This window comes from Cornus florida, unplaced genomic scaffold (genome assembly GCF_030987335.1).
Source record: "Cornus florida cultivar Cherokee Brave unplaced genomic scaffold, ASM3098733v1 CherokeeBrave_3.0.0_Hap2_Chr08, whole genome shotgun sequence".
In the NCBI taxonomy this organism is placed as follows: domain Eukaryota; kingdom Viridiplantae; phylum Streptophyta; class Magnoliopsida; order Cornales; family Cornaceae; genus Cornus; species Cornus florida.
In genome coordinates, this window is record NW_026775578.1 from 41028637 (window position 1) to 41100725 (window position 72089).

The window sequence follows — 72089 nt, forward strand, 5'->3', positions numbered from 1 at the left end:
GAATAGGAGACGCTAAGTAAGTAAGCTAGAGTTGAATCTTCAAAAAAACGAAGAGTTTTTTTTAACTTATTTTATTTGATGAGATCAAAAAGAAACTAAATCTTCAATTTTTCTTTACAAATCAAAAATTGAAGCAAAATCGCTATTGACGATGACATATCAGGGTTTTTTTTTTTTTGCACTTAACCCTTTATAATTCTTGCATTTACATATATTTTTTGAACGATAGGTCCTCACTAGTGAGGATCTATACCATCCTCATTAGTGATGTGATCAATAATAAATCATCAACTTGTGATTTGGTAAGTGGATATTTATTCACCATATTAAACTTAATAATTAAATATGACATATTCATTTATTATTGATCTATATCACTAGTTAGGATGGTGTAAATCTTCATTAGTGAGGACCTAAATATTGTTCATATCTTTTTTGTATTAACTTAACTAGGTGCTTGCCACGAACACCTCAAATAATTGCTATCGTTCAAAATTCAAAATCAAATTCTCTTTTTTGTTTTTTTTTTTTAATATATTTTTTTTTGTTAAACTCTTTTGACCCGAAAGTTCCAAAATTTTGTCTTAGAAACAAACAAAAAAAAAAAAAAGGTTAATTCTACCAACACTCCTTGATTTTTGTCCATATCTCACTCACATCCACTCCATGTTTCAATTTTTCGCCTACATTCCCGAAGTTTTGGTTTACGTGTCAAATTACTCTAACCGTTAAACAACTAACCGTGTGTGCTGATGCCAGCATGAGAAAATGATTAGAAGGTCACCCCTTCCAATATGTAAAATGGCATCTATAACCTCATTTACAATACAGACCTATGATTCTGTACTCTCTTTCCGCTCTCTTTCTCTCTCTAATTAAACGTAACCCCTCTCCAGACCCATGACTCTCTCTCTGCTCTGTGTCTCCTCCTTCATCACCATACCCATATTCTAGAGCTCTCTCTAAAATTTCCCCTCTCTCTCTCTAAAAAACCTCACCAACATACCACCAATTTTAGAAAGCTTTGGTGCCTCGCCGGTCCAGCCATCTCTCAAATCTTCACTGGCCTTTGGAACCCTTGACCCTGACGTTGTCTCCTTTGGGAACTCCTTCATCACTAGATTATAGTATTTTACTGTTATGTTTGGTTTGTGTATATAAATTTTTTCCTACAAAATTCACAGAATTCATGGTCGATTTTTTTTTTTTATTTTTGGCTGTGCAAATTTGCACTATTTGATGTTAATATGGTGTGCAAGTTTGAATTTTCTCTCTCATTCATGTAATCCTTGTGTTTTTGCTTCCCCATAAATTTTGAAGAAAGAAAATTTTAGAGAGAGAAACGATGGATTTTAAGAGACCACAAAGCACAACCATCGATCGCCGCTTCAAACACTACCGATCACTACTCTCCTTTATTTATTTATTTATTTTTTTTATAAAAATAATCACTCTTCAGCTGTTATTTCTACGCGATTTCATTACAGACACTATTATGCCCCAAAAATGGGTCCGCAGAGCAGAGTGGAGAAAGAGTAATGGTTCTGTATATAAAAGTTGTGTTTTTTGTGCAGGTTCATATACAGTATATATTTGTGTGCGTATATAGAAGGGTGTTTTTGTCTTTTTGATTTAGGTCCAAGATTTTATAAATATTAATATATAATGGATCGGTAAAATTGTAAAATTACTCAGTTCTGTTAATAAAGTAAACGTCCTTCGTAACGAAGAAAGAAAGGTGGAATATTTAAACGTAAAGAGAGTGTGAGTAGGATATGGGCAAAGGTTCAGGGGTAGGTGAAATTAAGCCAAAGAAAAATTGATGTTGAAGTGTGACTTAGAAACAAACCAACAACAATAAACATACTGAAATATTTGTCAACGGAATTCCTAGAATTAAATATTGAACAATGATCGAAGGATAATACGAGAAGTATAAAAATTAGTTATTTTACTAGGCACGAGTCAATTTAACATTTTGTTATCAAGGGGCGGTTGTGTGAAGGCAGAGGATTCAAGTTTCGTAGGAATATGTAAGAGAGTCAATGTATTTCTAGTCAATAAAAATAAAAAATAAAAAAAATAACATTTTGTTCATTCTGTTTTGATTGTTGTAGTTCTATAATTATTTAATTATATATATATATTTATTGTATTAAGAAGAATGAGGCACAAGTCTGCTAGGGGCATCTCCAAGAAAGAGCAATGACTAAAATTGTTTTTGTTTTCAAAAATTGCATTTACGTGTTTTTGTCATAGAAGACTCTGTTTGTTTGACTGTAAAATATTTTTTGTATTTTCATGTGATTGTCATAAAATATTTATGAAAAAAAATATATATTAATCAATTTTCGACAAATTATTTTACATGATCCAGACTCAACCTAAACTTTTGTCAAATACCGAAAAATAATATATATATATATATATATATATATATTACTTGAAAAAATAAATATTTTTCGAGAAAAATATTTTACATCGAATCAAACGGAGCCTTGAAGGATTGTAAAAGAAATGAAATTTCCCTCTTTATGTTTATGATATGTTGAGATTTTTGTTAATAATAATTTGTAGTTTGAAAGTTTTCTTTCATCCAAGAGTTTTATGAGGTTATATATTTATCTTTCAGAATATAATTTTAATCAATAAAAAAGGAAAAATAAAAAATAAAAAAAGAAAGGGAAAAATATAAATCTTAGATGAATTCAATGTAAATTTGTGTATAAATGTTACATGGGTCTTAAATTGGTAAATTTTTACTCCTTAAGAGCATCCGCACCAGCCTCTCCGGATTTTGCCTCTCAAAAAATGCCACTTCAGCTTTTTTGAGAGGCACGTCAGCAATTTTAAGAGTCAGGTCAGCAGTTTTCGCTCTTCAGAAACAGGCACTCCATTAGGCTCTCTAGATTTTCGCTTCTCCAAAAAAAAAAATTAATTTTTTTTTTTAATTTTTTCCTAATTGCTATATTTTCATCTTATATAATAATCAAATACTCATTTGAAAATCATCACTGCATTTATTTATCTCCATTGTAGCTGTTGATGCTAAAATCCTCGCGACTCGGAATGACGGCGTTTACCTGCAAAACGAAGGGACGTCACCTCGAATGGCACCGGTGGTGTGCCAGCTGAGAACCCTCCAACGATTAAGTTAGTACTTGGAATCGTATCACATAATAATTATATATATTCTCTTTAGGGGTTTTTGCTCGTATCTTCTTTAATGGCTTGGTGCCCTATTTATGACTGTCGATTGGAACCAAATTGGTTCCGCCGATGTCGATGGTTGAGGTCTCCTTTATTATCCACTTGTGCGAGATCAGAGGAGATCTGTTTATTGCTAAATTTGTCGGGGATATAATTTACTCTTTTGACTTTCTCAAATTTTGTCAAGGCTATTCTTACCCGGTTGAACCACGTCGTCTTTCATTATCCGGGAAAAGAAATGTCATCATTCTTACCCGATGAAAATCGTTATCTTTGATAACGAAATATGTCGAAGAGGTCTGGCGGCTGGTCAAGGTAGGTTAGGTTTATTTTTCCCTATCAGTTGCCCCCCATTTCCAAGCTTGCTTGTCTAGCTTTGGGAATGAAATTTTTTTTTTTTCCCTGGGGGGAACAGTGCCCGCAGGTACAGTTCATGTGAAAAGTAATTTTTTTTTTTTGGTACTGTTCTCTTAGGTAATCTTCCCTTGGTACTTTTTCCCGTGGGTACTTTTCCCTTGGGTAATGGTCCCTTGGGTGTAGGGGTGGCAAAAATCCCCAACCCGATGGGGAACCGCCCTTCTCCTGCCCCATTTAAAGCGGGTTTGGAGAACCGTTTACTTAAATGGGGTGGGGATGGGGTTAAAAAAAAAAAAACTGGCTAGTTTTGGGGCGGTTGCGGGGGACTCAGATCCCCGCCCCGCATCCGCCCCCGAAACCGACCCCGATTAATATATTAAATTACTAGTATACCCTTCCATGTTAATATATTTACAAAATTAACCTTCACTATATATATATATATATATATTGAAACCCTAGATTTCACTTTCAGTTTCAGCCTTCACTTTCAAACGCTATATTCTGATAGTGGCTGCTGGCACTGATAAATCTGACCATCGATTTTTTATAAAATCCCAGTATCTGTGGTTTCTTTAGTGGTCGAAGGTTATCCCAAAAGGTATTCCTCTAAGATCCCCTCAAATTTGTTACTCTTTTTAGGTCTTGGCTTCATAGATTGGTAATTTTTATACATAGATTTTCTGTCTCTATCCTTTTTTGGTCTGTTTCTGTAATAAAGATTGAACTCACCTACATGGATTTGATGGGTTTGATTCAGTGTTTTCCACCTTTGTCTGGAGGATTTAAAGAGATATTTGGGTTAGGGTTAGATATTGTCTTCATCTAGCTGTATATCTTTCTCTCTCTATACACAGAGATCCAATAGGCAATAGTTCTATATTTTTTGTTTTGGTTTTTTTTTTTTTTTTAAATATGTTTGCTTTTTCTTCTTGATATCTCTATCTAAAATACAGAACATTCCTTTTTTTCCCGATAAGTTGGGGTTTCTGAATATTGTTTCCATTTTATGAATCTATTTCAATTTTCTTTTTCAATCTATGATAACTTAGGGGTTTCTTTTATTTATTTATTTTATGGCTAATTTTATTGTGGGATTGATACGATGATGATGTGGTTCTGCAGATTTATGTGGTGCTGCAAATTGATACGACGATGAGATGAATCTATTTCTATTTTCTTTCTTAGATTTATGTGGTTTTACAGAACTTGTGTAGAATCAAAAAATCAAAAATTTTGAAAATTTTAAATTTAACCGGTTATTGGGCGAGAGCGGTTATGGGGATTAGAAGCAAAAATTTAAACGGTTATGGGGCGGTTTTGGGGGTACCAAAATTAAACGGGGGCGGGGATGGGGAATGGAAAACCCGCCCCAAACCGCCCCATTGCCATCCCTACTTGGGTGATCTTCTATTAGGTAATCTTCCCTTAGGTACTATTTTTGATACCCCAAACCGCCCCATTGCCATCCCTACTTGGGTGATCTTCCATTAGGTAATCTTCCCTTGAGTACTATTTTTGGTACTCTTGGATAATCCTCCCTTGGGTACTATTTTTGGTACCCTTGGGTATTATTGCTAGTACCCTTGGGTACTCTTTTTGGTACCCTTGGGTAATCTTCCCTTGGTAAGGAAATAAATTGTACGAGCTTCACTCAGTTCGTCACTCCTTTAATAAGGGAATTAAATTTTACGAGTTTTACTCAACTCGTCCCTTTAGTAAGGGAAATAGGCTTCACGAGTTTCACTCAGCTCGTCCCTTTAGTAAGGGAATTATGTTTACTATCCCTTATAGTATGAGGATATTGATTATGTGATTCATTTAACCCGGGTCCTTGTACTACAAGACATTTATTTTCTATCCCTTATAGTGCGGGGATATTGATTACGGGATTCATTCAGCCCGGGTCCTTTTAGTACATGACATTTATTTACTATCTCTTATATTGATTACGGGATTCATTCAGCCCGGGTCCTTTTAGTATAGGACATTTATTTTCTATCCCTTATAGTATGGGGATATTGATTACAGGATTCATTCAGCCCAGATCCTTTTAATACAGGACATTCATTATCATCCCTTGTATCCCTTTAGTAAGGGAATTAGATTTTTGTCAAGCGTCGGGAATGCCAAGTCCTACTGAGCTAAGCATGTTTGATGATTACTTTCTTGCCCCTTTTAATAAGGGAAGTAGAGTTGCTCGAGTGTTGCGAGCTCTCCCTTTAATAAGGTAGTAGTGAACCCTTCGTCTCTTTACCGAGGGAAGAAAATGAAGTTGACCCTTCGTTCCTTTATGGGGGAAAGAGATGTAGTCTGAAAGAGGGTGACCTCTTCAAAACGAGAGGTAGTCGTCTCATGTCTGAAGGACGCTTTAATTATCTTACTGTGGGTGCAATTTTTTACACCCGAACACCTAAAGAGATCAATTATGGAGAGCACACAGGAAAAATCAAGAAGGGAACAGGCAAATCTTTGAGATAGTAGTAATATTGAGAGTTTGATGCTTTTCACCTTTGTTCAGACTCTATTTATAAGTATTTTTGCTTAGGAATTTACATGGAGCCGTTTCTTGGCTTTTATTCCCAAACGTGGATAATTATGCCTACAGATCTTGCATTCAACATTATTGCGGACGTTATAGAGTTTGGGCCTTGTTAAGATTAGGCCTGTCCATTTAGCCTTTGTATTAAGTAGGCCTTCCTTTGCTGGGCTTATATCTGATCGTGGGCTTCTAGCTTTTTTAACTTGGTTGTGTGCTGCCTTTTGCCGCCACGTGGTGTTTTGCGATTGGCGTGGTTTTTTTTCCCTCCACATTTTGCCCCCGATTCCTTTTTATGAATTTGATTCATATAAGGAATTGTAACCGTTTCGGGAAGTGGAGAAGTTTTCACGGCCGTTACTGCTGGTCATTACCGTTCGTGCTGTCGATTCTGGGACTTCTTGTTTGCCCTTCCGTTATCCGCCCCTTTCAACTTATATACTGCGTTTTCGTGGTTTGGGTATCTGCATTGTGATTTTGTTCCTAGGTTTTGGTGAGAATCCAATTGCTAGCTACTTCGACATCTCATATTATCCATTGAGGTTAGTCTTCTTTTCGTTCCATCTTTCTTATATTATGAGTCAAGAAAGTAGTGAATGAACTCATAGCGTTCATATATCTGATTCTGAGTCGGAAACTACGGCGGCGAGTTTGAGTGATTATGCCGAGGGTCCCATAGTCCTCCCTGCAGATGTTGTAGAAAGGAAGTCCTTTTCGATTTCTCAATTGAGAAAGAAGAGTCGTATTCCTTCTGACGTTACCCTTGAGGAGTACGACCATGATTTGAACTTTAGTATAGGTGAGGGTTTGGAGGAGGGCGAAATGTTCTTCTCAGCTTTGTATTTTCCCGCCTTTCGATTCCCCTTAAATCCTTTTTACCTTCGGGTTTTGTCGGTGTTGAATTTGGTTCCTCTTTAAGTTAACCCTAATTTCTTCCGTATTTTCTCCTGTCTTCTTGCTCTGAACAGGGTTTGAGGTTTAACCTTGAATCTTGCCGACCTTCTATTTTGCTATTCACTTGATAGATTGAAAGGAGGAGAAGGTAGGTTCCACCTTCATTCTAGACCGGGTAGAACTCTTTTCTCTCATCTTAATACCTCTAACAAAGAGTGGAAGTACAAAATTGTTAAGGTCGGAGGGGCGTAGCCATCTTCATCCGTTCAGGATTTATTCGTCCGATCGAGCTTTCATGCCCCATCTGTTTCCACATTTGATGATTCGGGCGAGTCTTCTTGCTTCATCTGTGTCGTAAAGCATTTTTGTTGTATATATGACTTCCTAGGTCACAAAACTGATTTTTTCTCTTCGAAATTTGCAGATAGTCGTCTTGCTTATTTACAGGAAAGAGTTTGGAGCGACGTTTCTTCTGCCAAGATCCTTCTCTCCTCTTTTCTTCTTGAGGTGATCTCGAGAGATTCTCCAGTAATTGCTTTAAATCCTGAGGAGCCCATTGACCTTGTCAGCTCTGACTCTGAGGCTATCTTATCGCTTGCCCCTTTTACCCTCTCTCAATCAGTGATGAAACTTCCTCTTCCAAAGCCTCGTACGACGAAGAAGGAGAGGGAGGCGGCCGCTAAGTTGTTACAAGAAAGGAAGAACCTTCTTGTCGAGGCGAGTAGGCTTTCTCCCTCTTAAAAGCAAAAAGGAGTCTAGTCAGGGACTAAACGTCCATCAGCGAAGGATGATTCTTCTTCGAAGTGTCCCAAGTTAACGGTTGGGGCCTTCGAAGGAAAAAAGTGCTTTGATTCCTGGCGCTGCTGATGTCACTGGGGGTGATTTCGCGGGGCCTACCGAGAAGTGGTTCCTTGAAATGATGAAGTCTGATGGGTCCCCTATCACCATTGGTGACTCTGGAGCCGAAGACCCGGAGACGTTAATGGGTTTAGCTAGAGGGATGTGGCCTCCCAGAGATAAAATTTTACAACAACAGATGAGTGTTGATGATCTATTGTCTCTTGCTCCCAAATTCATAATGGAGGTAACCCTTTCTTATCACTCTGTTCTTCTTCTTCTTCTTCTTTTTCTTTATTTATTTATTTATTTATTTAATATTTCTATGTTATCTTTGCGCAGAGCTCTTTCTTAATGTTTGTTTTTATGAAGAAGCTCTCAGCTGACTCATTTCATGCGAACCAGTCTGCTGCCCTTTAGAAAAGGGTAAGTAGTTTAGAGGCTTCTCTCGCCGAGGAGAAGAGGGAAAAAGCTCAGCAGCATAAGTCAATTGAGTATTTTGGCAAAAGAGTTAGGGAGCTTGAGGACAAAGCAGTTGAGCTTGACCTGCAGCTTGGGAAGGCAAACTTTCTTATTCAAGCGTGCAAGGATGGGGGTTTGGAGATGTTTAACCATTTTTCCCAGATTGCGAATCTCCGCTATGCCAAAAGCTTCAGGCTTGGTTTTGCTCAGGGGCAGCTTCCTTCTAAGGAGAGAGCTTATGGTGATGCTGATGAGTATGATGCCGAACTGGGGCTCTTGATTGTAGGTGAGTATGCCGAGCCTTCTGTGATACCCCTCGGATTTGAGACACAGGTTGATCAGGCCCAGGCCCAAACCCGAGGGAATATCAAATAATTAATATTTAAAACGAACATAGATTACAAAATGAATTGAGTATAAATAATAAAAGCTGAAAGATCTCTAAATAAGAACCTCAGATAATAAATATTAATAAAATTCAAATCCTTTCCAAAACCTCCATCAGTTTAAACAACTCGGGAATCCATCTCTAGTGGACCCCTAATAACAATCCAACTGAAATATAAATAACTTAAAGAACATCCAGAATTAAGCTATGGAGAGAAGGCCTGCGTCGTCGGAAGAGTGAGTAGTAGTCTCTATTCAGCACGAATAAGTCTAAGTCTGGAACTGACGAGTACCTGAAAAATAGAAATGGGTCAGGCCCACGAACAAGTTCTATCCTATTACAATCCAATCAGAGACTCGATACGAATATACATTCTAACCAACTCAATAATAACTAATAGTCCGTACATAAATATATCCATACTACGGGACTCTCATTGAACTATGAAGAGGGTTTCAACCTGAATAGAAGGCAACATGCAAAATGCACCTAAGTGGGCATGAGTACCTAAGCCTAACATGGTATACCTCAACCAACATAGCCAGCTACGCATCCTACTGCATATACGCTCCCTAACCGTTGACACTAAGACTCAAGCTCATGCCACGGTACCATAAATATATATTTAAAGTCTTATCCTATCCATCCAGAAGAAATCCAGTTAGTCGTTCAGCTTGCTCAACTGCACAGACTAAATATAAGTAGGATTATATATTTATAATCCATTCACTTATTCCGTATAGGTAGGATATAGTATTTTGAAACTAATCCGTCCCTAGTATGCCACCGTCCCATATCGGTACATACAATCCATCCATCCAGCAGTTGATAAAACAAATAATGAATGCAAATACCAACTAATCCACAGAATTCATATAACTGACAGAACATGGATAAATGTTTACATCAATTAATTCCATAGCAAGCATAATAACATTGGCCAATTATCATGCTTATATTTTCAATCCAACAATTGATGCGACAAATGCTGAAATTTAAACATTAATTTAATCATTAACAAGCATAACAAAAATATAAGATTTGACATGCTTATTTTTCCATTAATACATGATTTGAAACATATAATCAGTAATAGAAATTGCTAAAATAAATCCAAGCATTTATAATTTTTCCATAGCCAAAACCAGTACGCATAAATTGTTAAGAAATTGTTTTATAACTCTGTATTGTCCAATTCCTTAAGCATATGAAGTGTATTATGCATTCTAAAACCTTCCAAAGTCCATTTAACCCATTTAGATTAATTAAAATAGGTTTAAAAATATTTCTGGGCAATTAAAACCAACATCCAGGTCGCGGTCCAACTGAGCAGGCTGAGTTCCCAACTTAGTCCGCTGAGTTCCCAACTTAGTCAGCTGAGTTGGTGCTGAAGTCGTCTTCTTCATCTGTTCAGCCTCTGTAAACCCTAAAACTCCATAGTTAAGGCCTTTAAGCTTCAACCTAAGTCCCATACATCCACACTAAATTATTTTAAGTGTTTTAGTAGGCAAAGATTCAACTTAAACAACAGTTCACTCATAAAATCTAAGAATAAAGAAATCACGTACAAGCCTATATAATCATGAAACTCTCTGTTTTAGTCCGATTAAGCAAGCATGATTTATCCGTTTTAATTGTTTAAGTCTCCTGGAATATCCTAGGCATATATAGAAACACATACTGATTTTATTACATTTGACATGCAAACCAGATTAACGTTTATATTTCTTTACTCCGGAAGTTATGTTAAGAACATAAAGAACACGAGCCAAAGGAAAAAAGTTATGATTATAACTTGCCTTTAGCCTTGCACAGTCGTCTTCCTAAGTTCTCCGGCGTCCTCATATGTTCTCTCTCTGCCTCCACAATCGTGAATAGGGTTCTAAAACCTTATCTAGATGTATGGTACATCTTTATAGACCACAATACCTAAGTCCAACAAAACCCTAAACCTAAACATAATCGGCCCATAAACAAAACCTATTTTTATACATGCTATGTCTGCTACCAATTTCATAAAACAAAATTAATTAATTAAAACTTTTAATTCACCAAAATAACATAATCAATTCAACCGTTAAATCACCAAATAAAATAAAATAGTCAAATAAAGTAAAACAGTTAAATAAAATAAAACAGTTAAATACACGTTTAAACAGGTAAAGCAAACCAACTAATAAAATAATTAAATAATTAAGCAAATACGCAATTAATCACACAAAAATAAAATAAATCAATAAATAAATAAATAAAATGCCGAGATTATCCTTTTAAAATTAGGGGTATTACACCTCCGGTTGGACCTAGAGAGACAGAATTTGCTATTCTACTAAAGGGTGAGGTGTCTGGCGAGGTTCCGCCTCCTCTCCAATATCCTTCGGGTTCTCAGGGATTACCTGCCTTGTCGCTCGATACCCCTCCTCTGTTCCAGCCAGAGTAGAGTTGGTTGATGCATTTACGCAGAGGTTCAATGCGGAGGGTGGAGCTGTGCCTAATGGTGATCCTGCGTAGCTCCTTTTTTTCTTTTTTTTTTGGAGGTGTTGGGTATGCCCTGCCTCTTTTATAAAAACCCTCACCTACTTGTAAGAACATTGAGGTTTCCTTTTGACAATCTTTGGGATTGTTTTTGTTTACATTATTGCTTGTGATTCGATGTATTTGTCTAATTTGCAATTAGCGTTCGGGAGTTAGGCATTTGGGGCTTTCGCCTATTTTGTGATTGGCTCTTCGCCTATTTCGCGATCGCCTCTTAGGGCCTTTTGGCTTTTTTGGACTTTAGCGGGTTATCCGGTCAAGCCCGTTTGGGCGTTAGGCTCTTGGGGCCTTCGCCTATTTTGCATTCGGCTCTTGGGGCCGTTCGGCTTTTTTGGACTTGAGCGTTTTATCTAGTCAAGCCCGTTCGGGCGTTAGGCTCTTGGGGCCTTCGCCTGTTTTGCAATCGGCTCTTGGGGCCATTCGGTTTTTTTTTTTGAACTTGAGCGTTTTGTCCGATCAAGCCCGTTGGGGCATTAGGCTCTTGGGGCCTTCACCTATTTTGCGATTTGCTCTTGGGGCCGTTCGGTTGTTTTGGACTTGAGCGGTTTATCCAGTCAAGCCTGTTCGGGCGTTAGGCTATTGGGGCTTTGCCTATTTTGCAATCAGTTTTTGGGGCCGTTCGGCTTTTTTGGACTTAAGCGGTTTATCCGGTCAAGCCTGTTTGGGCGTTAGGCTCTTGGGGCCTTCGCCTATTTTGCGATCGGCTCTTAGGGCCGTTCGGCTTTTTTGGACTTGAGCGTTTTGTCCGGTCTAGTCCGTTCGGGCGTTAGGCTCTTGGGGCCTTCGCCTATTTTACAATCGGCTCTTGGGGCTGTTTGGTTTTTTTGTACTTAAGCAATTTATCCGGTCAAGCCTGTTCGCGCGTTAGGCTCTTGGGGCCCTTGCCTGTTTGTAAGTCCGTTTTGAGTGTGTCGTTGCGAGTTGACCCCTTTTTATTGGGCATTTTTTGGTCAAAATGGGTGTCGGACCTTCTTTGTACGGGCGTTCCCTAGTTGACGTATAAAATTTAAACGATTCTGTCTTATAGAAAACCCATTTTCTGTTTAAAGTGAGATAGGGATTTGAAAAGAAGTAACCTATCCCAAAAAAAAGTGAGGAAGGCTCTAAATTACGGGCCCCCTCTGATAATGAGTTGAGACTATCCATGGGCCTCGTAATTTAGGGCCCTCACCCGCTGATTGTGTACCCGGCAGGTCATAACATAAAAATAAAGGATTCTTTTCCTTTTTTATCGATGTTAGATCGTACTTTCTAAAAAAGGGGAAAATATATGGGGAGTGTATGGAGACCTCTGACAATGGGGCACTTTAGTGTCGTAAGTGGGGTCCCATTGTCAATGGATCCCACACTCTGATAGGAGGTAAGTGTGGATCCTTATAAGAAAAATGTTAGATTCCACTTTTTGAATGATGTGGGACATCGTTTCTCGTAGGTGATAAGACCTTATTTGTGGTAAGATAAAAGATAAAAAGTGTGAAGTGGAGACCCCTGATGGTGGGTCCCTTTATGGGTTGCCTACCATCAAAGGGTCTACTCCACTATTTAGATCTCATGTTATTCCACTTTAAATAATCGTCAGAAGTTTTGTTTTTATTCGATGTGGGACATTTGAAAGAGGCTGTCAGTAGCTTTATTTATTCAAAAAGTAGAGTACTGGAAAACACTGTACGATTTACTTTATTGAAAGTACCTTTTCAGGTTCATTGCATTCCTCGGCTTGGTCATTTCGGTGCCATCCAGGTGTCAAGTCTGTAAGCTCATTTTCCAATCACATCTGATATTCGGTATGGCCCTTCCCATTTAGGTTCCAATTTGCTAACATACTTTTCTGATTTCAGGTTCACCAGATCTCCCGGATTGAAGCTTCTCCTTCTGACTCTTTTGTTATAACTATTTGCTATCTTCTGCTGGTAGGCTGCTAGCCAGATGGCTGCAGCTTCCATTTTTTTCTTCCAATAGATCTAGACTGTGTTCCAGAAGCTGATTATTTGACTCCTAGTTCTAAGCTAAGCTTCGGATGGTGGGTGTTATCACGTCGGTGGGGATTACGGGTTCGATGCCGTAAGCTAGAGAGAAAAGGGTTTCACCAGTGGGACGTCTCGGGGTGGTTCTGTATGCCCATAGGACATTTGGCAATTCTTCTAACCACTTCCCTTTTTATCTTCAAGCTTTTTTTTGATGCAGGCAAAGATTGTCCTGTTAGTTATCTCCGCTTACCCATTGCCTTGGGGGTGGTATACAGCTAATACTTTCTGGTTGATACCGTATTTGTCGAAGAAACGTTGAGTATATTGATTATCCAGATTCGGCCCGTTGTACATGATGATGGACTTTGGGATTCCGAATCTGCATATCAGGTTGTTCCAAACGAATTTTTTCACTTGGACATTAGTCACACTTGCGTATGCCTCTGCTTCTACCCATTTAGTGAAATAATCAGTGACTAACAAGGCGTACCTTTTTTGCAATGCCGCCATTGGTAGGGGTCCTACCACGTCCATTCCCCATTGTGCGAACGGCCATGGGCTGCTCATGGTATGTATTTCTTCTGAGGATAGATGGACGAGGAGGGAATACCTTTGACATTTGTCGCATCTGCGAGAATATTCTTTCGCTTCCCTTGTTATGTAGGGTCAGAAATAACCTTGAGTGAGAGCTTTATGAGTCAATAACCTGCCCCCAGAATGATTCCGTACTCCCCTTCGTGTATTTGTTTTAGAACTTCTCGGGACTCCGTTGGGGTCAGACACTTGAGGTAGGGCCCGGAATGCGATCGCCTGAAGAGCTGTCCTCCTATCACAGAACATTTGGCAGCTTTCATCCTTAGCTGTCGGGTTGCTTCCTTAGAATTGGGGAGTTCTCTTCTCTCAAGGTAAGCTAATATTGGATTTATCCAACTTGGTTCCCATGGGATGACCAACACTTGCATTCCCTTGTGATGCTTGGTGTATCTAGGACATCAATGGGGATGACCCTGGTGAGTGACTCGTCCGCTATGGATACTGCATTCGCCAAGCGATCAGCTATCGGGTTTTCTTCCCTAGGGATCTGCTGAAATTTGATTGTATCAAAGTACTTTGTCATTTTTTCAACTTCTTCTCGGTACGTATTCATTCTGCCCTATCTGGTAGTGTATTCTCCCGTCATCTGCCTTGTGATGAGTTGCGAATTACTATAGGCTTTGAGGTGCTTTACTTGGAGTTCCTTGGCCAATCTGAGCTCTGCCAACAGCGCCTTATATTCAGATTCATTGTTTGTGACTGGGAACTCTAGTCGGACTGATTGTTGGATTCTGGTCCCTTCAGGGGTTCTTATTTATATTCCTGCTCCGGCTCCATTTTGACTCGAGGAACCATCGACGTATAATTCCCAGCAAGGCTCTTCCGTGGTTTGTTGTTCTTCCCCTAGGACAATGTCCAAGAGAAAATCTGCAACCACTTGCCCTTTTTTTGCTGTGCGGGATTCGTACCGGATGTTAAAGGAGCTTAATTTAATTGCCCATTTGGTGATTCGACCTGAGATGTCTAGTTTACTGAGAATTGCTTTGATAGGATGTACGTGGGAACTACTGTCCGACGAGCCTCGAAATAGTGTCAGAGTTTCTTTTTGGCCTGAATTGGAGTAAGGATGATTTTTTCTACCATTGAGTACCGGCTTTCTGCGTCGGTCATGCCCTTGCTGGAATAAAAGACCGGGTGTTACTTTTTTCCCACTTCTCTTACTAAGGCTGAGCTGGTTGCTGACTGAGATACTGCTAGGTAGAGGTACAATGGCTCTTTGGGTTCTGGAGCAGATAGAATTGGGGGACTTGTCATGTATTCTTTGAGTTTCACGAGAGCTTCTCTCTGCTCTGCCCCCCAGATAGCTCTTTTTCTAGCTCTAATTGCGTCGAAGAAAGGTTTGCATTTGTCTGATAGTCTGGATATAAAATAGCTAAGAGCCGCTACACTCCCAATTAGGATTTAGACTTCCCTCACGGTTCGGGGCTTTGACTCTGTAGTAATTTTGTCAACCGAGTGGGACTTGCCTCTTTTCTCCTTTTGCTCACCAGGTGACCGAGGAACTGTCCATAGGACACTCCGAACGAACATTTTGCTAGGTTTAACATCATTCTATGTTTCCTGAGAGTATCAAACACATCCTGCAGGTGTTGCCGATGATCTTTCTTAACTTTGCTTTTCACAACCATATCATCTATGTAAGCTTCGACCGTTCAGCCGATCTGTTTTCGAACATTTTGTTGACCAACCTCTGATAAGTTGCTCCTGCATTTTTTAACCCGAAGGGCATTACCATGTAGCAATAGGTCCCCCGTTCGGTGATGAAAGAAGTCTTCTCTTCGTCCGAAGGGTTCATCGGGATTTGGTTGTAGCCCGAGTAAGCATCAAGGAAAGTCAGTTTTTCATATCTGGTCGTAGCGTCTACCATCTGATTGATCTTAGGGAGTGGGAAGCTATCTTTTGGGCATGCTTTGTTCAGGTTGGTAAAGTCAATTCATACTTGCCATTTACCATTCTTTTTTTGGACAACCACCACGTTTGACAACCATTGAGGATACTGGATTTCTCTGACGAACCCTGCTTCTAAAAGTCGATTGACTTCTTCGGCAATGATTTTATTCCTTTTGGGGGCAAACCTTCTTTGCTTTTGTTTCACTAGATGGTGGCTGGGGTCCACGTTTAGGCTGTGACAAGCCGTCCTTGGGTCAATTCCCAACATGTCCCAATGATTCTAAGCGAAGATGTCTGCATTCTTCCTTAGGATTTCTGCCGGTTCCTCCTTTTCTTGAACTGACTGGAGAGTCCCTATGTAGGTCAGCTTGCACTCGTCCCCTGCGACTATCTGCATGGCTTCTAGGGGTTCTGCAGTAAAATGCTCTTCTTCCGGTTCCTCCGTCTCTTTTGGAAGGGAAGAGCTCGGTAATTGCTATTTCAGCGATTTCTTATCCTTATCGGAAGGATAAACCGTCGTGTGGTAGCAGATGGGACTCCTTCCATGCGGTGGATCCATCCTCGACCCATTAGCAAATTGTAGGTCGGGTGAATATCCACAATCACGAAGTTCTCTTTCAGAGATCTTTTAGCAGTAGTGACTGATAACGTGATCACACCTGTGGGCTCCACTCTTCTTCCATCGAATCCTACCAAAGGGCTTTTAGTGGGACGAATCTGGTCTGTGGCTAATTTTAACTGATCGAATGTCCACTTTGTGATGATATTGGTGCTACTGCCGGGGTCAATCAGTACTCATCTGACCAGACAGTTGGCCACTAGTAAACTAACTACTAATAGGTCTTCGTACGGGTGTTGCACCCTTCTAAGATCATCTTTATGAAAAGAAACTTGTACTGGATTGGGTTTGCAGTCAACGGTATTGATTTCCCCAATCCTCCGCAACTTATGGGCTTGTTTGAGCTGGATCCTGTAGGAATTTCCCGATTGCTCGTCTTCTTCCAGACGGCCATGAATTGTGTTAATTACCCAAATAGGATGGCTCTCTACCGCAGCTTTTGGAATTGCTCGGGCTCGATCTAACTGCCTTGGTTGCCCCGGGGTAATCAAGTACTCAGTTAACTCGCCCTTGGCTATTAACGCTTCCACCTGTCTTCTCAAGCTCCTGCAATCATTGGTTAGGCGACCAAAATCACTGTGGAATGCGCAGTGTTTACTCTGGTCTCTTTGCTCCATTGGCTGTCTGATTGGTGGTGGGATCTGGAAGATGTTTCTTGCCTTGGTCTCTTGGTACAGTCTGGCCAGTGTTACTTTGAGTGGCGTGACTCTTTCGGTTGTTCGGGATTTCTTTTCAGGGGCTCGTCCCTCAATAGCGGAGGGTTCCTGATGGGCCTTCGGGATACTTGATCGCTTCTTCGGCCGATTCTTTACTGTGACCAGTGTCGCTCTCTACTATCTAGTTACTTCATTTTCTTCAAGTCTGATATAGTTTAGTGCCCACGAATTCAGCTCTGACATGTTAGTTGGGGTCTTCTTCACCAGAGAAGAATGGAAACGTGAGCTTTGCACCATGGCTATCTTCAACGCTTCTATGGCTGTGTCTTGATTACAATCTGGTATGCTCGAAGACTCCATGTTGAATCGGGTGAGGAAGGTTTTCTTCTGTTTCTTATTTCCACAATACTGGGCCAAGAACATGACGCATAGTGACTCGAAGTTTGGGATCGACTTGCACGGGCGATTCTTGAACCACTCTAGGGCCACCCCCGTCAGGCTGGATGGAAATATTTTGCACATGAATAGATCATTGTGAGCCTCTAGTGTCATTTCCTGAGTGTAGTGGTTGAGATGCTGGAGGGGATCTCCAATTCCATTTAATTTGATGAACTTGGGCATTGTGAATTTCTTGGGTCTTGCGACCCGTTCTATCTTATCTGTGAAAGAGGTTTTCACTGTTGATGCAGTGAATTCTCTCGCCATGTCTTCGGGTATTTGGGCCTTCAGCCCATTGATTCGTTCGTCCATTTCTTTCCCGAGCCTGGTGATAAAGTCGTTCCCCGAAGACGACTGATCAGCTGCTGGGGTCCACACTTCTTTTCTACCTGAATCCACGTCATCCAATGAATGGGCTTTGGTGACTAGAGGCCCCCCAATATTGGAGTTCCCTAAGGTGCGGGATTGACTTGCGGCATCGTTGATGTCCTCCAGCGTTCCATTGAGCTGTTGGCGTGGAGCCTTCTGTTGGTGAGTTAGATTATCATTGCCTGGCTCCATGGGGGGATCTTCGTTCCGACGTTCGGGCCGAGGGTTGTTCGACTGTTCATTCTGCTGAGTGTTGCCTCGGAGTCTTTCGTTTTCTTTGCGCAGAGTGCTAATTTATGCCACGCTGGTTTCTTGACCCTGCCTTAGCATATTGATTTGCTCAGTGCTGGCTTCATTTGTTTGTCGCAGGACGTCCAGTTGCGCTTGCATTTCTTCGCGTATCTTCTGCATGGTCTCCTGTTGCTGCGGTTGAACAGTGTCTGGCTCTGTTGCCATTCCGAAGTGATGTTGTATGCAAGGGATAGGGAACAGACTTTTTGTATTGAGCTTCCCACAAACGGCGCCAAAGTGTGGGTGCAATTTTTTATACCCGAACACCTAAAGAGATCAATTATGGAGAACACACAGGAAAAATCAAGAAGGGAACAGGCAAATCTTTGAGATAGTTGTAATATTGAGAGTTCGATGCTCTTCACCTTTATTCATGCTCTATTTATAAGTATTTTTGCTTAGGAATTTACATGGAGTCGTTTCTTGGCTTTTATTCCCAAACGTGGGTAATTATGCCTATAGATCATGCATTTAACATTATTTCAGGCGTTATGGAGTTTAGGCCTTGTCAAGATTGGGCCTGTCCATTTAGCCTTTGTATTAAGTAGGCCTTCCTTTGCTAGGCTTATATCTGATTGTGGGCTTCTAGCTTTTTTAACTTGGTTGTGGGCTGCCTTTTGCCGCCACGTAGTGTTTTGCGATTGGCGTGGTTTTTTTTCCCTCCACACTTACCTTTCTGTGTAGAAGGAGTAGTCGGCTTCTTGTCCCCTCCATATAAAATGATGAATTGAGATACCCCCAGTCTTTATTTTGAATGACTTGATAAGGCTAATTCCAGTTGTAAGACAATTATTAATCGATATACTTATCTGAGTCCTCCTTACGATATGTCTTATCGTTTTGGCTGAAGAACGATCTCTTATATGTTTGCCCTTTAATAAGGGAGTCAAAGTTTTTCACTTTCGTGGACTTATCCTTTATGCTTGCCTTGCTTTGTGGCTATGGTGGTAGTGACCCGTCAAATTTGAAGTGTATGTGACAGGTTATGGTTTCAGAGGATCGAGCACGGGTCTTAGATGACTAGTGCCCCCGAGGAGTCGCTAAAGGAGAGAAACTAGAAACCCGGCTAGCTCAATGTACCAAGGTTGGTGCGTCAATCGTCTAAACCTTGTTATCATATGTAGATCGACGATTGATATTGTGTGATCCACTATTCTGCCCCCAATGGTGGGATCTTGGGTGATGACCCATTCTATAGACGTTTATACAGCGGACGGGGTGCCTGGTGCTGCAACAATTTACAGTTATCTAAAAATATTAGATTGTGTTAGAAATGATTACTGAAAATTAACCTGCAATGGATTATCATTCCAAAATTCTACATAATTTGAAGTCGATAGGCAATTCCTGCAAAAGAAAAGAGGTGACGACTGTCATCTAGTAGGCGAAGGCTTTACTAGTAGGTAGAGACCCCTTTGTTGGTAGTGATCTTCTTGATGGGTGGAGACCTACTCATTTATGTAGGCGTAGAAGGACTAAACCTTAGTCTTCAATGATCAGGCCTTGGTAGTTGGCTGCTGCTAGATATGAGATAGAGTTTAGTCTTAGACTACCAAACCTCAGTAGTGAGGGAACCAAACATCACTAGATGGATAACACCACATTGGACTGCCTAGGTTGACGTGCCAAATTTTGATTATTGTCATCGTACACTGGGTGGCATCACGCAACCCACCGTTTTGCCCCCAATATGATGGAAGGGTAATAATGATGTAGAAACCCGTCCTTATATAAAAACATAGAAACCCATTGTCAACTGATGACTTTGGGACGGTTTCCATGATCGAAAACTTTCATCTTACCATCCGAGCCAAGTCGCGTCAGGATTATTATTTCTTCAGAGAACTAATCGTTCCCATAGACGGCGCCAGCTGTTGATGCTAAAATCCTCGTGACTCAGAATGACGGCGTTTACCTACAAAACGAAGGGACGTCACCTCGAATGGCACCGATAGGGTGCTAGCCGAGAACTCTCTGACGATCAAGTTAATACTTGTAATTGTATCACATAATAATTATGTATATTCTCTTTAGGGCTTTTTTCTCGTACCTTCTTTAATGGCTTGGTGCCCTATTTATGGCTGTCGATTGGAACCAAATTGGTTCCGCCGATGTCGATGGTTGAGGTCTCCCTTATCATCCGCTTGTGCGAGATTAAAGGAGATCCGTTTATTGCCAGATTTGTTGGGGATATAATTTACTCCTTTGACTTTATCAAATTGTGCCAAGGTTATCCTTACCCTGTTGAACCACGCCGTCTTTTATTATCCTGGATAAGAAATGTCATCATTCTTATCCGATGAAAATCGTTATCTTTGATAACAAAATATGTCGAAGAGGTTTGGTGGCTGGTCAAGGTAGGTTAAGTTTATTTTCCCCTATCAGTAGCAAAATATCATTATCTATCTCCTTCAATTTTGAAATTCCAATGGTTTTGTCATCACAAGTTTTTCCTTTCGCATACTGTAATTCTTCATTTCCTCGTCATACTCTTCAGAAGATGACTCTATTGTCGCGTTGATTCAACAGGGTTAAGACGAATTCTATGAGATTATGAATTCAGTGAGGCCAGAGATAGTTGAACAAGTATTTCAAGTTCATAATAAGAAGATGTACATTCATTGTAACCGAGAGGGAAGCCACTATCAGCTAATGAAATACTATAAAAACTGAGAAAACTATTGAGAGAAATATTTGTTCTTTCTTCATTTGATAAAGTACACAACATCTATATAAATAGGTTATACAAGGCATAAAAATAGGAACTAATTAACTACTGATTCTAATTTAAATTTAAACTTTCTTATTCCATAGGCATTGACTAATTCTATATATTTACAGCTATGATATCCATGAAATTTTGGCTATATCTTGGCTGAATTATTTCTGTTTCTGACACTCCCCCTCAAGCTGGCTTAAATATGTCTTCCATGGCTAGCTTGCCAATTAAGTAGTTAAACTGTCTTTTGTGTAATCCCTTTGTAAGAACATCTGTAATCTACTCGGTGGTGGGTATATAAGACATGCAGATTAATCCCTTCTCAAGCTTCTCTTTGATAAAGTGCTTGTCAATTGCCACATGTTTAGTTCTGTTGGGAAGGATAGGATTATGAGCAATTGCAATTGCTGCCTTGTTGTCACAATACACTTTCATTGGTGAAGTACTCAAAATTTTTAAGTCTTCTAGTAACCTTCTGATCCATAAAACTTGACAAATTCCACGAGCAACTGATCTAAATTCAGCTTCTACACTACTTTTAACCACTACGTTCTGTTTTTTGCTTCGCCAAGTAACCAAATTCCCTCTAACGAAGGTACAATAGCCTAAGGTAGATTTCTGATCAGTAATGCTACAGCCCAATGCGCATCTGTATAGACTTCAACCTGAAGATGCCCTTATTTTTTATATAACAGTCATTTACCAGGAGTTCTTTTTAGATACCTTAGGATTCTGTACGCTGCTTCAAAGTGTTCATGTCTTGGTGAATGCATGAATTGGATGACTCTATTTACTGCGAATGCTATATTGGGACGTGTATGAGATAAATAGATTAATCTTCCAACAAGTCTTTGCAATTGTTCTATATTCGCCACGTATTCAATTTTAGCATGCTGTAGTTTCAAGTTAGGCTTGAGTGGTGTTTCAGCTACTTTACATCCAAGCATACCTTTTCGTCGAGCAAGTCAAGTGTGTATTTGTGTTGAGTGACAAAGATAACCTCCTTGGACCTAGCGAACTCCATTTCGAGAAAATATTTCAATGCTCCCATGTCTTTTATCTCGAAATCTTTAGCAAGTTCCTTCTTTAATCTTTCTAGCTCGGCACTATCATCACCTGTTAAGATTATGTCATCCACATAAACAATCAAGATATTTACTTTACTTTCTCTTGAATGTTTATAGAACATAATATGGTCTGCTTGACTTTGATAGTAACCAAGGTTTTTTATAACCTTTCTAATGCGTTCAAACCATGCTCTTAGGGATCGCTTGAGGCCGTATAGGGACTTGTTTAATTTGCAGACTTTATATTTACCATTACCAAACTTCTTCTCAAAACCTGGAGGTAGGCTCATATATACTTCTTCTTCTAGATCTCTGTTTAAGAAGGAATTTTTTACATCTAATTGATGTAAGGGTCAGTTGTAATTCACGGCCAAGGATAGTAAAACCTGAATTGAGTTCATCTTGGCAACCAGAGCAAAGGTTTCTTGGTAGTCAATTCTGAGGGTTTGTGTAAACTCTTTTGCCACGAGTCTCGCCTTATACCTCTCCATGCTACCATAAGCTTTGTATTTCATCGTAAATACCCATTTTCACCCTATGGTCTTCTTGTCCTCAAGTAGGTTCACTAACTTCCAAGTACCATTCCTTTCCAGAGCATTTATCTCTTCCATATTTGCTAACTTCCAATTCGGATCACCCAAGGCTTCATTAATAGTTCTTTGAACAAGCAGGTTAGATATTTTAGAAGTAAATACTCTATGACCATTAGAAAGTTTATTATAGGATAAATATTTTGTAATGGGATGTTGGGTACACTTCGGATTCCTTTTTAATGGCTATAAGGAGATCACAATCTATGAGTATAACACTACGTAAAACAATCGAAAGAGATAAAGATGGAGTAGAGGCAGATAGAGGAACAAGATTAGGATTAATATTATCTAAGCTGTTCGAGGGACTTTTCTCCAGAGATTCTGATTGACTTTGTGGTAGAATGGTTGGTTGGTCTTTACTCTTTTGTTAAGACATTTTCTGAGCATAAATAAAAAACTCAGGTTCTGGATCAATCTGTTCCTTTTGTAGTATTTCTCCCCTTGCTTTCAAGCCATTTATGTTTGGAAAAAATCGGCTCGAATTTCCTTCGTTTTCCATATCTTGAACACCCTGTTTCTGTATTTGTTTTTCAAAGACAAGGGAAGGAGATAAGAGAATAGGATTTGGTAAGGGATCCGAATTTGTCTCCCAAAAATTTTCTTCTTTTCTCTCTGTCTTACCCTGAAGACAATTTTTGAGAAAATAAGATTGATTTTCTAGAAAAGAGACATCCATACTCATAAGAATTTTCTTTGTTTGAGGATTATAACAGTTCTATCCTCTTTTGTTTGAGGCATATCCTATGAAAACACATTTCTCTACTTTCGGATTAAGTTCAGATCGAAATTTGTTGGGTATATGAACAAAAACAATGCATCAAAAATTTTTTAATGGCGAATCTGAATTAATTCTTCATCTAGGAAATGTTTTTTTTTTGAAATAATCTAGAGGTGTGACATATTGCAAAACACGTGTAGGCATTCTGTTAATTAAATAGGATGCTGTCAAAATTACATCTCCCCATAAATATTTTGGAACGTGCATATAAAACATTATGGCACGGGCCACTTCAAGTAAATGTTTATTTTCCCTTTTGGCAATGCCGTTCTGTTGAGGAGTGTCACAACAGGTGGATTGATGCAAACTATCTTTCTTCTCCCTAGATATTCATTGAAATACTCTTTTCCATTATCAAAACAAAATAAATTAATTTTTTATTGAAATTGATTTTCAACCATCTTGTAAAAGTCTTAAAACATATTTTTTACTTCAGATTTGTCATTCATTAAATAAACCTAGCAGAGTTGAGTGTAATCATCTATAAAAGTCGCAAACCATTTTTTATCAGTCATGTTAATGACCTTGGAAGGACCCCATACATCACTGTGAATCAAATAGAATGATTTAGAAGTACGGTATGGTTTTGCAGGATAAGTAGCTCGATGGATTTTAGATAAATAACAACTTTCACATTGAAATGAAGAATGCTCCAAATTTTTAAACAAATTAGGAAACAAATGTTTAAGATATGGAAAACTAAGATATCCTAGTCTAAGATACCAAAGCATTATTTGTTCATGAGCAGAAATTGAACTAATACTACTACTATAACCTTGAGCTGTCTTATTCTTGAATAGATTATCATCAAATAGTAAAGACTATTGACCATTCTAGCACTGCCAATCATCCTCCCCGAGTTCTGATCCTGAAATTCACAATGAGAGTCAAAGAAAACAACACGACAGTTAGAGTCTTTGGATAATTTACTAACAAAAAACGAATTTCAGGCTAGTTTAGGAACATGAAGGACAGATTTAAGAGTTATATTTGCTGAAATTTTTAATTTGACCTTTTCCTACAATAGGTGAGAAACTACCATCGGCAATCCTAATGGTTTCGCTTCCAGAACAAGATAAATAAGTATTGAATAAATAAGAAGAAGAGGTCATGTGATCAGATACCCCTGAATCAATGATCAAAGGGGCAGGATTTTGACTACAGGATAGAGCATTAGGATTGCTACTTGTTTGTGCAATGGAACCACTAGGAATAGGGGTGTAGCCAGGATACCGTGGGACGGAGGCCAAACTTGTAAGAAAAATTCCATAAGACTAATTTACGCCAAAAATAATTTACTATTCATATTTTTTTATATTCATTAAACTTTCCTAACAAACGCAATTGCATGTGTGATAAGAACTCACTTTAGTGGTGAACCTTTTCGTTTCTTTTCTTTCAATGTAGTAGTGTTTTTTTTTTTTTTTTCTTTTTTCTTTCATGTGTTAGAAATGTTAGTATTTAGTTGTGTAAACACATTCAGTGGTGTACTTTCCTTTCATGGAGTCTACCCCCACCAATTTTTAATTCTCCAGCATTTGATAGATATAAAAATGAAAAAGAAATTAAAAGAGTGAAAATTAATCTATTTTTTAGGAAATTAATATTGAAGTTTGATAGACTGATAAACAAAGAGAAACATCATTCGGAGTATCTTAGTTCGGTGTGATTCTTGAGATTCACTGCTTATTTTTGTTAAGCTCAAAATGATAGATCTGAAAAAATAAAAAATAAAAATAAAAAAACTCAAAATCTATATATCGGAACACCAAAAAAAAAAAAAAAAAAAAAAAAAGGAGTAAAATTAATATATATATTTTTAAGAAATTAATATCAAAAATTGATAAACTAAGAAATGGAGATAAACATTATTAAGGCTACAAATGAACCGAGCCAAGCCGAGTTTTGGCTTGCTCGGGCTCGACTAGTCAACTTCAGAGAAGTGCTCGGGCTCGGGCGAGCTTCGCCTAGCCAAGCTCGGGCTCGAGCTCGGCAGAAATTTGATAAACTCAGGCTCGGTTCGGTGTGGCTCGGATCGATTACATATATCGTTACTACCGATTCAAGAAATCATGCTAATTTCTTCCATAAAATCCAATCATCGTCAACAAGAAAGAAATTTATCGAAGCTCCATCTCCAATTAGAAATAAATAAATAAATAAATATATATATATATAAATATATATATATATATATATATATATATATATATAAAACATATTTTCAAGATAAAATCAAAGCTTACAATGTTTTATCAACTCTTTACACACAATCAACTTGATCTACATATATGTTGCACTGCTGAACGTTAAGATCTGTTTAGGAGGGAGAGTTCTGTGTTGCATTAGGAGAGCTGTAGGTGAGATCTTGCGACATAACTGAAGTCTGAAGAAGAAGTCCTACCGCTGGAGACATCTAGTTCTAGGTTTATTTCATCTCTTAACAGAACCAACGGTTGAGATGTATTGAAGTCTAGTGGTTGAGATTAAATTTGATTTGGATGTTGGGCTGATGAATTATATAATTTTTGGGCCTTATTAATGAATTGATGGGAGTTGGGCCAAACTTATACTGATTTGGGCTACACTTTTTTAGTATAAAATGATAAATACAAATGGGCCTTAACGAGCTTGTTCACGAGCATAACGAGTCGAGCTCAATGATGTTCCAACTCGATTCGTTTACTAAACGTGCCTAGAAATTGAGCTCGAGCTCGGCTCGTTTACTAAATGAATAAACACGAGCCGAGCTTTTAACGAGCCGAGCTCGAACTGTTCATGAGCGGTTCGGTTCATTTGCATCCCTAAACATCATACCTCAATCCGGTGTGATATAATGCAATGCTCGTGTTTATTGATCTGAAAATAAAAGGCAAAATAATCACAAAATTGATGATCTGGAAACGAAAAACAAATGAAAGGGTAAAAAATGATATATATAATCTGATACCGGATTGCGCTCACAATCATATATCCTCATGCCAAACTGCGCTCACAATTCTAGATCAGAAGAACAAAAATGAAAGATAATAGTGAGATACAAATAGAGAATGGCCAAAAAAGTGTGAGAGCCAAGGAGAGAGAAAATCACTAAAAACAAGAAAATAAAAACTCAAAAAGTGGACCAAAAGAAACGGAAGTTACGAAAAAAGAAAATAAAGAGTTAAAAACGTTGGGACTAACCGACCAAAAGAAACGGAAAACGTGTTTGGTTAGAGGGCAATTGAATTTTTTTTCCTTTTTTTTTTTGGGGGGGGGGGGGGGGGGGGGCGAGGGGCAGTAGAGACCTACATAGTGAAAATGGCTCCGCCACTGACTAGGAGTATCGGATAAAGAATTGGACTTTAGCAGTTTAGAAGATGATGAACCATCTGCTCTTTACTGAACAGACTCGCCTCAGCTTCATTTGCATAGAAGGATGCATGAGTTGGTCTGTCATTTGGCTTGCTGCTCTTCCAATTTGCAGGCTTCCCATGGATCTTATAATAGTTTTCTCGGGTATTGCGTGGTTTATTGTAGTAATCACACCACACCCGAGGCTTTTTATTCTGCCTTCGTTGATTATTGGTAAAGGCCTTGTTTTCACTTACATCTGATGCAATCATAGCTGAGTTTTCGACAGGTGCAGCAACTCCCTTTTTTCCAAGCATAACGTTCCTGCGACTTTCTTCCTTTCTAACTTCGGCAAAGACTTCACCGATAGAAGACAGAGGTTGGTGACCAATTATTCTCCCCCTGACTTCATTAAATTCAATGTTTAAACCGGCTAAGAACTTGTAGATTCAATGGTCTTCCATCACCTTTTTATTGTGATTACAGTCTTCTGGTGATTTCTACTTATAGTCATTGAACATGTCTAGATCTTGCCACAACCTCTTTAGAGAATTAAAATACTTGGTGACACTATCCTTTCCTTAATGAATTTCTCCAAGTTTTATTATCAATTCATGTATTTGGAACTGATTTCCCAAATCCGAATACACCTAGTTTACATTCTCCCAGAGTTCTTTGGCTGTTGGGTAACACATGTAGTTGGAACTGATGTCTTCTTCCATGGAATTCACCTGCCATCTCGTGACCATGGAATTTTTAGCATCCTAGGTAGCATATGCTGAATCTTCTTTCGTCGGTACCTTCTTATCTCCTGTCAGGTATCCAATCTTTCCTCGTCCCCGAACGTACATTCGGATAGATTGAGACCATCGCAAAAAATTATCACCATTCAGTTTAATGTTGGTGATTTGGACGGAGTGAAAATCAGAGTTAAAGGCATGGGTTTCTGTGGTATTCAGCAGGGTTGTTTTGGAAGTGGTGGATCCGGATGTAGTTTTTGACATGGTGAATAACATCTAACAGGTTCTAGGGTTTTGGGAAGAGTCAGAGATTAAGTCCTTTCTCTAATACCATAAAAACAGAGAAAACTATTGAAAGGAATATTTCTTCTTTCTTCATTTGATAATGTACACGACATCTATACAAATAGGTTACACAAGGCATAAAAATAGGAACTAATTAACTACTGATTCTAATTTAATTTTAAACTTTCTTATTTTTGTAGGCAATGACTAATTTTACATATTTACAGCTATGATATCCCTGAAATTTTGGCTATATCTTGGCTGAATTATTTCTGTTTCCAACATACTACTTCGACGAGAATTGCACATATCCACCGAAGTACTTTCACAGACGATTTAGGATGCAACGAGAACTTCTTAGATGTCAAAGCTTATGGCAACTACTTTGTCCAAAAAAGGGATGCAACTAGTCATTTGGGGTTGTCTTCTATACAGAAGATGATAACTGTTGTTCGTATACTCGCATATGGTTATGCAGCCGATCACTATAATGAATATATTAAAATCGGCGAGAGCACTGCCATTAAATGCTTGAAGGCATTTTGTAATGTTATTGTTGCTGTATATGTGAGGAGTTTATGCACCTAGCCAATGAAGCTGACATAGCACGGCTGCTTCAAGAAAGGAAGCAGAGAGGATTTCCGGGTATGCTTGGTTTTATCGACTATATGCACTGGGAGTGGAAGAATTGCACAGTGGATGGCACAAGATACAAAGGGGACGCTCTAATAAGAATACTATCATATTGGAAGCAGTTGCCTCACAAAATCTATGAATCTAGCATACATTCTTTGGAATGCCGAGTTCCCACAATGATATAAATGTGTTGGATCATTCCCCGATATTCAACGGTATCGTCAATGGCTAATTGCCGCTGGTTAATTACGTGGTGAATAAACATCACTATAGAATGGGGTATTACCTGTTTGATGGTATATACCATAAGTGGGTAACTTTAATGCAGACCATCCTGCACCCAACCACTGGAAAAGAAAAATTGTTTGCTCAAAGACAAGAAAGAGACATGCAGGAAAGATGCGGAATAGGCTTTTGCGATATTGCAGATCAAGTGGACAATAACGCAAGGGCTAGTGCATTACTGGGAGAAAGTTGACTTACGCCTCATAATGAAAACGTGCATCATCCTTCACAATATGATCATTGAAGATGAGTGTCACACAAATGTTGGAAAAATGGACTCTACCACTGGAGGAGGCAATCCCGATTCCCACTTTAAGTCAATGTCCATTGGTTTTAGCAGCACACATCTTCTTTCGCCAGCTTCAGATTCACAATAGAGAGACAAATATGTGGTTGAGGAATCATTTAATGAAAATTTTGTGGAACCGCTATGGTGATGAAGACGTTTAATTTATGTTGCGTTTTGTTTGCTTTTAATATGTTATGACATTTCGTGTACTATAATTTTTATTATGTAATGATATTTTAAGATTAAAAATGATTAAATTGTTTCTCAACGACAATATTTTTCAATCAAACAATATCTTTGCAAATTATTTAAAAAGTTAGGATTGATATTATACCTTTAAACAATACATTATCCATTATGGATTAAAAAAAAAGACAATAAAAATAAATTAAACAATATAATTACAAATAACTTAAATACAATATCCTGAATTAGAATAAGGAAATAAATAGATTAAGGATTGCAAAATCCTATGCGAATAAGAAAATGAATTTTAAATTTAAATTTTTTTTTTTTTAAAAAGTTAAAAATATTTGATTTTTTTAACTTTTTGTTTTAAATTATGCTGTCAAGGAACTATTGGTGTCAGCCAAACATTGCCTTAACGGCTAAATGCACCTTTTGCGGTAGAATTTTAAAATTTAAAACAAAAAAGTAAAAAAAAAAAATTAATTTTTAAAGGGAAAAAATAAAAAATAAAAGGGTTTTTAATTTATTTTTTGCCCAAATCAATTTTTTTTTGGACAAATAGTGCCTAAACAATATATTTTTTATTTAATTAATTAATTTTATATATATATATATATATATATATATATATATATTAAAAAAAAGCTCAAAATAACCCATTTTTTGGTTTTTTCCGAAAAAACTTGCAGCCAAACCGTGCCTTGTGGCATTGTTAATTGACAGTTGCTGGCTGATTTCAAAACAAAAGAAAAAAGCTCCCCCAAAAAGGACGCCATTTTGGTTGCAAATAAGATATTTTTTACAGCAATTGGGCTTGGGCTTGCAGAATATCGTGAGCCAGCCACGAGCCCTTGTGGACCCGACCATTTTCCGCTAGGCTAGTGAAGCGCTACTGGGCCTTTTGGCTCACGGAAAGGGCATTCCCCTAGCTCGGTGTGGATGCTCTAAATACTTTATTTTGGAAAATTACTGCCAGGGTCTTGCATCTTTTCATAAATCAAGGTTAAAGTGTAAAAAAAAAAAAAAAACCTTTTTGAACTATGTTTGAATTTATAAATAACCCTCCTAAATTATATTTTGTGCATAATAACCCCTGACCTATCACATTTTATTGCAAAATGCCTACACTATATTTAATGAAATGACCATAATGTCCTTTCTTATTGAATTACAATTACTCTATTCTTCTTATTAAAATAATTTATAAAAAAAATTCATACTAATTTGATGACATACTCTCCATTAATTTTGCATAAATTTACCTTTGATTTTTTAAATTAATTGTTTAAATAAAAATCTTAATTAGATAATTAATTTAATTAATTTCTTATTTTTTCATGAATATATTACATGAAAAAGAATATATTTTTTATTTAAGTAATCTATTAATTTTTTGTAAATATATTGTATGAAAAAAGGTATTTTTCTATGGTAAAAAAATTTAAACAGGGTAGGATAAGTTTTATTATAAATAATTAATTTTTAATGATAAGTTAATCATTTAAAAAAATGGTAATTACAAATCCATATGTTTTTTTAAAAAATTTATTTTTAGGATAAATTGATACTAATAGTAAAATTAAGGTAAATAGTATAATTCATATTTATATAAGAGAAAAAATAATAAAAATTATTTAATAAGAAATGACAAATATAATGAGAAAGAGTAAAATAATTTTTTGCCATAAGTTTCTCTTTAATTATAACAAATCAATAGTTTGTGATAATTTTTAATTCAAGAGAATTATTTACAAAAGACTAATAGTTGTAGGTTATTTATTTATTTTTTTTTATTATTATTTTTTTTTGCATGTTACCCTAAAAACAATTTAAAACGTCATTGTCTATCCCATTTTTAACAATTTGATGATCCAAGTCACATCCAACCAGACTTGGTGTACTAGCGCCAAAATATAAAGTTTGGTCAAAAAGTCAGCTTCCAAAGTCTTTTTTTTGGCAATTATTTGTATAAATAAATCTAATATGTGCAAGTATAAAAAACTTTCGATATTTGTACATTTGTTTGACATAGTTAATTGGACCAATAATAATAAAACTAATCCCATTAACATAAAAATATCTAATCACACACACTCATTGTCACAATATGTGATAGTGGGACTCGAATTCTCAACCTCTTCATTTAAAACAAAGAAATCATATCAAATTTGGTAATTTTTATTTTTTTATTATTATTATATATTATTCTGTATTATTCTTATTATTTTAATGTTAGGAGATACAAATATTTCATACTAATAGTTTCACATAGAATTGATACTATATTTATTATTGAACAAAATAAGAAAAACACTCATAATGTTTAAATTTTGAGTAAATATTATCTCTAAAGTTTTTTTTGGATGTATAACTGCATTAGGTTTGAAAAAATGATCAAAAAATGGCTTGAGGCCACTGTTTGATTACAAATTTAGTAATGTACATTATACATGACATTTTTAAGATATAAAAGTTCAAAAATACATTTTTCTCTCTCAATAATGTCCTTATATATAAGAAAAGAAAAAAAAAAAAAAGGAAAAAAGAAAAGAAAAAAAGAAGATATTTTAGTCATTTCACATTTAAGGATAAATTGCACTGACACCCCTGGGGTTTTGGTCAACGTCACTCAGCGGACGATCAGTGGCTCTTTTTACATTGACACCCCCATGAAATTTCAAAAATGTGCATTGACACTCCTCCAAACATCTGAAATCATATGAAATTACTTTTTAACTCTTTGACTTGTCAACAATTCCATTTAAATCATAAAATGACAAATTTAACCTCCAAAATAAGTTTAATGGACCAAATTAACCTCTTCATCTCTTTTATACATATAAATATAGTTTATATATAATAATACTTATACCACCACAACCACCACTACAACATAAAAAATAAAAAAGAAAGTTACTTTTTTAAAAAAAAAAATAAAAAATAAAAAAATAATAATTGTAGACCACCATATCCACCACCACAACATAAATATAAATATATATATATATATATATATATATATATATATTTATTTATTTATTTATTTTTTAAATAACCATATAACTGTACACCATTACCACCACCACACCATAAAAATAAAAATTAAAAAATAAATAACTAATTTTTTTTAAAAAAATTGTCAGATAACTGTACACCACCATAACCACCACTACCACACCCAAACACCACAGTAAAAAAAAAAAAATTGAAAACAACCATGGCGAACACATACTTATATGGTCAAATGCCACCAAAACTATCATCACACCAAGATAACACCACCAACACACTCAGACTACCAAAACTACCACCACCACCACCACAATAGAAAAAATAAAAATAAAAATTTTGAACAACTCTGATAACCTAGAGACCACGACAACCGTACCACAATAACCACCACCAGAGTAAAAAAAAATTTAAAAACAGTCATAGCTAGCCTAGACCCACCACAATAGGGAAAAAAAAAATGAAGAAAAAAGCAACCATGTTCGGGATTGGGAATAGAGAGAGGGAGTGTCGACAGTTATGTACTAAAATGAACTAACAAAAAAATGTTTAAAGATTAAGGTAGAGAAAGAAGCTTAATGATGATGATAGTTTTGTCAAATAATATGATTGATATTTTATAAATTAATTGAATTAAATAATGATGGGCAAATATGACATTTGAAATCACATGGGTGCCATTGTTAAAAAAATCGTTGACCCCCCGTTTAGATGACATTGACCAAAACTTTGTCAATACAATTTACCCCACATTTAATTATTCTTTTCAACATTCAGATTTTTATTTGTTCAAAAATTAAATATTAGAGATTTTTCAGAAGTACATTGGTTACCCATCACTGTATTATTTTATAGAAATACAATCTAATTGGGTGTTGCATTTTTTTAAACAAAATAAATAAATTGAGAATTGAGAAAATTAAATTCATAAATAAAAACTCGGATGTAACTTCAATTTGAAAGTGCTTTTCCTTGTACAAAATTGAGTAACCAGTTTGATAGGAGAGCGGAAAATGAAAGCTTCGGACGTTTCGGCGAGAAGTTACAGCGTTGAAGGCGAAGTGAAGAGAGATAATAAACCCCCTTTCAGGCGAGCTAAGGATGACACAAAGCCAATTCTCCAAGACCCAGTACTATTCTCTCCTCTCTCTATACACACACACACACACTTATATATATATATATATATATTGCTTTATATGTTCATAAATTGTTTCTGTTTTTGTAGATACTGAGATCTGACCCGATAGAGACCGAGGAAGCTGTGCTTCGACTGCCTCCTTTACCAGTCATCAGATCAAAATCCCAATCCGAATGAATTTGTATGTTCTGATATGGACCTAAATTAGATAGATTTCCATTTAAACTGTTATTAAAACATTATCTTATGAATATTGATGTGGGTTAGTTGAACTTGGTGGTCCAAATTATCAACCAACATTTTTTATTGTGATACGTGTGTGTTTATTAGTCTCAAAATGGGTTAATTTTCATGATTCATAGATCAATCTTGTGTAGATGAACTTTTGGATTTTACTGTAGAAAGGAAAGTTCTTTAGCTCAAAATCTGTTTGTTTGTTTGTGATATTCTTTATAACTCTCACTGACATGTAGATTTATTGAGAAAATAGTTTTCTTCATCCATAAATGGCGAATCAAGGTTGTCTATTAGTGGCTTGTATTGCTTCCATGTTTATGCAGCATAATCTTTCGAAGCCTCATATTAACCGTTGTCTATTCATAATTCATTGAGAGTGAAATTTCTTCCTCTTCCTCGGTCCCCCTAATAGATGTTAGCTAATTCGAGGAATGAGGATCCTCTCCTGTGTCATTTTCTTCATGTGTCTGTCCTATGCCTAATGCAACAACTTTAGATCGTGAACGCAACAACTTTAAATCGACAATGCAACAACTATGTAAATGTGTTAAATTCTCAATTTAATGTTGCTACAATGTTGGAACACGATATAATATGTTGCACGGGTGTCGTGTCTTTAAGTTGCATAACTGTTAGATCATTGTTGCATGGGTGGTGAATTTTGTGATGTAGTTGTGTTGCATTGTGATGTAGCTGTGTTGCACCAGTGCATAGGATAAGCGCAAGGATCGCATAAACAGGTGGGGATCCGGGTCTGGCCGAGACTCGAACTTGTGTCGGCGGCCCCTCCCTAATGGATGTTACCCAGTTCTGGTCTGGTCTCTGAGACTCGAACTTGTGTCAGTGAAATCAGTACTCAAGCGTCTTTCTATTGGACCAGACGATGATCCTTAAATTTTAATTTATACCACTGCCAACTCTCTATCATTGACCTCGAACATGCTTTACCATCATAAAACTCCACCAAGCCCCTTTTATCCATAGTGACAACCATATCACCAATTTAAACCATTCCGCAATATACTTTCTCCAACCTAACACCACCATCACCGCTACTCGATCTAAACCTATCACTACCACAACCGTCAAAATCCACCTAAATCTACCACCATCACAGGCAACTGATCCAGTTTCACACCACAGCCGCCACATCTAAATCTTAAGCCATTACTGGCATCAACAAGATATCACAAACTACCGCAGCTCAGTACATTGCCATTAAAATCCACCCTGCAAATCTCTATCTCCACCATTTAAAAACCAACCTAAAAGTTTCCACAATCTCCATTTCCCTTGCTTAAATGAATCAAATTGTTGATATGATCACAAACACAAACATTGACATTGTATGATCACACATGTATCAGCAAATGGTTTGGAATGACAAAGACCTGCGAGCAATTCTAGTGTCTATTAATAGGAATCCCTTTAACCAATTAAATCAGAAAATTAATCTGTTTTTAGTCTATCAAATTAGGGAAAATCATGGCCATCCATTGTTCGTTAGTCAAAACTTTTGTCGTCATTTATGTTACACGGACTTTCTTAATTGTGTATGCAACATGTGTTTGAGATGTTTTGCTAGACACGCACCTAGTAAGCGTAACCAATATTTCCATAACTAATATTCAAGTTTACATTCCAGTGCACATAAAACTCTTGCATTATGCTTCTTCGATACAAAAAGTAGAATCCTCAATCAGATTAAGGCTGGCATCAACAGAGAATCTGCCTGCAAATTCTTGTACTCGGCATTTAATCAGAGAATGACAATTGTCGATTGCGTTAAGTAATTGCGTGTTCTACTGAGATTCCGGATAATTGTTTCGTGGTTGGATCAGTTCAGCATTGCTAGTTGGGTTCCAATCTGTCAAAGATGCTTTCATTTTATCCGGTTGTTTCTATGCCATAGTAGGGATTTAACTGTTGAGGATGCTATCATTTCTTGGAACTGCTTTTGTTGCTCGTTAGGCTGTTTAGCAGTTGTGTTGAGTTACTTGATATTTGTTTCCTCTGGATTGGATAAAATTTGCAAGGCTAGTTGAATATATCTGGTCTTCAGTTGAAGCCTCTTTTCCTTCTGCTTTGAATGCTTCTGAATTTGGCATATGTTGTAAACTCTTGCCGAGACGAAGCTGGGCCAGTTTTAGATTTTATAAGGGTGCTGCTCTAGTTCTTCCGAGATATATTTGCTGATTTCTAATCCTTTGCTGTTTTCTGATGCAGATGTCTCATTTGCATTATTTTCTCTCTTTTCGCTGTTGAGTTGTCTGTATAGTATTGTCTTGGCTCAATGGGAGGTCATCGTGCTGTATCTTGTTAGGTCTTTTATAAAAATTCTAATTTAATAATTTTCCCTAATATATAAAAATGTTAGTATGCGCTTGTTCTGCGGATTTGATAAGTCTGATATTTAGACTTGGAAGACATGTTTTCACCACATAGAGTCTCGTTTTAAGGTTGGATATGGTTATCGCCGCTTCTGATCTGATTGGAAAAATGGTAATTTGATGGGGGTGGTCGAAGATGGAGGTGATGATAAATCTGTAAATTCAGTATTTTTATTACTTCAATTTTATGTACTTTTCAGGCAGATATAGTATATTCAACATTCAAAAATTTGACAGTATTAAATAGTTTTCAAAACTGTAAGCTCTGCCCTAAGATTTTTTAAAGTTGATTTTCAGTTTTATCACGCAATACCTTAGCTGACATGTTCTCTCACCCCCTACTTGGTTCTATATCCTTTTCACCGAGAGCGCAACCCCCTACTTGGTTCTATATCCTTTTCACCGAGAGCGCAAAAGTGACAAAATTGAGAGAGAGTGGCATCAATTTGTAACTACTTGTGCGGTAGGTCTCGTTTTAGGTGAATGTTGCCAATTTGATTGTCATCTTTGTGGTACATTGGCTGGTACTGAAATTACGAGATCAATTGCTTGGTTCTTCCCGCCGACCCTTTTTTTTCTTTTTCTTTTTTTCTATTTAAGCTGTATTATTCTTTTTCTTTTAATTTTTTTTTTTCCTTCCAATCAATAAATAATAAAGATTACAACAATGATCATGCAGTATATCGATGCAATGATAAATATTGAAATGTGTTGCCTCTTACAATATCCACCATCAGTGAGTGAAAACAGGTTAGAAATGCCTGCAAATGACAAATGACGTTTGACATGCCTCCTAAAGCTCGAACCCATTACTTTTCCTTTGAGCATTACTTTTCCTTTGAGAAGTATAAACTTAGTACCACTAAACCACTGGTCTATTGGTAACACAGGGGTAATAGAGGTTGAAAAACGAATTATATATAAAACGTCAAGTCAAGTCAAGTCGAAGTCGAAATCAGACTCCCTCACTCTCGATCGAATCCCAATTTTTCTCTAAAAATTCAAAGATTACCATACTTGGTTAATAATACTTGTTTATAACATAAAAATCACAAAAAACCTAAGTACTAACTACAAACAAATTAAATATTCCAAGATTTCCGTCACCTTTTTTCAGTATACACAGGAGCTCCAGAACAAAATAAATCCCTTCTTTTTTTTATATATATTTTAAAAAAATGTAACTCCGAGGAACATTTCATATATACCTCTGAAAACTATATTTTTCATACACTTCACATGATGGTGAAATTGAAATAACGAATAAAATTCTGGGCTAGTTTGAGCAGAAGAAATACAAGGTCATGACATATCTTTGGGGTTATTGTGCAAAGGAACAAGTTCCCTCTCTCTCTCTGAAAAAGAAACAAAAACTTACGAGTTCTCTCTCTCTCTCTCTCTCTCTTAGAGAAAAGAAACAAACAAAAACTTACACAAGTACTCTCTCTCTCTCTTGAAAAAAAGAAAAACTTAGGAATCACTGGCAGGAAGCTGCTCAAAAGTCTCACCTCTTAACTCGTTCTCGCTGAAGAGATCCTTTTGAACTGGAACATCTATCTGCTGTTGGGATGAGACAACATCCGCAATGGCTCTTATAGCTGTTGATGCCTGATTATCAGTCAACTCCGTGTCTTTCGGTAAACCAGATTTATCGGATTCCTCCAAAGAATCCTCTTCTTGCCGCGGGGGTGGAACAAAGAAAGGTATCTTACCCCTCTGCCAATCATGGAGGACCATCTTTGCTACAGTCATCAAGTCAGGTTCACCGCCCTGGACAAAACATCAAATTTGTTATCATCGAGAAAAACGTCAAAAACTGATCTGTTGAAAAAACAATCAGATCAGTTTAACAGAACTTTAGAAGAAGAACATAAAGATTTAAGTCTTAAAAACAAACCACGCTGTCGCTGAGCAGCACAAAAACTGATTCTGCTTAAGAACTACATTTGATGTCAAATGAGCCAATGGAATTATTTCAGGGTTCCCCAACCCATTTTGGGTTGAGATTTTTTTAACAGATACACACATAAACTTGCAAATCAGTACGTCAAGTACACGCAGGATAGTCAAATAACTAATTCTTGAGCCATCTTGGTGAACTCATCCACCCATGGTGGGTCAAACTTATCTTAATGTTTATAGCTGCATCAGCCAATCTCAAACACGTCATACTTAAACTGAACGGCTTACGAACAACGGTGCTGTATTTTTAAACCTATTCTCTTCAAATCAAATAGTAACTACTGCTCATAATGGCATAGGATTGAGTAAACAACTCAATTATGAGGAATTTTACTTAAAATTCCTATAAATGAATAGGAAATTTTGTTTGTACCATACATGAATTGTATGGTGATAACTACTGCTTGGCTTGGCATGGTTTAGTTATCATACATCAATACATAGGTAAACCTACTCCAAGGTTCAATAAATTTTAAAGCAATTCAACTTTAACATTTACTGATGGCAGAATTATAAAGTCAGAAAGCCGAGTGAATTAATATAGTTTTTTATGATTTAACAATAATAATAATTTTAAAAGTAACAGGCATTGGATTTAAATTTTAATCTTTTTACCAGGTATGATCTTGGATGTATTTAGTAAACAAATTATATGTTTCAATACATATTCCCCCCAACCCCCAACCAAAAAAAAAAATATATATATATAGTTTTTTTTTTATAAAAAAAAATTGTCTTTTTGATAAGAGGAACAGTACTTGCTCCAAGTCTAGAGGGTTGGCAAAACTGGAAAGCATTTCGTCAAGTTCTTTAACACTGCTTATGGCTGTAAATGAACCGAGCATTCGACGAAGAGCTCGAGCTTGGCTCGCTGAGAGCTCGGCTCGTGTTTGTTTGTTTAATAAATGAACCAAGCACAAACAAAATTTTAAAGCTCGATTAATAAACAAGCCAAGCTCAAACACTCCCCTGCTCAGCTCGTTTGTTCGCGAACATGTTCGTGAACAAAGCTCATTAATGTGTTCGCAAACAAACAAATAAATTAACAAATATATAAATACACATATTAATATATAGTTGAAACTGAAAATCCATTTAATTTATATTCAATTATATATTAGGCCCATTTTAAAGTAAAATATTAAGTTCAGCTCTTAGGCCTTGGCCCAACTTTAGGCACATAAAGGAATAAAATTCATAAGCCCACATATATATACACACATATAATCCCTAACCTAACCAAATCTCATTCTTCTTCTTTACCTCTTTCAATTACAGCGCCACACGCCTACCAGGTCTCTCCCACACAGTTCTACCAGAGCTTCTCTATTGCACACACTCTTCTGTTCTCTTTCATAATCAAGACTCAAGAGGAGATGGAAACTTCATCATGGCTGTATGATTTCGAGATCGGCTATATATAATTTTCTCGGAGATCACTGTAATATTGTTTTTTTTTTTTTTCTTGAATGCATTTGTGTAATGTGTGCCTATATATATGTATTGTTATGGGGATCTGTGTAAATGGAAAACTTGTATTCCGTAATATATATATATATATATATCTACACACACTCTGGGACTGATATGTTAACGAAGCTCGAAGCTCGTCTCGAATAGCTCGTGAACAATTCTGAGCCGAGCTCAAACATCTTTGCTGCACGGCTGAGCAGAGCTCGAACAGCCCACTACTCGGCTCGTTTACAGCCCTAGCTATATTACACTAAAACTTATATCAAGCATTCAGAATACAACTTACCCTCAAAAGTTTTCCACTTAATTTGCATAGCTGAACAAGAAAGTCATTATCATCATCCCTGAAAACAACACAATAAGGTATAGTCAAGTGATTTATAAGCCACTAGCGCGCATCATTCAAATTCATATCTGGTTAGATGTTTAATTGCATGATATAGGGGTAAATACACCCTCTAAAATATTAACAAAACTATAATAACTGAACGCTACAGATTAGCCGGCTAGAATCAATGCATATTAATCATCTTTTTTCAGTTTACGAGCAGATTGCACATAAACTACTCCCAATCAATAAAAGCAAGCTGCGCATATGAAGTAGGTAAGTTTTAATTAATTTGTTGTCGCCCTTTAGGGGTTTTTATTTTAGGAGGAGGAGGAAGAAGAAGAAGAATACAACAGGGGCCAATAAAATAAAACAAACCCGCATCTTTTAAAGCACAATATGCAGTTCAAAGTTGTGAACATGGTAAGCTACTTGTCAAAAAAACATGCCAGCTGTTCAAAGCTAGAGAAAACGTTTAGAAGAGTAGTGAACGAAGAGAGAACCACTTGTCAACAAAACTGGGAAGAACCAAGTTGCTCCAAGTTCTACTGAGAATCAGAATATAACTAGATTACACTACAGGTATACAGATAAAATAGCATACCAGTCTTTTATCTTATATGCCCTTTCCAGGTGCTCCTTCTTCACACGTTTCAAAACTTCTCCAATGTGCTCAGTAGCATCATGCAAATTTGTGACACGTACCTGAAGGTAAGGGCCAATTAGTTCACCAATTTGAAACTGTTGGAAGTATGTAAGATTTGCGTACCAAAATATTAGATTTAAATACCAAAAATACAAAAGAAAGCTTTATAAAAGCTTAGGTAAGCCAGGAGTTACATAGATCAGAAACTGCAATGTAGAGAAAGAGAGCAGCGTAACATCTGTATGGCCAAACTCAGAACACTTAAAATAAGACATAACATTTGTATGGCCAAACTCACACTTAAAATAAGGCTTGGGTAAAAACGATCATTTATATATCAATTTGATGAAACTCTTAAAATAAAGTTGGTTTTTGCAAGGCATTAAAAAAATAATTTTGATGTGCATCATTAAGCATGTATCACTACCAACACATTTATAAACACTGGTTTGTCCTTTAGGTCCTTGATAGACGCATAATTTGCCAACAGTGAATCTTAACATTACCAGGTGGCTACCTAGAAGTCAACCAGTTCTACAGGTTTTTCGTATGCCTAGATATAGTTCGATGTAGATGCAACTCTCGTGATAAGACAATTTGTACAAGACACCATGAAATTAACTATAAAGTGCATTGTAAGGCATGCAACTGCTACCAACATGTTTTCAAACACTGGTTCGTCCTCTTAAGTGCCTGATAGTTACATAATTTGCCGATAGTAAATCCTACCACTACCATGTGGCTACTTCGAAGCAACCACTTTTTGAGGGCTTTCAGATTCTAGCATACACCTAACTATAGTTCAATACAGATGAATATCACATCACAAACAAATGGATGAACCTTTTAAATGTACAAGGTCTTAGATATTGCTGATTTGGTATGTTTGATGGCACTTCCATGCCCACATTGGTTCTCGACATAATTTTTGGAGTTTAGGTAGTTTTTAGGGTTGAGTTATTTTACCATTCTCTGAGTGCTTTAATTGCTTTAAATACCAATCAACTTGAGATATTTAACTATAAAAGAATTGGGAACCATAAGATAAAAAAAGCAGAAGAAAAAGACTTCACATAAAGTGCATTTTACAAGCCCCAAAATGTTTAATTGTTGTCCATCTGTAGTTTACATTTGGCCTGCAACCAATGCCCTTGATCATATTTACTTGGTCCTTATGATGCATTAAAAAAACCATTGCAGCTTAATATATAAAATTTTGAATAAAGCAAGTGAGAGTAAATAACAAAGCCCAATCTCCCCAGCGGAAATTATATCTTTATCATTTTCATTTAGATGAATGGATACAGAAATGAATCCTAAAAAATATTTAGGTACATAGGATGCAGTTCAAAGTTGACAGAACGTTGATTTAAGAGTTGCTGACTGAAGTGCTGAACACTTTTTTTCTCTTTTTATTTTTTTTTTTTCGCGCGCGCGCCGGGGGGGGGGAGGGGAGGAGAAGAAGTTAAGAGTATATAGTGTAAGAGACTAAATATTAGACACTAAAACTGTGATAACACCTATATGGAGTGACCAGATGGTCAAAAGTGAAAAACGTTGACCTTTCAAAAAACATAAAAAGTTTTGCACACAAGTATAGAGTTCAAGGCATTTTCAAATACAGGACTTCACATCACAAGGCAGAATGTTAATCACAACTTCATCATAATATACATTCACAACATGATGGGTTGGTCTATTGGCTCACTACTCTGGATAATCAAAGACCAAAAGCAAAGTCCGAAGCAAGGGGCAATTCATTAAAAAAATTGCATCTTGTTCTAATACATGAACATAATTTAACTAAAGCCTAACCTAAACAGAGAAAAGACAAATATCATGAAAAAGACTGTGCAGGCATTCAGAAATAACATACCACACCCTTCAGTACAATATCTGTTTCAGAGTCTCTGTTCTGGTAAACAACTCCAGGGCAGTCGATCAAAAAAATCCTCTTCGTTAGTGTTATATATTGCCACACTTTAGTCTCTCCTGGAATAGGAGCAACCTTGCAAACCTTTTTCAAAATGGAAGAAACAAACATATCAGCTAAGCCGCTGGACTAAGCAACCTTGGTTCTTAGACCAAAAAAGAGAAAAGAAGGGAAGAAAAAGACCCAAAAAGAGAAAAGAAAGGTTGGAAGAAAAAGGCTTGAATCAACAACTGAAACTTAAAGAATAAAGTAAAGCAGACTACATTAATTCTTAAAACGACATTCCATTAAATATTGCCATGCAATTGCAGGCACTGCTTCTACACTTATTCATTGATGAGTGAATACCTTCAACAAGAAAATTAATTACAGATCCAGCAAACTAATTATGACGAACTTCTAATCATGCAACTAATATCAAAACCAAAAAATAAAATCAGTGTCTGATGCACAAATATATCTTAAACCAGATGTGAGGTTTCTTTACTATGCAAGTTAGTGCTGCGGCCAGTTTTGTTTTCTTTGATAAGTAAAATTGTATTAAAAAGCGTTCAAACAGGGAACGCATCCAATAAAAACTACACATGCCCCCCCAAAAAAGGCCACTAAACTCTCAAAGAGTCCAAAAAATCAACTATCTCCCCTATGGATATACAATTTTCCCCCAAAACCCAACAAAAAAGAGAACAAAGAATAAAGAACTATAGCGCTCCAATAGGAGTCTCCTTACCATCAAAGGATCTCCTATTCCTTTCTGTCCATAAACACCACCAAACACACAGAGGCGCTATCCTCCAAAAGTCACGGACTTGGGTATCCACTGTACATCCTGTACAAGCCTCAATCAAACCCTTGGAGGACCTAGGCATAACCCAACGGACCCCAAACAAACTCAAGAAAAGACCCCAACTGTCTTAGGTCACACAACAGCGCAACAAAAGATGACCAACCATCTCCTAATCTCTCTTGCACATACAACCATTTAAAAACAATTGATTTCCTACTTAGGTTGTCCAGAGTTAGAATCTTCCCCGGAACAACTGTCCAGGCAAAAAAAGCCACCTTGAGGGGGGGGGGGGGGGGGGGGCGTACAAGCCTCAATCAAACCCTTGGAGGACCTAGGCATAACCCAACGGACCCCAAACAAACTCAAGAAAAGACCCCAACTGTCTTAGGTCACACAACAGCGCAACAAAAGATGACCAACCATCTCCTAATCTCTCTTGCACATACAACCATTTAAAAACAATTGATTTCCTACTTAGGTTGTCCAGAGTTAGAATCTTCCCCGGAACAACTGTCCAGGCAAAAAAAGCCACCTTGAGGGGGGGGCCTTGGACCGCCACACAGAGCCTTCCACAGAAAAGAAGGCCCTGGACGATCCATGAGGCCCCTGTAGAGCGACCGCACAGAAAATCTCCCTTGTGGAGGAGGAGCCCATACACAGGAATCAATGCCCACTCCCACAATCTCCTGGCGATACAGCAACTCCAAGAATCCAAAAACATCTTCCAACTCCCAATCAATTGTAAAAATGCCTCGAAAACAAACATCCCAGGTTGTCCACCTGCTATCAAGCTGATAACAGTCGGCCACCAAGGCGTCTCTATCCACGGCCCTTGTAGAGCGACCGCACAGACCGCCCTGGACCATCCATGAGGACCCTGTAGAGCGACCGCACAGAAAATTTTCCTTGCGGAGAAGGAGCCCATACACAGGAATCAATGCCCACTCCCACAATCTCTTGGCGATACAACTCCAAGAATCCAAAAACATCCTCCAACTCTCAATCGTAAAAATGCCTCGAAAACAAACATCCCAGGTTGTACTCCTGCTATCAAGCTGATAACAGTCGGCCACCAAGGTGTCTCTATCCACGGCCCCCGGCAATCCTGAAAAGTCTGGGACAGTTAACATAATAACTTGTGATAGTTGCCAACTAATAGACAAGACCGTTGTTGACTACCAATGAAAGCTTTAAGTGCCATTACTATGATTTAGGGTGCTTTTTGTATAGGTCACTTGTCCACTTTTACAAAACAAAGCATCAAACATGGACAGCTGGGTATTTGATGATCCATCGGGATAAGTTAAAATCTTACATGGTAACGTCCAGTCAGGTAGTCATTTCTAAGCAAATATACCTTACAAGAATGACTGTGTGGTTGTGTGCATGCTCGCGGACAAGTATACAAATTTTAGAATACAGGGGTTACCGAAGAAAAGGAAAATCATGATGTAATCATTGAGAATGAAACCAATTGCTCATCTGAAGCCAGCTAAAAAATGCTGAATTTATCCATCTCTAACTTTTGCATGTAATCCCTAATTGCAATATGATTCCTTCATCAATCACTAAGAATGCAACTAAACAGGGGTCACAGTTTCTTGAGAAAGGTTCCAATACAAATTATATCACGACAGATGAAAACCATAAGCAGATTGGTTAGGTGACTTAGGTCCCAAATGGGCCAACTAGAAATGCATAGCCAATAAAATAAAGAGAGCATAAAACCTGCTACTGCAATCGTAAAACCATAACCACAGAATTTTTCCACCAACAAGGCAACAATGCCGCCTTCTTTTTTTTGTAGGTAACTGCAACAACTCTGAAGAGCATGCAATTGCAACCATTTACTCAAATGATTTTTAATAATATTACACACCAAAATCATTTTCATTATTCACATATAGCTTCACAAAACCCAAATTGGGGAATGATAACAGGTGCTGGGAGGTGGTAAAAACATACTCAAGCATTTCAAATAAAAATAATAATTACAACATAATGCAGGCATTCAAAGCCTACTGCATAGATAGCAACATTTAAACAAAATCTACTTTCATTTATTCTGACAAGGATTGTTACAGTGCAGGAAAAAAATAAAATAAAATAGTGAATCACTTCATTCGGTTTTGTCAAGATAACCAAACCAAACTTCTGTTATATCAATTATCAAATTCACCAATTACAGGTTCACATAAATATCACACACATTAGCGCAAGGCACAGGGACTGATTTAGAAATAAGAACATTACATTCTTGGTACGTAGTGTGTTGATTACTGATGACTTTCCCACATTGGGATACCCAACAAATCCCACAGATATTGCTTGCTTGTCACTTTTTAAGCGGGCAAATTGTCTCAATACTGATAGAAGAGATCCCTACAAGCAACAAAATACATAAGCTCACATAACAATAGACCATCATACTGAAACAAATATATGTGAACATCAGAAGATACACAAAGTACACCCAGTAAAAAGGTAAGAAGTTCTCAAGTTCTGCACAACTTAAGGTGGGAGTATGCATTACCATTACCACCAAGGGCCAACTCAAGTGGTATCTCTTCCTCCTCCCACATGGGAGGTTAATGGTACAAGTCTCCACAGGAACAACAGTGGGTTGAGTCATGAATGGGCTTATGTGCAGTTTTTGCTCAACTAGTACTGTTAATCATTGTCTACATTCAAAGAAAAGATGATATATATTTTGAAAATATGATTTGGAAAAGGGAAAGCATACACTTAAACTATACGATACTATGGCCTATAATTATGACATATGATATCTAATCATTAAACAATTAATCATGCTGCATAGTCTGCATGAATTCAGAAAGTTGAATTTTTTGGAAGAATGTTAAAGGAAGAACATTTTTAAATCGTACATTCTATAGCCAAGTCAAAAGGATTTTTGGTACTAGCCTCCTTGTCAGTTTGAATAATGTAGCTACCCATGCATCTACTCTTCAACAATATCTAAATACCAATTTATGAAACCTCACTTTCTGCTGCGGCCCCTATGACCAGTTTTTCTGAAGTGAAATTTCTATCCTAATTATGCAAGCATACAGTGAAATTTTGAATTTTTTGGAAATACAGGTACCGTTGGAGTGATGAGAGTTTTAAGGGGTCCTAAGGAATCATTATTTATATCCCCTCTTTTTCTTTTTTAGTAGTGCGAACACATTTGCACGTCATTATATTGAAATATATCGGACATACCTTCCCAAAGGACTTGTTGACGCTTGCATGGAATGCAAGAGCAGGATATTCCTTGGACAGCACTCTAAGCCAACCCTTTGTTGCCCAAGCAGGGATCAAATCACACTGAGAAAATAATGCAGTAAAATTTTACGGTGGGCTCATACAAACATCGTGGAAAATAAGGAAAGCCAACTCTAATAATCTCATTGGAACTCCAAAAGTAATAAGGCAAGTACCTTGTTTAACAAGAGGATCATGTGTTTATGCTTGCAATGCTCTTTCAAATGCTTCTCCAAATGATAGCATCTTGTACCTTGTGGGTCTCTAGCATCCAAAACCTGCAACTAGAAACATATAAACTCCAACTTCTCTATCTCTTTAATTTTTTATTTTTATTTTATATTTTTGCCATAAAAGAAGAGGTGAAGGAAGGAATCCGAGTCAAAATTCAGGGCATGTAATTGTATGATGTGACAAATCACTCAAGAGAGATTCCATTGGCCACAACAAAATCTAATGATGCTAACAGTCTATCTTCTGTGTTAATTAATAGAACCAGATTAATATCCAGTGGACGATAACATGTATAAAACTGGAACAGCCATAGTACAGATGTCCTTGAGAAATACTTTTATAGGAAAAAACAAGCCACAATTAGCTAAAATTAAACTTTCAGCTGAGAAAACACAGACATTAATTCTCTTTTTCTATAGAACATAGCAAATAAGTAGCAAAACTCTGACCTGGACAACAACATCTGATGAGTCTATCACTTTGTAGAGCTCACCCCATATGCGTTTACTTTGACCTTTCTCAAACATTGTATGCCGAACCAAGTCCCTGAATCCGTCTCCTTCATTTCCTTCTACGGATGTAGTAGCACCATAATTCTCCTCAAAGGCATCTACAGAGTATGAGAAACAAATGATATGAAGTACATAACCACTGTGGGTTTAAAAAATAATTGAGTCATGCTAACTAGCCACTAAAACAACAAAATAATAGTAATAAAATTCACGGGTTCATTTATCAAAACATCCACTATATATGCAAGTACCACGAGATTAGAATTGATTACATTCACCAGAATGTTAAACATATGAATTACATTCATTTACCTTGTGAACCATCAGCCTTCTTAGCTAATGACTCATAATCTGAAATCATCAGCTTTGGACGCTTTCTCTTTGACTTAGGTCCAAATGCATCCGCAAAAGGCTCTGTATCAAGAAGATGAACTCTTGCTTGCTTGATAGACATGAAACAAGGATCAAAATTAGCTAACAATTTTGCAAAGCTATTATATTAATAAACTTTAACTCTTGCAGAAAAAAAAGTTTTTGGCCCTTTCAAATGAAAATAAGAGCCCAATTGAACAAAAACTCCATACCTTCTGGTGATCATTTAAAAGGGACATGGGCAGTTTCCTGTCCTTCAAAATGACATTGTAGTTACTTGAGAGTCTATTTTGTAGTTCGTCACGAAAAAATTCAAGCTCTTTCTGATTTACAACTCGAGTATTGCCTACAAATTAAGAGAGATGATATAAAAATATGCTCCTTCAGTATTAAGAAAATAGTATACCTCTTTCTAAAGTTTAGCTACTTGGGATAAATCTTATTCGGTAATTGTAGGCTAGCCACCTCTTTCTAAGACAATCACTACTAAAGACCTCTCTAAGCAATAGCTACTCGGGCATGAACTTGCTCTACTGGTAACAGATAGGAATCTTACTTCAATAAAATTATCAAATCAGAGCTAAGTAACCCAGTTTCTGCTTAAATAGGATACTAGAGAGGCTCCAATAATTGCCATAAATCTAATCAAAATGCATAAAATTATAACACTAGCTAAATTTTGGTGTGAATCTCAGTGTATCTTTCTATATATTTCAAACTAAAACTGGGTTTGCCATATCTCTGAGCTGAATCCCCAAACCCATATGTCTGTATTCAACTCGTACATATACACAGAAAAATTATACACAGGGAGTTAATTGAGCAAATGTGGAGGAGTCATGTAATGTAATAATCACGTTATTACACCATTAAAAACATTTTAGAACATTTAACAATTGGGATAACAAATAATAATAATAATAATAATATTGGGTCATGTACCAAACCAGCGGCGATCGGGTTGGATTCGAGTTGATGGCAACTCCTGGGATTGCAAGTCGTGCTTAAGAACCTTCCCTTTACTGTCACGTTTGGGCCTCGTATTGTACATCTTAAGCCTCCGCACAGTGGCGGCGCTGCGACTGCCTTTGTTTTTGTTTCCATTCCCATCTCTGTTAGCATCCAGCGAATGCTTTGGCTTTCCAGATACATTTACGGATCTCTCTTTCTTCTTCGCCATCTTACCTTACCTACTACGCAAAAGCTCAGCAATCAAAAATTGAGCACCTTTGCAAAGCTTATTATATACATATATATATATATATATATATATATATATATGCATATATAGAGAGAGACGGAGAGACTTACAGGGGATTACAAAAATCCTGTTTCGAAACCCTAAGACAGTAGCAAAAACGAGAACTAGTAAATGGAATAGATGGCACTTTGAAGTTGGGTGTAAATTGGGTTGGGCAACCGAACCCAACCCCAGCCCAGCCCAATTTTTGTGGACTTGAATATTTATTTTTATAGTTAAGGTAGGGTGTTAGTTAAAAAATCTCCGTTCAAATTTGATTTGGATTGAACTTGAATTGATATGCTACCTGAACCGAATTTTAATATTATATATATATATATATACACTCTCCAGAAATCAATGGCGACACTTAAATTTAGGACGAAAGGAGTATATATTTTTAAATACATTATATATAATATTTAAATTATGATTAGATTTTTTTTTTTTTTTAATTTTTTTGTTAAATTTTAACTTATTGTATATTAATTTTAGAAGAATTAATTTTTTTTAAAATTTATTTAATTTTTTTAAAGAGGTGATAAAATTTGAGTACAACATATCAGTGATCCCATGTATAGCAAATTGGCTGTTTGATTTTTTTTTTTAAAAGGTGGTTGAGGATGGGTACAACGTATCATTAGTGATGAACCTTAATTCCATTTAGTCCTGTTTAGCAAATTGGTCTTTCAGTACGAAGAACAATTAACATAAACTACTTTTTGTTACTCATGCAAATAATTATATACAAAAGAAAAACCCCTATAAAATATGTAAATATGCTACTTTTACTCTAAGTCACAATTTTTTTAACGAGTGTTACTTTTATGTTCCGAATGTGCTTAAACGTTTTAACTTCCGAATTTGCTCTCATTCCTACTTAACTTCCACTACTGCAAAAATAATAATAATAATAAATAAATTAATTAAGTGACAATTTCACTGTTGCAAAATTGTATATTTTTTTTATATAAAAATAAAAAAGAATTGCACCTATGCAACATTGTTTCTTTCTTTTTTTAGCTCCACAACGTTGCAACGGTGCGATGTTTCTTTCATTTTTAGTTAGTTAATTAATTATCCATTTTTTTTTAATTTTTTGTCAAATATTGCTCAACATAAGAAATAATTTCCCCTTGCACATGTGCAACATTGTTTCTTTCAATTTTTTGGGAGACTTATGAATAGACGCAATCATAGATGAAATTTGCCTAGATCATAATAGATAGGTCATAAAAATTTGTGAATCAAAGTTTTTGAGGTTGTATGGAAGTAGTATTTACATAATTTTTTTTTGTATTTATTATTATTATTACAAATAAAACTCTAGATATTAATTTTTCTCTTGTTAACTATTATTAAAATCTAATTATCCAAATATTAGAATAAATTCAAATGAGATTTTATTGTTACTATTCAATCGGCCACGTCGGAGTTATCTTCCCTCCAACTTATCTCGCGGCTAACAGAATCCGACATGTCTCGCCTCACACAGAAGAGAGAGAAACGAAGAGAATCTAGAGAGAGAAACAGAACGAATGGCGTTTCAATCGTCTCCTGTACCCTCTTCTCTCCCACTCTTCTCAGTACACTCGAAAAACCCCTCAAAGCAGTGTAAGTCTCTCTTCCTCTCTCTCTCGATTTTGTTGAACACCCATTGATGGGTTTGAGCTTTTTGACAACTTTAAGCTATCAATGTTCAGATTTGTTCTTAGTTTTTAATTCATAATGTTAAAATTAACATCAATTTATATACACAGTCTTCTCTCATGTACCCTTTTCTATTCCCCTCTTTTTTGTACCCCCCAGAGCAGTGTGAGTCTCTCTCTCTCTCGATTGATTTTGTTGAACACCCATTTATGGGTTTTAGCTTTTTTGAAACCTTTAAGCTATCAATATTCAGATTTGTTCTTAGTTTAATTTATACTGTTAAAATTAACATCATTTTATATACAGAGTCTTATATTGTGAAATGTTAGCATGTAGTTTGTTCAAAATAAGACACAGAATCTTAATGTTCTCGGCCATTAGCAACCCATATAAGGTTTATTAGTTTTCCCAAAATTAAAATGGATGATTTTCCAAATTTGAGTTAAGATTTTACTAGCACTGAATCTGTAGTTTCTTCAATTACTCAGTCTGAAGTTCCCAATATCTAAATTTTTCAGAAATGCCTGCATAATGAAATCTTCAATAATCTGCCGAAATTTTCACCTTTTGGCTGAATTTTCGTCATGAATTTTTACGAATTTGGCTTCCTGATGGAATTGAAATAGCTGATAATTTAAATAGGGTCACCCAATTCAGAAACCATGTATGGAATTCCACTTCGAACTAGAGCTGTATCATAACTTCAAGCGCATGTATACGCATGCCGTGAATTGAATTACTCCACCATGCTTATGTCAGTTTTCTTTTTCTATTTGTTTTACAATATCCAACCTACAAAAAATTGAGTGATTGTGAGATTCAGGAGCTAGTAGGAGGAAATGAATTGCTCTTTGATAGACATCTTTCGAACAACTTTAGGTCCTTATTCTGTGTCTTATACTTCCTTGCGAATTTCCAGTTTCTGAACTCCATTATTTGCCTTTATAGCTCAATTTGTTCTATAAGCATTCTGGATAGTCGGTTTCTGGTTTGAAATGTTATGTTATGGTATAATGGAATGGATTTATCCCATGCTCCAGAGTGAGCTCTAATTTTTTACCTTGCTGAACTCATTCTAAACTCTCACTTTATCATTTTAAATTTTTGAAGACTGGATTGGTGTTTGACTACTTGTTATCGAAGTGGGTAATTACTTTTGTTTTTATTTACTTGTGATGAATGACAGTTAACTCAAAGTCTGTTGGGTTTAATGTGAGATCCAGCTTGGAAAATGATTCCTCTCCAGATATTTCAGATCACTCATCGGAACCTATCAAGAAGAAGGTTTGTATTTTTAGTGCTTGTCATAGTGCCTGCAATGGCTACTGTTATATCTTGGTGAGGAGCATCTGCTACTGTTACTAATCTAAAAACAGTGCCTCTGATGTCTGAGTATTTTTAAAATTACTAATTCAGTAAATGTTGTTATTCTTTCCTTTATAAACAATACAGGGATCTCAAGCATTTACCTCACGACGGCAGTGTTTGACATGTTTCTGCTCAAGTGTAGCTCTTATAAACATTTCTGGTAATTCTATTTGTGAACCAAAGGCCATTGCTTTGGAAGGAAAAGAAAAACCTGCATGTCGAAACTGTGGGGGTAGTGGTGCAATAATTTGTAAGTGTAGACATTTCATTTTATTTCATGTTAATACTGTTTCCTTCATCTACTTGCGTATTATGAACATCTGTGTAGTATATATATAGTATAGTATTTGCAGCTTGCAAGTACCTTATTATTTCAAAACAAAATCCTGTCACTTGCGGTTTTTATTTTTGACAGGATTCATAGATTAGTTGGTTAAGAAGAGAAGGAAGTTTTTTGAATTTGCAACTTGCAAGTACCTTTTTTTTTTTTTTAAAAAAAAAAAAAAAAATGTGACTTGGGCTTTTTATTTTTGACAGGATGCATAGATTTGTTGATTAAAAAGAGAAGTCTTTTGAATTTGAAAATAAAGTAAGAAACAAGCAAACAAGAAATACAATTAAAAACTTAGGATAGAAACTTCCCTCAAATTTTCATATAATCCCGCCAAATCCCACTCTCTCTCTCTCTCTGTGACACACACATACACAGCATGCTTTCCCTTTCTATAGCTGAATAGAAGAAAAGACCTGCTGTCCCCAACTTTAAATCTCTTTTCTGTGCACTACTCGTTTGCTTACCTCTAGCAGTCGTATTCACTACTGCCACCAGTCCCACTAACACCACCATTACAGTGGCGCCACCACCGTTCTCACTCCCAACATCATCACTATTAACAGCAGGGTAGATGCAATAACGATATTCTACACCCACAATCCCTGCCAAGGGGAACAATCTTGCCACAAGTAAAAGCAATTAAATAAATGGCGATCATTACTTTTTACCTTTTTGAACACATTACACAAATGCCAAGTAAAAAACACCTTTCTAGGATTACTTTTTTCAAGCATATAATTCATGTTCACCCTATTGAGGGCCACAAGTGAAGCAAAAACTTTGACTCTTGGAGGCACATTTGAGCATAATTGTTTGTAGCTGCACCTAGGCTGCAGAAAGTTCAGTTGGAGCACCTCAACCTACTACAAGCCATACCCTTATAGTCAGGCTCACAAAAAACCCTATGGCTCATGCTTTTTAGTAGGCTCTAGGCTACAAAAGTGTGTCATTTTATTTTCGAATCATTCATTCAAACCTTTTTATTTTTATTTTTAAATGACTATTAATTAACAATGCCTATATGTTAATAATGTTTACCTGTCAGATTGATGGATCTTGTTGTTTAATCTTATGAAATATTTGATGAAAATTGTAAGCTTAAGTATATATACTTAAATAACATGTGCTAGTGTTTGGGATCAAATTTGGTTTAAGAGTTGGTTTATGGTGGTTTTGGGGGTCTTACATATGCAAAATATATTATATTCATATAGGTTTCATCTAATAAACTGGAGAGAGAAGATGACAATTGAGTTCCAAGAACGGTCTCAGGGCCGTTCAAGATGGGGGTAGTTCTATCATTTTATAAATCATAATTGAGGGTAAAAAAAGTCATTGAACATCAATCCAAAGGTTAAAAATGCCCTAATATGTGATATAAGGGCAATAGTGGAACTTAAAATTTTTCAACACCTGACTTGATCAATTCCACTTCGGCATTGAGCATATTAATGGAGGGCTGAAATTGTTAAAAACATTTGCTTCGAGAAGAAATCAGTGTCAATTTTGAATACATAGGAGAGGTCTATGTTATTTCGCTTAACTAGAGAGGTCAGTGTAATTTACCCCTTACATATTATATGCTTATTTATTACATACTTGCCTTATTTAAATCGGCCTTGACCCTTTACCTTGGGTCTTGTGCTTAGGCTGCAAGCCTGCAAGAGACCTTGGCACCTTAGTGCGCCTTGTGCCTTTAACAACTATGCTTTTGAGTACTAGTCACTTAGCTGCTAGGCTAGGTTGTGGTTGCTAAAAAATTGGAAGAAAGAGAATATGTAAGAAAATGGTTCGTTTTTAGGGACAAATGTGAAAATTTGACTAACAGAGGAAATATAAACCTCCTATATAATATCTAGCAAAGAGATTAATTGTCTGTGCCTTCAATATCATCGAGGTTAAAAGAGAAGTTAATATTCCAATCGCTAGCACTAAGCGTGAGTGGTACCTCCTACCACCACTAAAGGAGGTGGAACGGGGGTTCAACTCCTAGTTAGGATCCTTTGTGTATATTGTACCTACCCAAAACAAAAAGTTAGAAGTTCGAAGAATGGCCAAGGTTCTCCCTCTCTCTCTCTCTCTTCCACCCCTCCTCCTCCTCCTCCTCTCCATATGAGTAATTTTAAGAATTGCCAGCAGATTAGAATAAGGAAACAGGCAATTAGCTAGTTATAGAATGTAGAAATGAAAAGGTCTTGTGAAGGTGGTAGAAAGGAAACTTCAGTCCACCTACTCATATTCTTATAATACTTGAAACAGAGCAAATATTTTCTGTACCTTTAAGAAATAGACTTCCAAGGATGATGGTGAATCATTCTACTACTGCATGATTTGCATCCTACCCATATTCCTGGAGGCCATACTTGTTTTCCAATCACTATGTGCCAAAGGAAACTCTCCTTCCTGGAGATTTTCCTGATCATTTTCAGCTTAGGCTTTGTTCTCAAGGACCATATTGCCTAAACCAAGACCACTTACGCCATAGAACCATTGGGGATTTTGGAAGCAATACAAACATGGGTTTTATATAGGTGGGGATATTAGAAATAGCTTCTTAAATAATGGTAATTCTGCCCCTTTTTTTTTTGGTAAGCATAATGGTATTCTGCCCCTAAAAGAAATATGAGCCTACTTTCACCCTGCTAGTCTCTTAGACACCTTAACCATGGGCTCTCAAAATCCTTGCCAAGTGGATTCTCCCCATGTGCGAGATCGAAATACTTCATTATTCATTCATCTAACCTCCATTGGGATTATGCATTCATTTCTTGATTCTCCTTTTCATTATTTGCATATTTAAAGTATTGTTTATTCTCTCTAATTCCATTTTAATATGTTTATATATTTGTAATATATACACCTTCTACGCTGAGGCTTATGCTAAAAAATCCAACAGATTAATTTCCATCTTTTGCCTTCTAAAATATGATTTCTGTTGGAAATCTAAAAGAGAAAAAAATTGGACAACATTTTGCTGCTTTGAACATGTTCATGATTCTTCCCTACCCTTTCTCTCTGTTGCGTGCAATTAATATATTCAATTCAAACAAATGGTGTAAAGGACAAAGAATGAGATTTATTTATTTATTTATTTTTTTTGAAATTTCTAAAGCTAAACAATTACTATAACTCAGCACTTGCAGTACTTCTGGTACCCTTCTCTGGTGCATGAAATATTCATTTGCTTTTATTTAGGTGATATGTGTGGTGGTACAGGAAAATGGAAAGCCCTCAATAGAAAACGAGCTAAAGATGTTTACGAGTTTACTGAATGCCCAAACTGTTATGGTATGTATTTTCCACTGATGCTCCTAAATACTAGTAATATTTATGCATTTAACAATATTTGTTTGCAATTTTAGATGTGCATTCACTTGAAGTAAATTTTTATTTTTCAAAGGATATTGCTCAACTAGTAATGCCTCATGGCACATTATATTTTTGTAAACTATTTGTACTTTAGGAAGAACAAGTGCTCCTAGAATGGAATCATCAGAACAAAGAGTAAAAAACAACTAGTGGTTAAGGTTGATTCTTTATTTCAGAGTACTTTAGACATTGTTCTTATAGACAAAGTTTAGTTGATGTTAAGAATCTGCAGTCGAAGCTATTGGTTTAACTAGTTGGAATATTAGATCTTGTCAGGGGGAGGATTGTTAATAGGTCTTTTTCAAATTTTGATTAATTTTACCCAAATTTCCCAACTTTATCTATTTCAACTTATCACAACCAAACTTGGTCAACTCAAGCACATTATGTAATCACATAAATAAATAAAAAAGACCACGAAAAATTATGTGGGAAACGGTAAAAACCACGGGATGTTATCCAGCAACCCTAAGACAGACGCGACTCGGGAAATTTTTAAAAATGGGACCTAGACACAATGAGGACATGGTATTAAAATAAATTACCATTTTATGGCCATAGCAAAAGTTGTAAATTTTTATTATCAGATAGTTATAATCGAACTGCCATCAGAGAAAGACACTACAAAAACACATAATATATTGAGCTCAAATTACCGGAAAAAATATATGTTTTGAGCTCTTAAGTCCACTCCATTTTTTAAGGTATGTGATCGGGACAATTTTTAGGGTGCAAACTCTTTAGGGTAACATAACACAATTTTTCAGGCAGAGGATACAGGACGAAGCCATATACTTGACCTCTCAAGTCCAGTTCGTTTTATGTTAATTGGTCAGTACAATTTTTTAGTGGATGCAATCTCTATCTGAGCATAGCCTCAAATGGTAGCTATTGCCAATATTTATACTCTTTATATTTTTGTAGAAAACAAAAAACTTGTTTTAAGTGTTGGCATGAACATGCATGGTGTGCTGAGTGCTGTACAGTGTTGGTGTTGTTGCATGGAAAAGCTTCATTAACTTACTAGGAAAGGGATGAGAAATTGGAACTTTTATTGATATTCATTCTGGATGAAAATCAATAAAATATCATGACTTGTGCTCTGCTATGTTGCAACTGTTTTCTTCTTTCATCTAGAATTGAAATGGTTGCGAGTGACTCTCATTGTGGTTGGTGGTACAGGTCGTGGGAAACTTGTGTGTCCTGTTTGTTTAGGTACAGGATTACCAAACAACAAAGGCCTTCTCAGGAGGCCTGATGCAAAACAATTACTTGATAAGATGTATAACGGTCGACTGTTGCCAAACTCTTAGGTAAGTTTTCCATTTTTCTTATATTCGATTTTGCTTTTATTAGAAAATCTACTTAGTGCTTAGCCGGCACTTTATTGCATTCATCAGTTCAGAACATCATTACTTACAGAGATAAACATGATTTGACTGCAAAGACCATTTCAATATTGCAGGTTCTACTCTTCAGACTGGCCAATGGAGTATGGCTACTTTCAATTATGATTGTTATTTCTATTTCTAAAGAGCAGCTGTTAGGAGCTGTTCTCCTGTGGCATTGTATTTGACAAGATGGACAAAGAAGGGGCCAAAACGTATATAATTCTGCAGCAAACCACATGGAGAAGCCATCTACAGCCCTCCTCTTTTGATGTACTTTTGTGCCATGGTTCCACTCTTTTGGGGCTTAATTTATGCGCTTGGCTAGAAAATTGCCACTACTAGAGTTTGGTCACAATCTATCTGATGCTGGTTTGTCATAGACTCGTGCATTAGATATTGGGTCTTTCCATGGAAATGATTTTTTTTTTTTTTTTGTGTAGTTGGAGATTCTAAAATGCCTGCAGAACAGGCTTTATTGAGTTTGATATTGTATCTAAAATCAGTACATGTTCTTCAAAGCATCTAATCTGAAATATATCAATTTTGTATGTTTCTACATTCCTTGCTCCATTTGGATGGATTGATTTGAATTGAAGTGTCTTGGGGACAGTGAGACCCTAGGAAAGGCCTTTACTGGGTATTATCCCTGTTGAAGAGAGGGTGCTAAGAGGGACATTTCAGGTGCAGACCTAATTTTAAGTGTTTTCTACACTTTTACGTGTAAATGTACGAATGTGCCCACCTACAAGCGTCGTTGTCTCTATTTCATATTTTTTGTGAACAGATTTAAGAGCGTCTTATTCCCACATTGTATGCAAGTTCAAGGATAAACATTTATTCTCAATTTTCCGCAAACCATGATGCAGTTATAAGGACAACCTTGACAGCCTCACTGTGACCAATTGAGGGGACACTCTCACTGTGAGCTTCTTCTTTGCAGATCACCGCAAAGGGTAGCTCAGGGTGATAGCAATAGCATCCCCTAACTAACTAAATCCATTTACAAAATCGGAAAAAAAGGAGAGGAAATTTCCATGTGTTATTTGTAACTCCGGCAACAAATAACTGAAAATCAGAAACTTTACAAAGACTCTGTTTAATTCAGTTTTTTAAAAACTGTTTTTTGAAATCGCAGTTATAAAAATGCATGTTTCCAGAGAACTAGGGCCTGTATAGTTTGTAACTCAGAAAAAAGTTCTAAAAAATTCAGAAAATAAAAAATCTTTTATCAAGAATTCAGAAAACATAAAATCATTTATAGTTCTCCGAAAACAAACATTTTTATAAGTGAGTTTTCATTAAACTGTACCAAGCAGAGCTTTTTATATAGTTTTCTGTTTTCAGTTGTATGAGAAAAGAAATCTGTTTCCATAGTTACAAACCAAGCAGCCCGTATTTTTTATCTGTTCTTCCCATATGCGACCGGTCCTACCACCTCTAGTTTCAGATCCTGCTTATCACCATCAGAAAAGATCTCCAAGTTTTGCCGAATAACTAGTCCATCTAGACCGTCACAAGCTGTCTCACGAATGTTCCTTGGAACTCCTTGCCATGTTAACTTTCTGCCATTTCTATCAACTTCGAAACTATAACTGAATTTCTTTGCCTCATCATCATCGCCCATAAAATGCAGGAAGCCCATGTAAATAAGCTCCGTTTCTAGATGGAAAGCCTCAAAGTGTGTAGGGGTTCTTTTCTACTAGGTAATAAAACAACAATAAAATAGAGATATTAGGAATACAAATACGAAGGAAAAAGAGGAGATGCTCAGTGCAGGAGGAGGAGAAGAAGACCAATTATCAAGATAAAGATGGTGGTAGGGCGAGTATACAATATTTCATGACAGCTTTTCTTCCTTTCGGGGGTTGGTTCTTTCTTCATAGGACAGTGCCATTTATAGATCTGGATTCCATTGGTTATTATTCAATTGTTTCTTCTATGCATGGTCCCTCGCATGCATCACCCCCAATCCGGATTACGTGAGTAATCATGAAGATTTAGGGGTCTGAAGGGTCTAATCATTTCCTCGAGCCTTGTCCCATGTTGCCATGTCACTTCTCCCCTAATTAGGGGCATTAAATGTTGCTTGGCCGTCGGTTGGTCAAGCCTGACATAACATTAATTGTGATTTTAAGGTTTGCTGTTGTAATACCCCGATAATTTTAAAAGATTTATTAATTAGGATTAATTATTTTATTTTATTTTTCAATGATTTATTTTATTTTATTGAGTGCTAGATTAATTATCTTATTTTAATTAAGTTATATTTCGTGATTATGTATGATGATTGATTGTTTGTGTGGTTGATTATTGATTGAATTATTGGTGTGTTGATTTTATTGGTATTATATGACTTAGTTGTAAATTCTTGTTTGTTTATGTGCTTCATGTAATTAGTTATTTTAATTTCTGTATTTAATTAATTATCTTATTTATTTAAATTAATTGGATTGGGCTTAAGGAAAGTTGGACCAAAAGATGTGGTCTTGGGCTTGTATGAAATCTTATTGGGTTAATTAATGAAGGTCCGTGGTTATCTAATTATCTAATTATTTATCTAATTATTTAAATGATCACTTTTGTATCAATTATATATATATATATATATATATATATAATTATATATAAATATAATTAATTAATAATTGTTATGGAAAGATATATATATAGATATATATTTATTGATATTTATAAGTATATATGATTTAATTAACTAATGAGTCAATTATGGAAGGAATATATATTTATATATATATATGTTTATAGATATAAATTATTTAAAGATTATTATTTTAATTCATAATACTAGTTGGAATAGGATTTGGAATTTAAGGTGTATAAAAATACACATAAGGTTTTAGGGTTAAAGGTTTTACACGTTAGAAAAATAAAACAGACAGAGAGAGAGGAAGAAGAAGGGCTGACAAGGAGGAGGTCGGATCTGAAAAGGAGGACGTCGGAATTGGAAGAGATAATTAAAGCTTAAAGCGTCGGTTTCGTTTCGAAACCTTCAGGCGAGTTTTCTCTAACTTTCCTCTTAGAACTCATAAGGATTTCACCTTGAGTATCAAGGCTTTAATTAAATTTATTTGTTTAAAAATTATGGTTAGATCGGAATAATTAAAAAGTATAAACTATTATATTTGATTTTTAGATTATTGGATTTTAATTGATATATATAGGTGTTATGTATATTTTAAAATCAATCTATAGGTGGATTTGTGACCCAAGAGAGTTAATTATGGTTTCTTTATTTTCTAGAATTGTTCTGTAATTTTCTGTAATTTTTCTGATATTTTTAGGAATTTATTAGGATTTATTTTCCTATTATTTGTTAGGAAAATAATTATATATATATATATATATAGATATATATATAGATATATATATATATACTAGGTAACTGGCGCATGTGGAGCGGCGGCACAATAAAGAATTGATCCAGTGCAGCGCGGTGTAGGATAATAGGGTGTATACGCCAATTAGGGCCATTTGATTAATTAAACATATGTGAATTGATATGGTGCATCGCGGCGCATAAAAGTTTGGTGCGCAGGTGTATCTGGACCATAGAAGTGGTCTGGTCAATTATGGGATTATTTGGTGTATTGCAGACCATGAGAAGATGGTGCACTCGCTGATCTGGACCTTAGATCTATTATAGTTAATAGAAAATAATCTAGTGTGAGCGTGTTCATTTGCGCACTCATTTATGACCATTGGATGCGGCATAAAGGAAGTGATGGATTCAGTGTGGTGAGCTCACGGTAGCTGAAAGAGCTTAGCCAATACCAGCACACAAGGAGGCTTGAATCCAGCGCGTGCAAGTGCATAGTAAGCACGTGGGCGCGCGTGGGAAACTATGTTGGCCTAATTCGACACTAGAAATTAAAACGGTCATAACTTAGTCATTTTAAATCGAAATTGGGTCATTCTTGAGCTCAAATTCAAGGATTTTTCGTCTTCTTTCCAATGGTACCAATTTCATTATCAGATTCCCATCCTACTAGGAGATATTTATGTTTTAATGAGAAAGTGTCGGAAAACTATTTAAACCAATATGGAGTATTTAAAGGAAACTATTTCTGACATATTTAGTTGCACTAATTTGTGTAAATATAATAAATTAATAATTTGTTATGGAAGGAAGTGTATATATATATATATATATATATATATATATATATATATATATATATAAAATTATTTATATATGTGTATATATAGTTTAATTTGTCTATGAGTTGTATGGAAGGATGAATATATATATATATATATATATATATATATATAGATATATATATATATATATACACATATATAAATAATTATATATATATATATATATATATATATATATATATGTATGTATGTATGTATGTATATTAATTTTAAATAATCAAGGATTATTAAAGAAGGTGTTAAACACATATATACATTAAATAACATATGTGTAGGTATATATATATATATATAAATCATTTAAGATGATTAATATTATCATTCTTATTTGGCATATCTTAATAGGCTGGTTGTTAAATTAATGATATGCGTATAATGTGCATGTGATGGCTATGTATGAATTAGCGTATTGTTAATTTTAAAGTTAATTCATGGTTAAAGTGTGGGCATGGATGAATTGTCAAATGATTAAATATATTACCTAAATATTTGTATGAATAGAATACATATATGGAAAGCATGGATGAATTGCTAATTAAATGTATGAATAAATATACCTGTGGAGGCATGGTTGAATTGCCAATGTATAAATATACATACACGGAGGCATGGTTGAATTGCCAATGTATAAATAAATATACTTATGGAGGCATGGTTGAATTGCCAATATATAAATAAAAATATTTACAATGGCATGGTTGATTTGCCAAAGCATAATTACGTTGTTATGTGTTAGATGATTAAAATATCATCTATGGTTGTTGTATGTATGGATTGGATTAGGGTTAGATATTCTTAAATGAGAATAGTTTAGTACTTACTGGTTAGTGTATTATTTTACATTAATAAAATAATATTGGGGAAGACGTGGATGATTTGTCAAAACTTGGATTTTGGATATGTGATTTAAACAATTAAAATCATTATCGGGTTGGGATTAAATAGAGTATTTCTTTTATTATAATTTGTTGTTTAAATGATTAAACAACTGACTAGGATGGGATTAAGGTCAAAGGAGTTTTTATAAAATGAAATGGTAGATTGGTCTAGGTATGAATATTATTTTAATAATTATTTAATAGGTATGGAAATTTAATAAACCTATTAATGGATGTGATCAGTATAGTATATATAATTATATATAGACATGTATATCGTGCTTTATTAAAGTTAAAACTTTATTAGGTTTGGTTTTGATCAGAGATGATCTGCTTATTGGTTTTCAGAGGCCTGGTAGAGTGAACTTGCTCGTAGGGTTTAACCCACGATTTATTTTTCAGGTTATTAGAGGTTCCAGTCTCGAGGTTGAGGATCCGCAGCTGGGAGACTGTCATTCGTCTATTCATCTTGTGTACTTTTAAATAGTATTGGATTATTGGATAACGTTTTAAGGGGTTTTTGAGTTATGGGATTTCCGAATTGTAATTGTTGGAGAATCATTAAGTAATATTTATTTATTAGTTTTCTTCAGCGGTTTATTTATTCTTTATTATTCATCTTTGTATTCTGTGCTTGTTAAATACTTAAATTGTTTTGATATCCCTTGATTTTGTGCGCGGACTTGATCAATCCGTGTTCCAAAATTAGGGGGTATCACAGCTGTCACGACGTGTATAATCCCATCATCTTGTTAATTGGGCCTTGCTGAGAGCGAAGGCACCTCTTAACTTCTCATCCACCAATCCAAGATCCTCCTAAGTTTCCCAAATATGAATTCCTATAACATGAAGATCCTACCTTCATCTCGTGCTAAGGAGCTCCAATCTTTCAAAACAGCATTGTCTAGCGTAACACCAGGGTTCGAGGTATTCGAAAGTCGGTCTCTCGAGGCTTGATGGGCCTAGTGTAGTGCCAGGGCTTGGGATGCTCGAGGATCAGCTTCTCGAGGCTTATTGGGCCTGGAGCGATGCCAAGGCTTAGAGTGCTCGAGTTTTGATCTTTCGAGATTTGATAGGCCTGGAGCAATGCCAGGGCTTAAGGTGCTCGAGATTAGATCTTTTGAGACTTGAGGGCCTGGAGCGATGCCAGGGCTTAGAGTGCTCGAGATTTGATCTTTCGAGGCTTGAGAGCTTGGATAGATGCGAGGGCTTAGAGTGCTCGAAATTTGATCTTTTAAGGCTTGAGGGCTTGGAGCGATACTAGGGCTTAGAGTGCTCGAGATTTGATATTTCGAGGTTTGAAGGTCTGGAGCGATACCAGGGCTTAGAGTGCTCGAAATTTGTTCTTTCGAGGCTTGAGAGCCTGGATAAATGCCAGGGCTTATAGTGCTCAAGATCTGACCTTTCGAGACTTTTGACTTTTCAAATTGTGATGGAGGATTTGACTAGGGTTGTATTGATTTGTTAACATGCCACATCAACGTCTAATGAGTGACACCCATAAAGTGCAAGCAAAAATGGTGGCTGAAACAGCTTAAAAGCTGCACCAAATAAGACGATCAAACATGTTACTGAATCAAAGAAAAGATTTTTGGATGGTAGTATCAGAACCCTAGGTTAAATATCGGCATCATCAAAGTTTCAATTAGCTTTTCTCCAAAGCCATGCACCTAATGCTTCCAAGCACTTGATGGCAAATTGGGCAAATATTGCGTACTTTGAGCTTGCAGTTTGAACATAAAGCGTGGCCGTTCGTACACTGCAGAGAGAGGAAATGATCGAAAATGATTTTATTTATTTATTTTACCAAGAGAATCTAACCATATGTGAGCAGTCTTAATTATATGAGAATGTAGCTGAAGAATGGGAGGAGACATTGAAGCCATGCAGGCAGGGCGCTCAAGTAGGTCATACTTGGCAATGCTTGCTATCGTTACATATTGTCCATCAACAGTCCAAGATGATTTCGTGCTCGGTGAGCTTCTGATTCCTGCATTCGAATGTGCTTTATACTAAGCTCTGAATCAACACGATAATATTCTCGGAAGCTGTTTCACTTCCTGGGACCTTGGATGCCTTGAACCTGTCAAACATAACCAACTTCCAGTCAAAACCAGCAAAAGTTCAATCTTGCAGGAAATTGTATGACATTTAAAATTTTCTTTTTTCTTCTAGAAATTCAACTTCATTAAATGCACCTATTCACACAAAGCATTGTCAAGTATAGCTACAAAGATTCACCTTATTGTAGGTCCCTTTATGAAAATCAATCTCACATTTGGCCTAATATTACTTCCAGTACTTAATTCAATCTTTTTCTTTTTTTTTTTTCACTCACACACTCACATTGGCCCCTTTGGTACTTGAACCCTCCTCACCATCCACTTTGAAAAGTAAGGAGCTTTTGAAGAGTTAATGTAACATATATATATATATATATATATATATATGGCCATATGGGCATGGTGATAAATTATCTGTTTGAGGAAAAGTAGGATTTGGACACACCATTTCCGGCAAGAATACCTGTGTCCACCTTAAACATGAGTATGCAGATATTTTTTGTCATTCTAGAAACCAGCATCTACAATCCCATGATTCTACCTCCAAAGTTCAGCAAGGGCAGTAGTTGAGGGTGTGAGTTTTGGCAAAAAATCCACTAGTTACTCTCTCACTGGATTGGTCCAGTGAGGGATAAAAAAGCTGACTTGACTGTTTAGTTAAATTCATATTTACTAAACCTTTAATATATACATACAATATACATCATACTAATATTTATTATTTAATGAATTGATTTTCACCTCATGGGTCCAGTTGATTGAAATTTAAACATCCTCATCCTCAAAAGAAAGAATGAAAACCCTAAAAAAGAATAAGAACCCAGAAAACGATGCAAAAAAAAAAAATGAACTACATGAAAAAAATGCCGATATATACATAGAGAAAGAAATATATATATATATATATATATTTATACACAAATATATTATATATTGACTAATTTTGTTTTGATTGCCTTGATTTTCTTGGCACATATTTCTGTATATATATAAGGAGAGAGAGAGAGAGAGAGGTGGAAAAGGGAAAAAAATAATAATAATAGAAAAGGAAAATAACATGGAATCATGTTAGCAAGGAAAAAAAAAAAAAACAAAACCTTAGTCACTTTTTTTTTTGGTTCAATCCTTCTTTGTAGAATTTAAGGTTAAGGAAGTAAGATTTAGTTTGTGCTGTAAGAATTAAAGTTGTTCAATTCGACCGAATCCAACGCAACTAGGGTTCGAAATTTCTGATTTGGTCCGATTTGGAAAAATTTTGAGAACTCATAATTATTTTATTTTTTTGTTGAATTGTTTTAAAGTGAGTTTACTTTGCATTTTAATTTTATTTTAATTTAAATCAAAAAATGAAGTTAAATTGTATAATAATATACTCTGTATAATATATTATATAATGTATAATGTATAGAGTGGTATTCGTACATATGGTAAAACAAAAGTAATTTTTTTTCTTAACATGCTAATTTGGCGATGACAAAGTTATGTTAAGGAGGTGGCGTTAATCACCACTGTTAGATATTGACTCAATATCATCCGGTGAGAGAGTAACGATTTTTTTTCCAACTATTAGTCTATTATATTTTAGGTAGGAAAGTGTTGAAGTCCTGCATATGGGCTTTCTATATTATATAACAACTCTTGAAACCTATCAGAATAGGAACTATATATATATATATATATATATTGACAAGATGAAGAGAGCAAAGAGAATTTTGGAGAAAATTTGTCTGTCTTTCCATTCGGAAGACTTTCTTTATATAATAATATTTTTTATTTTATACAAAAAATACTTACAACAATTATATTCCAAAATTTTGGGTATCCACAAATAATATTCCTAACTAATATTCCTAACTACAAGCAATCTGTAAATCATCTAAATTGGAATGGAATTCCTATTTATAAGTTATCTTACAACTCATCAAATCATCTAATTTTGGTTTGCAAATCACCTTCTTTGATATATATATATATATATATATAAAACACAAAAACAATCCAAAAATACGAAAAAATTTAAATTTAATTTTTTAATACAATAACCAAACAGATGGAAGTTTTTCGATTCCAGCGAATCAAGGTATTGTATATTAATACTCCGTAATATTGATATTTGATTATGAAAAGAATTTGCCTACATTGATCTTAAACAATATGACATGCTAATGATTCACATTCAAGCATTGCATTGGTGGTGGCCAAAAACATATTAACCCCAAAACAACTCATTGATGGGATAAAATATGTGTTAGTATTGTATTATGTGTTAAAGTGTTGATGGTATATTTTATTTTATTTAATTTTTAATTTTAATTTTAATTTTTGTGTGGGATGTTTTGAGTTTAATTTCTTTTTCTTTTTCTTATGCGATTGTTAAGAATTAATTTAAGAATGTCTATGAATTTATGAAGTTTATCTCATTGTTGTAAAAATGGAGCATAGCAGTAATAAAGGGGAGAGCGGATATCACCTCCCAAAAATTAATTGCACTCACTCCAAGTAACCGATAAAAGATATCAATATTAAATCACGAAATAACCCCTATGCATAATTAGTATTTGGATACAATAATGCCCAATTCAACTACTAATTTAACTTCTTGATTTATTTTAATCACATAAAATTTATTTAAAAAAAATAATATATAATAAAACAATTTTATCAAAAACTGAATCTAAATTTCTGTGATCAAAATAAAGTATCTAGCATCTCTTAAGAAAACATGTGCCAATACTAATAAGAAAATCAATGGTATATTAGAACTTGTGTCATTCTATATTGCAACTGTTTTAAATCAGATACACATGCAAGAGGGTTGATTGAGTATAGTTGTACATAGAGACCCTGGAGTGAGTGTTGTCCCTGTTGAAGAGAGTCTGCTGAGAGGGACATTTCTGGTGCAGACCAAATTTCTAAGTATTTTCTACGCTTTTACGTATAAATGTACGTGTATGAATGTGCCAATCTACGTATGCTGTTTTCTCTATTTCATGTCTCTGTGTACAGATTTAAGAACATCTTAATCTCACCTCATACACAAGTTCAAGGATAAACATTTCGTTCTCTATTTTCCTTGATCCATAATACAGCTACAAGAACCATCTGAAAACACCAATACAACCCCTCGACGGCCTCACTGTGACGTATTTCGGGGGACACTCTCTTGATGTGAGCTGCTGCTTTGAAGCTCACTGCAAAGGGTAGCTCAGGGTGATGAAAAAACCATAACATATGCATTATAGTAAAGCTAGCTGCACTTGAAACACATTTGATTCATTAACCACTAAAACTAGGGCATTTACAAAAACGAGAAAAAAAAAAAAATGAAGAAGAAAGAAGAATTTTCCACCAAAATAAAAATGAAAATACATATTTTCCCATAAATTTTTGGGATGCATATTTATTGCATTATAGCTGTTCTTCCTATATGCCGACCACCTTTAGTTCCAGCTCCTGCGTATCACCATCAGAAGGAAATAAGGCCATGTTTTTTGGAATAACCATCTAGACTGTCACGAACTGCCTTGCAAGTATAACGAAACCTCCTTGGAACTCCTAGCCATGTTAACTTTCTGCCATTTCCACCAACTTCGAAACTATACCTGAATTTGTTTGCCTTATCATCATCATCATCGCCCATAAAATGCACGAAGGCCATGTAAACAGGTACTGTTTCTAGAAGGAAAGACTCAAAGTGCAAGCAAAAATAGTGGCTAAAACAGTTGAAAACCTGCACCAAGTAAGATAACCAAACATGTTACTGAGTTATTTTTATTTATTTACTTATTTTTATTTTTATTGTTGGTAAGTATGTTAACGAGTTTTTTCATTTTGATTGAACAACATAGTTTTCTTGTGTCGGGACAAAATGCCTGCAAAAAATGTGAGAATCTATGCTTCAGAAAACAAAGAAAACCAATTCATCTCTTTTTCCCATCTTCTCTGCCAGTTACAAAGGCACAACTTAAGATTGGCTTCAATGCCAACACTCAACAGTACTTAGACATATGGTTCATAATAAGGAAAATAAATAAATTATAATATATATATAAGCTATACAGACTCAGGATCAGCATGTTTGATCTTTGACGAGTATTCAACCGAACCTTGAACTGCCCACAATAAATAAATAGATCATAAGAATAGCAGAACACATTTATGCATTTTTCCAAGTATTCCAAAATGAGAACTAGTGACAAAAATATGGTTAGATATATTTCCGATTAAATGAGAGTTTTATTGTTAAAAATAAATTTAAGTTAAACATGTGTAATATTTTCAGATGGTTGTATCAGAGGCCTAGGTTAAATACAGGCTTCATCAAACGTTCAGTTAGTTATAGGTATGGCCAAAGCCTGCCTGCCCAATGTGTTGTGCATTGTGGATTTCTAATAAAGCACACGCACAACGGTACCACCTAACAATATTTGAAAATTTAATCAGATGCTCGATCGTAGTAATCAATCTGTTGACATTCTGAAAAGAAGATGGCCTGTGAAATTAATAAAGTTGTTCAATTGAAAAACATTTAACTCACCAGGTAGGTAAAAGCAACCTAACAAAAAAATTGGGATTTGGGAATTTTTTTTCATCCAAGGAAAAATTTGGATTCTAATACCTAATATATTGAATAAATACAAAAATTCAAGAATGAAGTTAAATGGAGGGGGAAAGCATTTGAAGCGAGAAGGAAGAAAACCAGATTCTTGCATTGTCATATTGAGTTTGTCTGGCCATTTCGCAACAAATTCAATGGTACATTACTAGTAATTTGAAGTATTTAAGTGAATCATTCACGAAATATGATACTGTATGTGATACAACTGTGTCGTGCACACTAAACAAACTCAACTAGGCATAAAGCATTGTAGCACAACACTGCATGACTGAGAGAGAGAGAGCTTACCGTCAGCTTCCATGTTTGGACATTTTCGGGATTGGGGATGATATATTTAAGGTTGATATATTTAATGGTGAAAGCACACCCATCAAAAACGTCAATGTTGTGATGATCCTTGAGATGTGCAACAAGGAATTGGATATCACCAGTGACACAGCATTTAGCTGTTTCGTTGTATGGACAATTATATGGACGAACACTGAATGGTAATCCTAATGTTTCCACAACTTTCTCCAAAGCCAAGCACCTAATGCTTCCGAGCACTTGACGGCAAATTGGGCAAATATTGCATACTTTGGCCTTGCAGTTTGAACATAAAGTGTGGCCGTTTGGACACTGCGCAGAGATGAAATGATTAAAAAATATTTTATATTAAGGTTATCAACTTTCATAAAAGAACATATGCGCTCATAGTGAACTGCAAGAGTTGGGCAGTTTCCTCAAATGAAGACAATGAAACAAAATTGGAGCTCAATTTAAAATTTATTTTATTTTAAGAATATAAATTTGGGAACAACACACAATAATGCTGATGATGTGTGTAGATTTAATGGCAGTGATAACACACCCCACACAAGTCTAAATGAGATGAACATAAAATCTCATTCAACAAAATATTTAATTTCTTTGCCTAACAGAAGAAACTAATGTTGCATTTGGTGTACATGAATGGAATGGTCATTCTCATTCTATTATTTGGTTTTAAATATGAAATGTGTTGGAATGAAATGAATGGTCAAGTGATTAATTGTTCAGTTTGGATTCATAGTTTGAACACAAAATGTTTAGCCTCTTTTGTTTATGGAGCTAACACTGCTGTTGAGAGAGTTGCTCTTTGGAGAGCCCTGCACTTCCATAATGATCTTGGAGAACCATGGATTCTCATGGGGGATTTCAATGTTCTACTTCATGTGAATGAATCTTTTGGGGGTGCCTATAGATGGACTTAAGGGATGTTGGATTTTAAGGAATGTTTGCACAAAAATGAGTTGGAATACTTGAGATTCACTGGCATTCAGTTTACATGGACCAATAATAGCTTTGGGTGTGCTAACATATCAAGGAAACTGGATAGGGTTTTGGCAAACCAAGCATGGATGAATAGGTTTGCTCAAACTACTTGTGAATTTCTACCTCATGGTGTGTCAAACCATTCTCCTATTCTTGTTGTTCTTGGTGAAATCTCTCCTAAAAGGAATTTACCCTTCAGATTCTTTAATTTCTGGGTGCTTAATGAGAAATTCATAGATATTGTTTTCCATGGTTGGCAAAAAAAAGTCTTTGGCACTAAGATGTTCTGTGTGGTACAAAAGCTGAGAGCATTAAAATACCCTTTGAAACTACTCAACAAGAGAGCTTTTGGTTCTATTTCACAAAAGGTGGATACTTGCAGAAAAGAGCTGTCACAGTGCCAAGCTAATTTGGATCTCAATCCTGCAAATGACCATCTTCGATCACAGGAAAAGGAGTTGGCAGCTAAGTTCAGTGAACTTTGTTTGGCGGAGGAGATTTTTTTACAAGCAGAAAGCACAAATCCATTGGCTTAAAGTTGGGGACCAGAATACTTCCTTCTTTATGAAATCATTCCCATCCAAAGCTAATAGAAGGAAGGTAGTTTCAATTGAAGACTCATTGGGGAATACTGTCCAAGGTTTGGATTTAAGAAATGAATTCCTCAATTACTTCCCAAACTTTTTTGGTCAGAGCTATAGCTCTTATCCAGGTATGTCCTCATTTTCTAGTATTATTACTAAGACTATTCCCTCCAGCCTCATCCCTATCCTCACTGCCATACCAATACACATGGAAATACAGAGGACCATGCTTTCATTCAACCCCTACAAAAGCCCTGGTCCGGATGGGTTTAATCATACTTCTTCACTCATGCTTGGCCAATTATTGGCTAAGATATCACTGAAGCAATACAGGATTTTTTCATTTCAGGAAGAATGCTTTTTGAAATAAATTGCTCATACATTGCACTTGTCCCTAAGACACCTAACCCTTCATCTGTAAATGACTTTAGGCCTATATCCTACTGCAACATCATTTACAAGTGCATCTCCAAACTTATTGCTTCCAAACTCAGCCTAGTTCTCCCTTCAATTATAAACCCTGCCCATAATGCTTTCATCAAGGATAGACAAATCTCTAACAATATTCACCTTGCCCATGAATTGCTCAATGGATACCATAGAACCAATCATCCTCCCTATTGCACAATGAAGATAGACCTTAAGAAAGCCTTTGACACTCTCCACTGGCAATTCATTTTGGATACACTTCAACTTTTTGGCTTCCCACCTCAATTTATTAATTAGATCAATCAGTGCATCTCTACTCCTTCCTACTCCATTTCTTTAAATGGGGAGCTTTTTGGATTCTTTAAGGGTAAGAGAGGTGTTCAGTAAGGGGATCCCATCTCCCCCTTATTGTTTGTTCTTGTAATGGAAGTTATGTCTCTTTCTCTTACAAATGCAATTTCAACCAACCCTTGTTTCAAGTATCACTGGAGATGTAGTAAGCTCTCCATCTCTCACCTTGCTTTTGCTGATAACTTGCTGCTTTTCTCTTTTGGTAATGTGGCTTCAGTCCAAGTGCTTCACAATGCACTGTCAAATTTCCTCCTTATCTCTGGCCTCTCAATCAATTGTTCTAAAAGTTAGGTTTTCTTCTCTGGTGTGGATGGGCAGACTAGAATCCAAATCCAATCATTGCTACAATTTGACATTGGAATGCTTCTAATTACCTACCTTGGGTTACCACTTTCCTCCTCAGCAATTAATGCAACTGATTGTCAATCCCCCATCTATAAGATTACAGCTAGAATTAGCTCCTGGACATTAAAATTCCTTTCATATGCTGGGAGAGCAGTTTTGATTAAGTCCATTCTTCATTCCATTCAAGCATACTGGTCCCAAGCCTTCATTCTACCCATGAAGGTTATTGATAATATCAACCAAATTCTAAAAAGGTTCTACTGGTCTGGTGTTGAACTTAAGAAAAGTGGGGCAAAGGTTGCATGGTTTGCCATATGTAGACTTAAACCAAATGGTGGCATTGGATTTGACTGTATTGAAATGACTTATAGAGTTTCAAACCTGAAGCATATTTGGAAGATTTGTTCTAAAAGAAAGAGCTTGTGGGTGGACTGGATCTATGGATATCTTATCAAAAACAAAAGTTTCTGGACAGTTAAAGCTAACTCAAACAGTTCTGGCTTTTGGAGGAAACTCATCAAGCTTAGAGACATGGCAAGAGGGTTGATCAAGCACAAAGTTGGAGCAGGCATGGATACTATGATGTGGATTGATTTTTGGTTACCAAATGGTCCAATTTGTTCTCAGTTGGGTCTCTCTGAGATGGAAATTGTTCAACTTGACGCAAATGTTAAAGTGGATAGTCTAATTTCCAATTCTCAGTGGGTTGTTCCAGCCTCCCTTCAGCACATACAATTCCTACA

At 36.0% G+C, this 72089-nt stretch overlaps 5 protein-coding genes and 1 pseudogene across 7 annotated transcripts; 2 read left to right on the plus strand and 4 right to left on the minus strand.

Moving 5' to 3' along the window:
• Nucleotides 1-16468: 16468 nt before the first annotated feature.
• Nucleotides 16469-16909, minus strand: LOC132270114 (uncharacterized). The gene has a single exon (XM_059771321.1). The coding sequence runs from the start codon at nt 16907-16909 to the stop codon at nt 16469-16471; it is 441 nt and encodes a 146-aa protein (XP_059627304.1).
• Nucleotides 16910-17125: 216 nt separating this feature from the next.
• Nucleotides 17126-17947, minus strand: LOC132270115 (uncharacterized). Its single transcript, XM_059771322.1, has one exon. It carries the CDS (start codon nt 17945-17947, stop codon nt 17126-17128), a length of 822 nt encoding a protein of 273 aa, XP_059627305.1.
• Nucleotides 17948-32913: 14966 nt separating this feature from the next.
• LOC132271468 (uncharacterized) lies at nt 32914-33424 on the plus strand. The gene is made up of 2 exons (XM_059772851.1): nt 32914-33099; nt 33198-33424. Exons 1-2 carry the CDS (start codon nt 32983-32985, stop codon nt 33285-33287), a joined length of 207 nt encoding a protein of 68 aa, XP_059628834.1. The 5' UTR covers nt 32914-32982; the 3' UTR covers nt 33288-33424.
• Nucleotides 33425-36977: 3553 nt separating this feature from the next.
• Nucleotides 36978-48640, minus strand: LOC132271467 (nuclear/nucleolar GTPase 2-like). Of its 2 annotated transcripts, none has more exons than XM_059772850.1 (12): nt 48563-48640; nt 48194-48444; nt 47464-47597; nt 47192-47321; nt 46817-46977; nt 46310-46411; nt 46092-46196; nt 45120-45248; nt 42023-42163; nt 40105-40205; nt 39459-39516; nt 36978-37507 (listed from the first exon to the last, which is right to left on the minus strand). In XM_059772850.1, the coding sequence occupies exons 2-12, from the start codon at nt 48429-48431 to the stop codon at nt 37208-37210; spliced, it is 1599 nt and encodes a 532-aa protein (XP_059628833.1). In that variant the 5' UTR covers nt 48432-48444; nt 48563-48640; the 3' UTR covers nt 36978-37207. The 2 variants fall into 2 exon arrangements, with proteins under 2 accessions (XP_059628833.1, XP_059628832.1); XM_059772849.1 differs by having other exon boundaries at nt 48194-48441; nt 48563-48634.
• A 1308-nt stretch (nt 48641-49948) lies between these two features.
• Nucleotides 49949-57161, plus strand: LOC132271469 (protein PHOTOSYSTEM I ASSEMBLY 2, chloroplastic). Of its 2 annotated transcripts, none has more exons than XM_059772852.1 (6): nt 49949-50105; nt 51328-51479; nt 51594-51759; nt 55039-55131; nt 56395-56525; nt 56678-57161. In XM_059772852.1, the coding sequence occupies exons 1-5, from the start codon at nt 50030-50032 to the stop codon at nt 56523-56525; spliced, it is 618 nt and encodes a 205-aa protein (XP_059628835.1). In that variant the 5' UTR covers nt 49949-50029; the 3' UTR covers nt 56678-57161. The 2 variants fall into 2 exon arrangements, with proteins under 2 accessions (XP_059628835.1, XP_059628836.1); XM_059772853.1 differs by having other exon boundaries at nt 51328-51425.
• A 9691-nt stretch (nt 57162-66852) lies between these two features.
• Nucleotides 66853-72089, minus strand: part of LOC132270116 (E3 ubiquitin-protein ligase SINAT2-like) — a 12612-nt pseudogene continuing 7375 nt past the window's right edge.

What these genes read in the sequence shown, in the direction of transcription:
- LOC132270114 (XM_059771321.1), bottom strand. Translation starts at nt 16,909, where the DNA reads ATGGAGCAAAGAGACCAGAGTAAACACTGCGCATTCCACAGTGATTTT.
- LOC132270115 (XM_059771322.1), bottom strand. Translation starts at nt 17,947, where the DNA reads ATGGAGCCAGGCAATGATAATCTAACTCACCAACAGAAGGCTCCACGC.
- LOC132271468 (XM_059772851.1), top strand. Translation starts at nt 32,983, where the DNA reads ATGAAAGCTTCGGACGTTTCGGCGAGAAGTTACAGCGTTGAAGGCGAA. An exon ending in AGCCAATTCTCCAAGACCCA is followed by an intron (nt 33,100 to 33,197) that starts GTACTATTCTCT and finishes CTGTTTTTGTAG; the next exon opens with ATACTGAGATCTGACCCGAT.
- LOC132271467 (XM_059772850.1), bottom strand. Translation starts at nt 48,431, where the DNA reads ATGGCGAAGAAGAAAGAGAGATCCGTAAATGTATCTGGAAAGCCAAAG. An exon ending in ACCCGATCGCCGCTGGTTTG is followed by an intron (nt 47,598 to 48,193) that starts GTACATGACCCA and finishes CTTAATTTGTAG; the next exon opens with GCAATACTCGAGTTGTAAAT. An exon ending in GCATATAAGATAAAAGACTG is followed by an intron (nt 39,517 to 40,104) that starts GTATGCTATTTT and finishes TGTTGTTTTCAG; the next exon opens with GGATGATGATAATGACTTTC.
- LOC132271469 (XM_059772852.1), top strand. Translation starts at nt 50,030, where the DNA reads ATGGCGTTTCAATCGTCTCCTGTACCCTCTTCTCTCCCACTCTTCTCA. An exon ending in GAAAAACCCCTCAAAGCAGT is followed by an intron (nt 50,106 to 51,327) that starts GTAAGTCTCTCT and finishes GATGAATGACAG; the next exon opens with TTAACTCAAAGTCTGTTGGG. An exon ending in TGAATGCCCAAACTGTTATG is followed by an intron (nt 55,132 to 56,394) that starts GTATGTATTTTC and finishes TTGGTGGTACAG; the next exon opens with GTCGTGGGAAACTTGTGTGT.